This window comes from Lactuca virosa, chromosome 5, assembly GCF_052849685.1.
Source record: "Lactuca virosa cultivar CGN04683 chromosome 5, Lactuca_virosa_CGN04683_v6, whole genome shotgun sequence".
Lineage (NCBI taxonomy): Eukaryota > Viridiplantae > Streptophyta > Magnoliopsida > Asterales > Asteraceae > Lactuca > Lactuca virosa.
Window position 1 is genome coordinate 90,777,494 of NC_136430.1, and position 72,089 is coordinate 90,849,582.

The following is a 72,089-nucleotide window of genomic DNA, read 5'->3' on the forward strand; positions in this document are numbered from 1 at the left end:
CTGCTCGGTCCAATCCTCGAAGGACCGCTTTCGTTGGCCTTCCGTCTAGTGTTCCTGAACGAAATGATATACCTCGAAGGTATCTTTATGAGGACCACCGAATCACTACAAACCTTGAGTACGTCACCCTTACCCAATCGACAATCCTGTCGGTACTCTCCGAGTACTTACGTTGGACATCCAAGGGGTCTACCCCTTTTTCCAGTGCGGTTACAGGCCTTCCCAAGGCAACTTCCATAAGCAATAGCCTTCTCTGTCTCTGAGTAGAACCAATCATGTGCTATACTAAATCTCCAGCCACTCCCAGTGCTGGTTCCTTCACTATCAACTATTGAATGCTTCCGCTTATCACGCCTCAATGCTGAACGCCCAACCCAGCGGATGGATAAGATAATCCTTCGAGTAAAAGATCCGTTCCTGCAACGGTTAGACTCAGACGAGAGCTGCGCAACAGAATCAAATCCTTCCCTCTGAGATTATTTAACCCTACTGTGACAGGCGTCGCACCACTCGGTCAACTAAGTGCTCCATACAAGAATTCCCTTATCACTACCTCTGTCCAAAAAAACCCGCAATCTCTTATCCGCTTTCTGGATGAACCGAGACCACCCTGGTGCCATCTACTCTGTCGGCTATCTAAAAAAATACCGGATCCTGCCTGGTTACCGAACTCAACTATGTTGTGGCCTACTCACATCCGTGTGGCCTGCCCTGACCTGGTTTAACCTATCTGAAAAACCTTGCAAGCGAGACACACCCCTGATACATTCTTACTACCGAATCGGGACCGATGAATGCTACGGGCCACCCCGCAGTCTCACTCTACCATTATACTAACAGCAAACTGATGAGTGCTACGGGCCACCCCGTAGTCTTACCATACCACATCTATGGGCCACACCTCAATCTTACTATACTAATTCTACGGGCCACACCGCAGTCTAACGATACTAATGGTACGGGCCACACCGCAGTCTAACTATACTAATATACGAATGCTACGGGCCACACCGTAGTCTTACAACGTCCTTACTCTATCTGCCAACTAGTGAACGCCACGTGCCACCCCATAGTCTTATAACACTCCTACACTCTCTGTTAACCATTGCTATGGGCCACCCCACAGTCTTGCCACACTTCTCCTGCTATCTGGCCCCTGACAAATGATACGGCTAACCCGCAGTCTTCAACACTTCCCACGCAGACCGGCTACTAGTGAATGCTCTTGCCAGTCTGCAGTCTTACAACACTTTCCATGCCGGATACTAACCCGAACACCCTTATAACCGAGCATACAAGCAAAATCTAGTACCCCAAGCTGCACTCATGTCCTGACTGAAACTCCCAACCAATTTTTCTGAAACCTGCTGACAGACATCCCGAGAATGCGATCTCACCATTGGCAGGTTTTCCGAACTTCCAATTCACACTTTCCTCAATTCATATAGCCGCCTAGGCCGTCTTTCTCCCTGACAAGAGAGCAAAACTCATCCCAGTTTCAAAATCGCTCCTGCTCCCGAAACATGATTGTTTCCCCCCCACTTAGCTTCGACTAAGTAATTACGGCACGCGGAAATTCGAGGATTTCCATTCCTTCCTCCCTTACACGATAGGCATGGTAACTACCATCGCCTTAATCTTGCTAGCGATCTGTCACTAACCCACTCCAAATACCGCACGATTACTGAATACTAGATGAACACTTTCTGCATCCCCAATACTGATAATCCCCTGAGCTCAAACTAACGTCCTTAAGGTCCGAATAACTAATGCTCAGAACAACCTCTTTAGTGATAGACCACTTCCCTTGATGCTTCCAAAAGCCATCCAAATCACCAAGAGTAAAACCATTGAATCCTGACGATGATGGATGACCACTTCATGGACCCTGACCACAGACCTCCACGTAATGCCCCTGAACCAATTTCGGACGTAACCGAGATAACACTGGACACTTCAAACCAGAAGTGAGAAATGTCCCTACACTAGCTACTAATAATTCCTGGTATGCAATTGGCATATGACAATTCCGAAAATACAATCCGAATACAAGCAGAGAGATAACTCATACATACTATCACCTGAGACCGAGGTAAGAACAATCATAATACATATAGAATTGAAAATAGCCATTGATACATACCTGCAACATTCCATGCTGTAATCCGGATCTCCCACGTCTGTCACTTCAAGGCCCTACCCTCTCCCCCATCCGTAATCCTCAAGGTAGTCGGGGCAGACGCACTCCCTGCTCCTCCCCTCATTGTTGGGCAGCCGGTCTTCTTGTGGCCCACCAGATTGCAGTGAAAATATAATGGGCTTGCCCCCTGTGGGCAGTCCCTGTTGACATGACTATCACTGCCACACTTGTAGCAGTCTGAACCCCTGGAACGACAAACTCCCTTGTGTAGTTTCCCGTATGTGCTGCACTGACTTCGACCCTGCCGACCTACCAATCGCTGATTTGAAGTCTTGGGTCTCTTCCCGGGACCCTCCAAAGTGTACATATGATCCGACCCCCTCTTTTCAATGTGCTCCAAATCAATCTCCCTCTCCCGCGGCCTGGCAATCATAGAGTCTAGGGTCGGGCAAGCTGAGAAGCTGACATGCTTCCAAATATCAGCTCTCAACATGTCATGATAGCGGGTCCTCCGCATCTCCTCATCCCCTGCATACTGAGGCACCAATAAGGCCCTCTATTCAGATGATTTCAGTCAGGCACAAAGCATCCAGGACCCTCATCTAACCTTTTAGGGTCGAAATAATACGTAAAGCCTCTGCCTTTACATCCATGCATGGCCCTTTTTGCTCAAAAAGCCATAACAACCTCTTAAACCTTGCATGGGGAGATCTAATGGCATAAAGCTTGCACCTTTATGCCCTAACCACTCTTAGGGACCCCATATCTGAAAGGATCTTTGCTTGGGACATTCTTGTTCCATAGATCAAGCTCCATGGACCAAAACTCTCCTAAAGTGGACATAAATAGATCTAAGAAGCTATAAGTCAAGATGAAGACTTGATTACCATAAAACGATGGGAATAAGATGGTGTTGCTGGATCTACAAGTTCCTCCTTGAACCTTAATCTCGTTCTCCTTCTTCTAGCCTCCAAGAACACCAAAATACTTAAGAATGGCTCACACACTCACCAACTGATCTAGGGTTTCATGCGTTAAGTTCTGGACAATGGGGGCTGGGAATGGAAACAAGAGGAGGAGAATAAGATGCTTAAATAGGGTGCCAAGTCCCGAATTTAGGGTTTCCCAAACCCTGACCAACTCGCCGAGTCGGTCTTCCGACTCGTTGAGTAGGTCACTTAACCCGCGACCTGGAACGCGCTCTTACTCGTCGAGTCACCCCCACCTACTCGACGAGTCGCCTTCTGATTTTTGAGGTCTTCCTTCCCTTTCTAGGTCTTCTGAATTCGGGGTGTTACAAAATTAATTCCAAATTAATTCTTGATCAATAGTAATTAAATAATATGATTTCATATTAATATATTAGAACTTATAATATATTAATAAATCATAATTATCCTCTTCTCAAAAGTCCATCCTTCAAATTGTCCCGGTGAAGTGCAACCCAAATGGACCATGCTACTCTCGGGTCAAGTACATACCAAATATAGTTATGGAATTAGACACCTTATCCAATAGTAACTGCTTCTACTAAATTAAGACATTATTTCGAAGCACATACTATACATGTAAAAACTAATTATCCTATTAAGAATGTGATGAGAAAACCAGAAATGTCAGGAAGGATGGAAAAATGGTCGGTGAAGTTAAGCACGTTCGATATCAGATATGAACCAAGATCCGCCATAAAGTCACAAGCATTAGCAGACTTTGTGGTTGACTTTAGTGATGATCTACAAAACAAAGTAGACATGGAAGCCAAGCAACTCCTAGAAGATGAACACTTGGGAAAATGGAAATTGTTCACTGATGGAGCTTCAAATCAAAAAGGAACAGAGCTAGGGATCATACTAAAGTTGCCATAGGAGGACATCCTACCCCAAGCAGTTAGTTGCGAATTCAACACTACCAATAATGAAGCAGATTACGAAGCACTCTTCATGGGACTACAATTGGCTAAGGATCTTCAAATCAGGGATCTTCAGGTATTTGCTGATTCTTTATTACTAACTAATCACTTCAATGGATCTTATGCAGTGAAAGGTGAAAGATTAGCACTATATCTAGAGATCCTAAAAAAATTAGCTTCCGATTTTGAGTACTTTAGCCTAACCCAAGTTCTTAGAGAAGAAAACACATAAGCAGACACATAACCAACTTAGGATCCTACCTTAGGATCCCACCAGAAACGAAGATTCCTATAACCAACATAATAACCCCAGCCATAGAAACCCTATCCGACAAATCCGATGATCCTAAACAACCAACAAGCATAGAAGCTATTGAAGATCCTGACCCTCAGATACCTCCTCAATGGGACCCCGACGAACAAGATCCTCAAAGAACTCCAGGATCATGGACCCAACCCATTATGGAGTATCTCCAAAATGGCATGATCCTAACAAAAGAAAAAAGCGAAAGAGCATTCAGAACAAGAGTCTCAATATTCGTGATAATCCAAGGTAAACTCTATAAAAAGTCCATGGCAGGTTTATACCTTAGATGCTTGGAAGATCCTGAAGCTGCAAAAGTCTTGAAAGACATACATGACTAAGACTGTGACAATCACACTAGGGGCAGATCCTTATGGTCCAAGATACTAAGAACATGATACTACTGGCCGACCATGAAGAGAGATTCTTTTCTACATGCTCAAAAATGTGATGCTTGTCAAATACATAACAACATCCTACATCAACCAGCAGAACCTCTACATCCTATTATCTCTCCATGGCTATTCATGAAATGGGGAATGGATATAGTGGGAAAATTACCAATAGCTCCAGGGGGAATAGTCTTCATGCATGTGATGATTGATTATTTCTCAAAGTGGATCGAAGTTGAAGCCTTCATTCAGGTAAGAGACAAAGAGGTAGTATCATTCATTAAACGTAATATCTTGACCAGGTTCGGGATCCCGACTGAGATCATATGTGACAACGGATCCCAATTCATAAGCAAAAGGACAAGAGACTTTTGCACAATTTGGGGAATCAAAATGATAATGTCCCCTCCTGTCCATCCCCAAGCTAATGGTCAAGCAGAATCCAACAATAAAATCATAGTAAACAACTAAAAGAAAAGATTGGATAAGAAGAAGGGAAGATGGGCAGAAGAGCTTCCTTTCGTCTTATGGGCAGATAGGACTACTTCTAAAGTAGCTACAGGTCAGACCCCCTACTCTTTTGTGTTTGGGACAGAAGAAGTGATCCCTGCCGAATTAGTGATCCCGACGGCAAGATACTTGCTGCAAGATCAAGAGAATAACAATAGGATCCTAACACAGGATCTTGACACTATTGACGAACTCATAGATCTTGCCAAAATACGAATTGCTGCTCATCAACAAAGGATCACCAAAGCTTACAATAAGAACATAAAAGTCAAAAGGTTTCAAATAGGAGACTTGGTATTAAGGAAAACATTCCAAAACACCAAGGATCCCAATGCAGGAAAATTAGCTCCTAAATGGGAAGGACCATATCTCATAGATGCTAAAGCAGGAAAAGGAGCATATTGGCTAGCAACACTCGAAGGAGACGTTCTGCCAAGATCCTGGAATGCTATACACCTCAAAGCATACTACATGTAAGTAGGGTCGATTAATCCTCAACAAAACCAAGGTACACATGTTCCTTATGTCACAACCCCAAACCAAGGATGGCGTAAACATCCGGGGGTGTAGGCCCTCATGTATAGTATCATAACAATGAGTATAATAGTGATAGAAGTAAATACAACCATCATAAATATAATCGAGAAGGTTACATGGTTTCATGAGTTACATGTTTCAAAATCGATTACAATATAATGATAAAATGGTTTGTCTAACGCCGAAGCGTTCCATCCTCAAAAGCTGGTAGTTACCTGATTTCATTGATTACCTGAGAATACAAGTAATTTAGAAAGAGTGTCAACAATTAACTTGGTGAGTGCATAAGTTTTTTTAAGTAGAGTTGAAAAACTTTCTTTGTAAATGTAGTATATGTTCAAGAAAAATCCAATATTTTCTTTATAAAATGAGTTGTAGTCTTAAGACCCAAAGACCGAAATGTACAAGTATTTTCCATACTTATGATAGTATATGCAGTTATAAATAATTAAAACCCCTTTGAATGTGAGAATTCCCGTAAACTATATGTGTCGTTGTTTCCCTATGTGAGTTATTATAACCGTGCAATTGACATAGTAAGTGTGTTACGACGTACTTCGGGCATCAGAATGTTTTGACATTTGTCACCCCAGACCTGCCGGTGTAGCTGTTGCATGCAGCTAAGGTGCGGGATTGTCAGTCCCAATATAGATCTATATACAAGTATCATGCCTCCCTACAGGAGACTATGGTTATAATACTGGACTTTAACTAGTACTCTAAAGAATACAATGAAGTATCGTCTCACAAATTTGATTCAACGAGTTTACATGTAACGTAAATGAAAACCCTTTTTGTAGTGTAAATGGAACCTTCCTTAGTATGTTCGTAGTGTTAATGTACCATAAACTATACCTATTATAGTTTATCCTATATGTTTGTAGTGAATGAAAATCCTTATGATGAATGATTAATTCTGTTTCATGAAGGTAAACTAACATGAAATACAATTAAGATGTAGCTAAACATTGTTATACACTTTGCTCAACATGTTACAAAGTGTTAATAAACTTGTAGACTGCTTTTACTAGTTCTAACAATTCTGTCATTATTTTTAGAAAAATCATAGAAAAATCATTGTACGTCGAAAACTAGATCCGTAAACTCCGAGAGTTTAGAAAAATGTGTCTAGTTTGTTCATAATTTTTATTTTGATTTTTAGTGGTCTCTAACCAGTGTGAAAATTTCCATCTTCACAGACTAGTCCGAAATCATTTCTGAAATGATAGACAGTTTTGTAAAAATCGCCATAAATTGTAGACAAATCATATCAATGTGTGCAAGCAGTCTTTAGAAAGGCATAAACCTGAACTAAATGCATAATGAACAGTTTTGAAAAATATTAAGTTTAAGATGGTCAAAACAGTTCGTGAATGGACCATAACTTTTCTGTTGAAAGCTGTTGGTTGTGTTAGAATATGTTTTAGTATTGTAACTTGTATTCTCCCCCATAAAACTTGAAGAAAACATGAAAATATAGGGGTATGAACTCATCTTGAGTGATTCCTTGAGGTGGTAAGTGGAATAAAGGGAGATTCAAGTCAAGACACTTGAAAGATGCTTGAAGGTTTGAAGATCCTAAGAACAAATATGTGAATATTTGTGTGAATGATTCATGATTCGTGAGAAGAAATGTAGAGTATTTAGGAGTTGAATGAAGGAACTTACTTAGAATGTAGGAAATCTCCTGAATACTTTTTGTCAAGAAGATCGTGACTGAGAAAAAGGGAGAGAGAAAAGTGTGTTTTTGGTGGAGGCAAATGAGACTTTGAAGGTGAGGAATAAGATCTCTTGGATGGATTTGGTTAAGGCAATTCTGATGGATTGTTGGGATGAGTTGAAAAAGAACAACGATTTGACTAGGTAAGGAGTGAGTAGTGACATAAAGTGGGTGATTACTTTATGAATAAAATACCGAGTCTTAGACATTATTCATAAAAATGTGTTCTAACTCTTCAAGGTTGGCATAAAATATGAGTTTAGAGGGTTTTAGTCAAGAGAATTATGAGTTTGAGGGTGTTCCGGACGTCAAATACTCCTAAAATTGCTAAAAGGTCCGAAATGGTCAAAGATATGGAATGGGGTCCGAGTCTGCGAGGGTTCCGGGGTCAAGAAGTCATTTATGAAGTAAAAAGATGGGTTCTGAAGTTGGCCTTCAAGTTTCGGAGTCGAATCAGCACAATCCAGAGTCAGGAGTGTCCGGAGTCAGGAGCGTTCGTCCGAAGTCAGGAGTGTCCGGAGTCAGGAGCGTCCATCCGGAGTCAGGAGTGTCCGGAGTCAGGAGCGTCCATCCGGAGTCAAGAGTGTCAGGAGTGTCCGGAGTCAGGAGCGTCTGTCCGGAGTCAGGAGTGTCCGGAGTCAGGAGCGTCCGTCTGGAGTCAGGAGCGTTCGTTCGGAGTTAGGAGTGTTAGGAGTGTCCGGAGTCAGGAGTGTCAAGAGTGTCCGGAGACAGGAGCGTTCGTCCGGAGTCAGGAGTGTCAGGAGTCAAGAGGGTTCCGGACCAAGAGGGTCCTTTTGGTTTTTCTCCTTTGGTTTTTGAGTTGTTTTCAACAAAGGAAGGGGTTGGGATAGTACAGATGTTTATAAATAGTTGAGAGAGATCTGAGAGAGATTTGGGAGAGATTTGGGAGAGATTTGAGATACAAAGAGATATTTGGGAAAGATTTGGGGGAGTGAGAGATACAGTGGGAGAGATTGAGAGAGACTTTGTTTGGCTTTGACTTGACCAGAAATTGACGGTTGTCACATCACCCCCCCCCTTTAGAGGGAATATCGTCCCGAAATTAGCATTTCGACTTGGACTTCAAGGGTTGGGGAAAATATACGGGTATTTTTGTTTCATCTGATTTTTGTGTTCCCAGGTGAACTTGGGTCCTCGTTTAGCGTTTAGTCGGACCTTCACAATGGGAATGCGACTTTGTTTTGTTCTTTTGATCTCCCTGGCCGTGATTTCTACCGGTTCTTCTACGAAGTAGAGACTCTCGTTGATTTCAATTTCGTCAAGAGGGATGACGAGAGTCTCATCGGACAAGCACTTCTTTAAGTTGGAAACTTGAAAGGTAGGATGAACATTATTGAGTTCTTGCGGTAGTCCAAGCTTGTATGCTACCGGACCAATCCTGGCGAGGATCTCGAACGACCCGATATACCTTGGATTTAGTTTCCCACGTTTTCCAAAACATATTAATCCCTTCCAGGGTGAGACCTTTAACAGCACCCAGTCTCCGACCTGGAACTCCAAGGGCTTCCGTCTGTTATCCGCATAACTCTTTTGTCTGTCTCTAGAAGCCTTTAATCGTTCTCGGATTTGGACAATCTTCTCGGTAGTTTCTCTTATGATTTCCGGGCCAGTGAGAGTATTGTTAGGGACTTGTCCCTTGGCTAGTTGTGTGTCACCCAATTCAGCCCAGCATATCGGTGATCTGCACTTGCGGCCATAGAGGGCTTCGAATGGAGCAACCTTGATGCTAGTGTGATAGTTGTTATTGTATGAGAATTAGATAAGTGGTAAATGTGTATCCCAAGCTTTACCAAAATCTATCACACACGCTCTTTGCATGTGTTCTAGCGTTCGTATAGTTCACTCACTCTGCCCGTCGGTTTGTGGGTGGTAGGCTGTACTCATGTCCAACCTAGTCCCCAGAGATTTTTGAAGTGACTGCCAGAACCGTTAGGTAAATCGACTATCCCTGTCGGAGATAATGGATATTGGCACGCCATGAAATCGTACAATTTCCTTAATGTATGTTCTGGTAAGTTTTTCCATCTTATCGGTTTCCTTGATTGGTAGGAAGTGTGTGGATTTGGTCAACCTATCAATGATCACCCAAATGGTATCGAGACCACCCGCTGTCTTGGGTAACTTGGTTATGAAATCCATCATGATCCGCTCCCACTTCGACTCGGGTATCTCTGGTTGTCGCAACAAACCCGAGGGCTTTTGGTATTCTACCTTGACCTTGGCACAAATCAGGCACTTGCTCATAAAGGTAGCAATTTCGGCTTTCATGTTCGGCCACCAATAAAGCTTCTTAAGGTCCAGAAACATCTTGTCTGAACCAGGATGTACGGAGTATCGAGTTTTGTGTGCTTCATTCATGACGACGTCCCTGAATCCACCGAACTTCGGTGTCAAGATCTGATTCATGAGATAACGAACTCCGACGTCCCAGACTTTTAGGTTCTTATCCATTCCTTTTAAAGCCTCTCCTGTCACATTCTCTGGTTTCAAAGCTTCCAGTTGGGCTTCTTTGATTTGTGGGGACAGGTGCGAATGGATTGTCATGGTTAATGACTTTACTCGACGATCCGAGTATTCCGTTCGGCTTAGGGCGTCAGCTACCACATTGGCCTTGCCTGGGTGATAACAAATCTCGCATTCGTAATCATTCAGTAGCTCTACCCATCATTTATGCCTCATGTTGAGTTCTTTTTTATTGCGGATGTGTTGAAGGCTTTTATGATCGGTGAAGATAGTACATTTCGTTCCATAGAGGTAGTGCCTCCATATCTTTAGGTAGAATACTACCGCTCCCAGTTCGAGGTCATGTGTGGCGTAGTTGACCTCGTGCGTTTTTAGCTGCCTCGAGGCGTAGGCAATGACCTTTCCTCGTTGCATTAACACACATCCAAGACCCTGGTTCGACACGTCGTAGTAGACCACAAAGTCTTCGTTTCCTTCCGGTAGGGATAAGATCAGAGCGCTGCACAGGGCTTGCTTTAATGTTTGGAACGCAATTTCTTGCTTCTCACCCTAGTTGAAGGTTACACCCTTTTGAGTCAGGGTGGTAAGTGGTTTGGCGATCTTGGAGAAGTTTTGGATGAACCTTCGGTAGTAGCCAGCGAGGCCTAAGAATTGACAGATTTCTGTAGGCGTCCTTGGTGCTGACCAGTTCTCGATCGCCTTGATTTTGTAAGGATCCACGTGTATCCCTTCCTTCCTAACCACATGTCCGAGGAAGCCCACTTCTCGGATCCAAAATTCGCACTTTGAGAATTTTGCATATAATTTCTCCGTCCTTAATGTCTCTAATACTTGTCTTAGGTGCTGGTTGTGCTCTTCCTTACTCCTTGAATAGACTAGTATATCGTCTATGAACACAATCACAAACTTATCTAAGTAAGACCGGCACACCCGGTTCATTACGTCCATGAACACCGTGGGTGCGATTGTTAATCCGAAGGGCATCACTACAAACTCGTAGTGACTATACCGGGTCCTAAATGTTGTTTTAGGAACATCGTCCTCCTGGACCCGTAGTTGATTGTATCCCGACCTCAGATCGATTTTTGAGAAGTAAGTTGCTCCTTGGAGTTGGTAGAAAAGGTCGTCAATTCGGGGTAGAGGATATCAGTTTTTGATGGTAAGGTTATTCAGTTCGCAGTAGTCGATGCACATGCAGAACGATCCATCCTTCTTGTTTACGAACAGTATTGGCGCTCCCCAAGGCGAGAATCTCGGCCTGATGAACCCTTTGCTTTAGCAGTTCGTTTAGTTGGCTGGATGGTTCTTGCATCTCGGCTGACGCTAGGCGGTATGGCGCTTTGGCTACGGGGGTAGCCCCAGGGATTAGGTAAATTCGGAATTTGACTTGTTGTGAGGGTGGAACTCTGGGAAGGTCTTCTAGGAATACGTCAGGGAAATTACAGACCTCCGGAATGTCCTTGATGTCTTTCATGTCTTGCTTCTTATCCACTACATGGGCTAATAAGGCGTGGTATTCCTTGCGGAGATACTTTTGGGCTTTGACGTAAGAGATGATTTGTAGGTTCGTACTAGATTTGTCTCCATAAATGACGAGAGTTTTGCCACTTGGCAGATTAAGGCGAACGACCCTTTCGTAACAACGAATTTCGACACGATTAGAACTTAACCCATCCATGCCAATGATGATGTCGAAGCTTTTTATTGAAATAGGCATGAGATCGATTTTGAATGAATGGTTGTCTAGAGTGAGGGTACACCCTGTGTATATATCGTTAGTGCTCTCTGCCTTTCCATTTGCCATTTCTACGACGTATGTATCTTTTAGTGATTGGGGATTTTGTTTTCGTAATTGTTTGAATTGGTGGCTAACGAAACTCCTCTCCGCTCCACTATCGAATAATACGCATGCATATGAGTTATTGAGGAGAAATGTACCGGTAACCACCGTGGGATCTTCCATCACTTCCCCGTGCCCTAATGCCAAGACCCTTCCAACGCCGCCGGCATTTGTGTTTCTTGCTTTTGGGCAGTCTCTTTTGTAGTTCCCGGTCTCCCCACAGCCGTAGCAGGCTCGGCTTGCCCCGACGTTGGCGGTCGGGGTGGCTTGTTAGGATGGTGCCCTGCAGAAGCAGGCGGTATGCCCTTTCTTGTTCAATTGTTGTAGTGCATCTCCCGACAAGGGCTGGTGTGGTGAAAGCTGCACTTGTTACATTTGGGGAGGGTCCCAACATACTGCCTCAAAGGTGTTGGAGCGGTGGGGGTAGTGGTAGCACGAACCGCCACTACTTGTTGTTTCTTGGCGGAATCCTGGGTCGGCTGGTTCTTCTTGTTGTTCCAGAACTTCCTTTTGTTGTTTCCCCCTTTTGCTTGCTCGGAGGTGGCCGCTACAGTGCCATGGCTGGCCCTATGGTCAATGAGTTGTTGTGCCAACTGTTTGGCACCGTCAAATGTAGTCAGTTTTGAAGCCAACACGTTCCCTTGAATCTGGGGGATTAGTCCCCAGATGTATTTCTCCACCTTTTTACTCTCCGGGGTGACCATCCCGGGACATAGTATGGCCAGATCGCTGAACCTGACTGTATAAGATGCAATGTCAGAACCGGTCATTTTGAGGCCCCAAATTTCCTGTTCCAATTTATGAACATCGCCCCTCGGGCAATATTCTGCTAATATTAGAGTCTTCAATTCCTCCCAACTCATTGCATTCGCAACTGGGAGAGTCAATGACTTTACATGACCGTTCCACCAGGTAAGGGCTCGGTCAGTGAAAGTGCAAGCTGCAAATTTGACTTTACTTGCTTCAGGGCATGCACAAATCTCGAAGACTGATTCAGTCTTCTCTAACCATTGCATAAGAGTGATGACGCCCCCGCTTCCATTGAAGGATTCGAGTTTGCCATTTGTAAAATCTTTATAGGAACATTCCTTTGAGCGTCCCTGACTGTCTCCTTGGTTAGAGTTTGTAGCACCATTTCCCGAACCACCAGCACCATTTGTACCGATTTTTCACATTGCGGCTGCCACGGCTGCTGTTACGGCAGCTTGGAACATGACGGGGTCAAACTGTGGAGGTGGTGGCGGAGATGGTGGCGGAGGTGGTGGTGGTGCGTTGTTGGAAGGCCTAGGATTTTTCCACGGTGGCATATTTCCTCCACAAGTTTTTAAAGACAAAAAGATGGTAAGCCTTTAATAGTAGTGACAAGTCGGTTGTTATTGAACTAGATTATCTGTATTATGTGCAACCTTCAGTATTTGCAAGCAATTCATAATGGAAGTCCATATGATTGAACTTATGAATTTAATAGTGGTGTATTAATGAAATCTTGTGATTTGATCCATACTAGGTCCTTCTACAATCGCTTGGTGTATGCTAGTTGTGTATAACTAAGATTGAATAGATCGTTGAATCTAACGGGTCTGCCCTAGGCCCACAACCAAACAAGGAACATGACCTAAAGCGGAAACCACCATTTCTAAATTGATGGAATCTTAATTACATACAACGTTACTGCATACACTAAGTAATCGTAGATTCACCATAAGTAACGATATACACTATTATGAATTTAGTTATAGTGCTCCCAATGAAATATAATATGCATGCCAATTTCATTGATATGATTTAGTACATAGTGTTTGGAAAATTTGACCTTGAAGCAGGTGTACATCACATCAATGTAAGGAAAATTTTGACAACAATACAATCCTTCGACTAGTGTAATCACTTAATCGCAGGATTGAACCTACACATAGAGAAGAGTAGCACCAACACATACTTATAAACCTAATCTATAAAGACTTGTGAGTAGTATGAACCCTACTCACGACGACCAGTCCCCTGCGGTCCTTGAGACGAAGTCGAGGGGCCTTGTAGTTCTGCTAACCGACGCTCGGCTGCGACCACTCTCTCCTCGAGGGCCGAGTGCCTTTCCTGATACTCACTTACCTCCGCCCGAGCGGTGATAAGGTCCTCAATGAGTTGGTCTATAGGATAGTAGTCTCTTTCCAAGTCTCGAGTACGCGCGTTGGTGGCTTCCGCAGCAACGCTCAGCTCTCGAACTCAATTCACTGTTTCCCTATTTTGATCCCCGAGGTTCATGATTTGCTGGATCACGACTGGGAGGGCTTTGTCAGCCAGTCCTCCATGGTTGAGGTCATAGTAACCTCGTTTTTCGCAAAATGGTGAACGATGTCGCTGATGACGAATCCATCTATCGATGTCCGATGCCCAACGGGGCATAGGTCCGTTGTAGCCGAAACGGTTCGTAGGAACCCTGGCCACATAAGGAGGGTTGATAACCTCCGGCTCTTTTTCTGACTCCTCTTCATCTTCTTCTTCCTCTGGTTCCTCTTCAAGTTTATCTTCTTCGGGCTCTTCCTCTTCGTTTTCTTCACGGTCCTCATTGGGATCTTCTTCGGGTTCTTCCTCGAACACCTCCTCGGGATCTTCTTATGGTTCCTTTCTATCCATCCCCCGTTTCCCTAGTTTGGAAAGTAGGGGTCTCCCGGTAAGTGAAATCCTGCCATCACGTTGGTGCGAGAATAGGAGTGGGTGTAAGAGGCATATAATGAATCTAGAAATATTACGCTAGAGCAACATAAAATACTCCTGTAGTATTTTAAATGTTATGTTCGGTTCTTAGTGCATATCTTGTAGGGGTGATGTTAGGTTGTCAGACTTGTTGTCCACTACGACTATCCTCCAGCATATGCGAGTCACTTCTCGGACAAATATAGTTGATCAGGATATATTCATCCCAGACTTGATTACATATCCCAAGGCATACTCGTAGCGTATAACCAATCCGCTTTTACTTTGTATTTTTCCTAGTTAAGGCACTATACTAGCATGTATGCATGTACTTATGAGAAAAACATTTTATTTCTAACAGTATAGTTGTATGAAAAAAATGTTTAATTAAATCAGAGAGTTTTAGTCCCAATGCGTTTATAGCTGGTATATCTTATGTGGTTCGATATACTTAGTTCACTATAAACAATGCTCTGATACCAATCTGTCACACCCCCAAACCAAGGATGGCGGAAACGTCCGAGGGTGTAGGACTTCATGTATAGTATCATAACAACGAGTATAATAGTGATCAAAGCAAATACAATCATCATAAATACAATCGAGAAGGTTACATGGTTTCACGAGTTACATGTTTCAAAATTGATTACAATATAATAATAAAATGGTTTGTCTAACGCCGTAGCGTTCCATCCTCAAAAGATGGTAGTTACCTAATTTCATTGATAACCTGAGAATACAAGTAATTTTGAAAGGGTGTCAACAATTAGGTTGGTGAGTTCTTAAGTTTTTGTAAGTAGAGTTGAAAACCTTTCTTTGTAAATGTAGTATATGTTCAAGAAAAATCCAATATTTTCCTTATAAAATAAGTTGTAGTCTTAAGACCCAAATACCGAAATGTACAAGTATTTTCCATACTTATGATAGTATATGCAGTTATAAATAATTAAAACCCCTTTGAATGTGGGAATTCCCGTAAACTATATGTGTCGTTGTTTCCCTATGTGAGTTATTATAACCGTGCAATTGACATGGTATCACGCTCTCCCTACAAGAGACTATGGTTATAATACTGGACTTTAACTAGTACTCTAAAGAATACAATGAAGTATCGTCTCACAAATTTGATTCAACGAGTTTACATGTAACGTAAATGAAAACCCTTTTTGTAGTGTAAATGGAACCTTCCTTAGTATGTTCGTTGTGTTAATGTACCATAAACTATACCTATTATAGGTTATCCTATATGTTTGTAGTGAATGAAAATCCTTATGATGAATGACTAATTATGTTTCATGAAGGTAAACTAACATGAAATACAATCAAGATGTAGCTAAACATTGTTATACACTTTGCTCAACATGTTACAAAGTGTTAATAAACTTGTAGACTGCTTTTACTAGCTCCTAACAATTTTGTCACTGTTTTTAGAAAAATCATAGAAAAATCACTGTAAGTCGAAAACAAGATCCATAAACTCCGAGTGTTTAGAAAAATGTGTCTAGTTTGTTCATAATTTTTATTTTGATTTTTAGTGGTCTCTAACCAGTGTGAAAATGTCCATCTTCACAGACTGGTCCGAAATCATTTCTGAAATGATAGGCAGTTTTGTAAAAATCGCCATAAATTGTAAAAAAATCTTATGAACGTGTGAATGTAGTCATTAGAAAGGTATAAACCTGAACTAAATGCATATTGAACAGTTTTGAAAAATATTAAGTTTAAGATCGCCAAAACAGTTCGTGAATGGACCATAACTTTTCCATTGAAAGCTGTTGATTGTGTTAGAATATGTTTTTAGTGTTGTAACTTGTATTATCCCCCATAAAACTTGAAGAAAGCATGAAAATATAGGGGTATGAACTCAACTTGAGTGATTCCTTGAGGTGGTAAGTTGAAGAAGGGGAGTTTCAAGTGAAGACACTTGAAAGATGCTTGAAGGTTTGAAGATACTAAGAACAAATATATGAATATTTTTGTGAATGATTCATGATTTGTGAGAAGATATGTAGAGTATTGTCACACCCCGCTAAAGCGGAAACACGAGGCGTGGCAGTATAAAGGGTTTCATAGCAAAAGTTAAAAGACAACACCAACCATAGTATTAAAAATCATTACAATTTTACAATGGGTTTGAACAACTTTTTAAAAGAAATTACAATGTAAATTGAAATACAACACATGCGAATGCTCCTAAAAGTGAAGTGTCCCTAAGTGCCACTTACTCGATGATTCCTGAAAAAGCATGTAAAACGAGCGTCAACTATAAAAATAGTTGGTGAGTACTCACAGATAAACAAAATAATATTGGTTCCATGAATTGAATCAAAGTTTTGATAAAAGTTTCCCGAATAATAAAAGTATATTGTTAAAATGAGTAAATAAGTTTGTAAAAACAAAGTTCTTTGTCATCATGAGAGATAAAGTATGTTGCCCGAATAAGATGCAACATTCATATTCTCATGGAAGATAAAGTTCGTTACTCAAACGAGTAAACAAGTTTCATTGCTAAAATGAGCAATCAATTTCGTTGCTACAAGGAGCAAACAATTTCATTGCTGAAACATGTATATAAGTTTTCAGTAATAAAAGTTCGTTGTTGTAATGAGAAACAAAGTTCATTGCTATAATTAATAACAAGTTTATTGCTATAACGAGAAACGAGTTTGTATGTGTATGAGCAAACAATGAGTCTCAACCAAACCTATGACTGAAGCCCTATCAAGATCTATGCTTATCGTTCCATAGATGAATATGGTATCATGCACTCCAGCAATAGGGCGAGTGAGGAGTTGTCAATTCCTAATAGCGCTATCCATAATGACCATTGGCTCAAAGAGTTAATGGTTAGAGATAAGGGAAGGGCCTTAGTACGATAAGTTCTCATGTTCCGTGTTGCATAGACATACATAGAGAGACATAGCAATAAAATAGCAATCATGTTTGATACAAATCAATTTAAATACAACATTCAAATAATAGTTTTTCGGGACATGCTTTTCCACCCCAAAACATAAAAACTGAAAATAGGGGAGTGCGTGAATACTCACAATATGCATTGAGATGATGCAAATGATGCCTTGAGCTAAGTTCCACTTGTACCACTATCGATTCCTACAATAATGGTATTCGCTAGTGAGTCTCTAATCGAAATCTAACACTAGTATACTTACTACTACAATAGAATTATGCCAATATTGTGTCATAATTTAATATTGATAAGTTACAAACATTTTTCTGAGAAAATTAAATTTTAATGAATCAATTGTTATATAACAATTTAAGTGGAAATTTCCCATTATTGAAATGCTAATATTTAACAATTTAAGAGGTGTTCCAATGATTAAATATTCAAAAACAAAATTAATTTAGTTCTAAAATTTCCCAAAGTTTGCATTTCAGTTTTAATTGAAGTGAAAGACCTCAAGATAAATTTTCTTGAATTTTTGATTTGTCTGACTATTTTTTCACGATTTTAGTTTCTTGAATAACCATAAAATCTTGAAAAATACTAAACAGTTAATAAAAATTACCAAACTTCAGATTTTGGTTCTAAATGTACTAAAAGACTTCTAGATAAATTTTCATGGAGTATGAATATGTATAACCATTTTTCATATATTTAATTTTCTAAATAGATACAAATTCATGAAAAATAGAAATCAGTTTCCAAAATTACCCAAACTTTTTATATTACTGTTATTAAACATTATTAAGCTGAGAAAAATATAAAAATTGATTTCTAAACTGTTTAACCCAATTTTATGATTTTTGAGCTATTATTCTAATAAAAATTGAAATAAATAGAAAACAGTTTCCAAAATTGCCGAAAATTTTTGTAACACTTTTATTATACATTTAGAAGCTTTGAAAAATATAAAAGATATTTTTCAATTAGTCTTTCTATTTTTATTTGTTTTATCCTCTTAAATAATCATTAATTGGAGAATAATTATTAAACAGTTAAAGTAAATTACCAAAGTTTTTGTACACTTCATTTTCAGAATAAATAATCTGGGAAAAATACTAAATGTGGTTTTTATATAATGAAATCCGATTTTGGGTATTTAAGTGTATTTAAGTGTATTTAACCTTAGAAAATAGGAGAAAAATAGTATACAGAAGAGAAAATCATCAAAATTTTTATGTAGGCTCCTAATGTAAAAAAGAGGTTTTGGTAAATTTTCATGAATTTTGGATGATCAGAACTATTTTTTCTATTTTTAGGCCATTATAATTACAAAAATTGGGGAAAAATAGAAATGTATAATGAAAAATCGTGAAATTATATTTCTGAGTCTTCCACCTCTGCTCAGAGGTGCGAAAATATTTCGATGGCATTTTCACACTCTCTAAAGTGGTTTTGTGATTTATTGGAACCACACAAAAAGAAAATCAAAACACACATCAAATAGTAACAAAAATCGATGAAATTTTATGAGGGGTCATTATTCACCATACGGGTCATCCACGAATTTTCCTAGGATTTATAGACCTCAGAAAGTATTTTATATGATTTATTGACCTATTTTGTTGCAATAATTATAAGAATTCGAGAAAAATGAATTATTTTCTGGAAATTTACAGAGCATCTTATTTTGTTGATGGGAATCTGGGAAAAATCGGATTTGGTCAGAAAAGGAGTTTTAGATATTTATTTGGAAATAAATCCTTCATGAACATATTTGAAAGCTTTTAACAACATACTTTGATGATCTAGCTTCTAAGCTTGAAGATCATCACATGCATGTTTGTTTGAAGACCATTCATGAGTTTGAAATGTTCAAAAATCGTTTTTGAAAGAAAACCTTGGATGCATGTGGTGTTTTACCACCAAAACATGTAGAAAAGTGCATTTCCTTGATTTTGACTTAGGTTTAGGTCCTTGGATTTCACCATTTACAACATGCATGTTGTTTTTGGTTGAAATCCTACCACCATCGTCATCAAAACCGTGAGTTTGTGTGTGTGTATGTTTATGTGTTCATGATCTTTCATTAGAATGGTGTAGAAGAACAAAGAAATGCAAGAAAATCCATGAAAACTTGAAGGAAAATGAAAGGAAATCATGTTCTACCTTAATGAACACCATTAGATGATGAAGATTTTGAGTATCTTGAGTGTTCTTGGACATGTTGGCTGTAAAATTTCGTGGTTCATAGTGGGAGGAAGAGAGAAAATGTGTGTGAGAGTGTGAGAGAGAAATGAGAGAAAATGAGGGAATATGGAGTGTGAGAGAGAAGAAGAATCATTTTGTGTTGGGAAGAGGAGAGGCATCTTGGGAGGAGGGAGTCCGACTTTGGAGTGGAGAGAGGGTCTCCCTCTCTTAAATTTTATAAAATTATAACTTTATTTTATAAAAATATCAAGTTTTAATAAAATATGCACCTTATTTTAATTTTCATTCACAAAACCTTGATTTTTTTTTTGCATAGAAAATAAGGTTAAATACTAATGACTTAAATTTTATTTTTCTTAAATGCATTCTCATAATTTTTATTATTATAAGATCATATTATAAGTTTCATAATTATTTTTATAGAAATTTTTAAGGTTAAAGTTTATAAATATGAGTTTTTATGGCTTTTAGGGTTTTGGAGTTTAATAAACTTTGAATATCAAAATAAATAGAATATTTGAGACTTTAAATTATCTTATGGTATTATAACTCTTTTATAGTTATAAATAATGTTTTTAATTTATTTTTATCGGTTTATTGGCATTCTATGTAGTGACTCCGAGATTCAAGCGAAATTGAGGAATCAAGTATACTAGTCCTAGTCTACAACTTTGACTTAAGTTTCTATGAGACTTTGACCTAATTTCTACTTCTATGTCAAGTGCATAATGTATGTATATGATTCATGAAATGGTGTTCGAGTCAAAGAGTGACCCAAATATGGATAGTCACTACACTTAAGTAGTAGTAGAATTCTCATATCAATGTCAAATCTAAGTACACCATCCATTGTTTCTATCTGTTTCCAAGTTTCTACTAGGTTATAACTTAGCTTCTAGTTACTAAGTCTAATATGTGTTGTGCCTATATGTGCAACTAAGTCTAGTAAAATCTAGAACCGACTCGAATTTTGACGGTTGTCACAGTCTCCCTCGGTTGAAAGAATTTCGTCCCGAAATTCAATTCGTGACACATTCTATTAGATTCAGCCAAATACACTTGTATAATTGGGGGGGATGGTGACTTGAAGAGCTCTTTGATTATTTTGGGTTAATTCCTCAAGGGAAGAGCCCAATTCTTTAGCTATAATCAAATTAATGTTTCCCTAATTTGAGTTCTATAGTCTAGATTGTGAGAAATTAGGATCATGGAAATCATGATCCAACCATGGTGACCTAGTTGAAAAAGATTATATAGTTAGATATTATCTAAATTAAAAGAACGTTATAAGTTTTGCTGAAGCACCAACTGCATTGAGCATTAAATCCACATTGATCCTCAGGTCGCATTCTAAATTAGCACTAAGTGTAAATTCGCCACCTAATAAAGAAGAGATTAGGAACAATTTGTTCACTTCCGGGTTGGCAACTATATCTGGAAAAGTTATATTCCGAAATAAGAAGGGTAGCACGAATGAAAGGGGAGGCGATCGAGAGTACGTTCCTAAAAATATGCACTAAGGGTAGACAACGAAGTTTTGGTACATCTCAAATGTAAAGGCTATTTAAGTATCGTCTATAAAATAAGTTACAAAACGATCGAGGATTTCCGAAGCAATATTTACTACCACGGTTACTCTTACTATAAATATATTTAGAGAGTCATTGTCGCAAATGGAGGCGATGCAAGTTTATGATAAATTAAACCACCTTGTCTAGATAACAATTTGAGTGATTAGAAATGATAAGTAATCTCACTATTATCAAAATGTGTAATAATTCCAAGATAATGAAAATACATGTGTGACGATCAAACGAAGTAGTGAAATAATAAAAAGATAAATTAAAGTTAAATGTTTAAGTCGTAATTAAAGGAATTTGTATAGAAATATTTGTATTAAACTTTTGAGAAATTGTCCAATTGTCTAAGTCAGGACAAATTCTAGTTTACGAGGAGTCAGAATACTTATGAAAACAAGTTTGAGAGTTTAGGAACTCACTGAAAATTGCAAAGTAGAATACTATTTTAAGAAAGGTGTAAAAATGTTAATCTTTGAAAATAGTGCATTCATAGTTTAGTGTTTCTACAAAAACAATCATTTAGAGAATAGATAATCGTAAAATTTAAAACTTTTGATGTATTTAAATAAAAGAAGAAACATAAGGATACATATCCTTCAAATATATTTTTCGGATATAGAAAAATTATAAGCATAAAGGTATCAATCTTGTGTATTACTTATAACGAAAGATACAATGAAACTTGCATTTTAAATCAAGTTTCCAAATTTAGAACGAAAGAGCAAATGTAAATAAGGATTACTTGTTTATTGTAGATTTAAAAATAAAAACAAGATGTATATGGTAAAAGGCATAATTGAATATATCAAAGTTGACTAAATCGAAGTTATGACTCACAACTATACACGTATTAATCGCTCAAAACGAAAGGGTAGACTTCTAGTCTATATGTCTATGAACATGGTACCAAGAGAAGCAAAATAAATAGAAACAAAGTTAGACAATGTATTATGTTAATATTATGTCGTGCGAGAACTAAAATCAGAAGGAGAGCGAGAAATAAAGTTTGGGGGAAAGAAAAAGGAAGGCAGCGGCGGCAATGATTGTTATTGTTAAGATTTTAAGAACAATACATATAGCTAGATTTAAAACCAGGTTGAGATATATTTCAAACTTCAATATTTGATGTATATTGATGATTAAATAGACATGTGGGAGTTTTAAAAGGTTTTCTAAAAATTTATGAGTTATCTATTAAGTTAAACTCCATTTGTGAAAAAGAAGGAACACTAAAACTTGTAATTGAAATTCCGACAGCTTTGACCTTTTTGACTGGAGTCCAACAATGGTTAAAACGGATAAGGTAAAGACTTAACATATTTAGATGAATAATTGTGCATTGTCGAAAGTGTGCCACTGGAAATTTAAAAGTGAACACTAAGTTTTGCAATGCTTTATATTTTAGAATCTTTATAGATTATAAAACTATATTGAAGCAAAGTACACAAATAAGGTATGTTTTGAATTACAAGCGTTAGATATGTCTTATAAACATGTCTGAAGTAGACATTTGCATAAATATCATGTTGTGTTTTCGAGAAAACACATTAAAGTAAATTACAATGACTAAATGAGAAAGCGGTTAAATGTGTCAAAGCAAAAGTGGTTTCGAAAATCCGAGGACGCTTTTACATATAATAGGACTTCAATGTTATATGTTTAAGTTTTATAGCATAGAGTTTAAACACTTTTATAAAAGAAAATGTTTCTAAGTTTTTCGAAAACGTGTCAAAATGGTAAGCAAGGTTTAAAATGGTTTATATGCCCTTAAAAACACATCTATCCATTGAAATGGATTTGAAATAAAATTGAAATAGCAAGATTAAAACCAATAATGGTTAAATTTAGTTTTGAAGAAAAGTGTTAAGTTAAAGCATGTTGTCAAAAGGTTTTTAGTGAGAATATGGCTTACATTGTTAAGAAATGTCTACTAAGTTGATTGAAGTGGTTATAAAATATTTTATTGATGATAAATAAAACCGATGAAACGAAATAACTTTTCGATGGAAGATTAAGAATTAAGGAATAAGTAGATTAGTGTAGCTGATCGTATCTAAATAGTAAGGAGAGTATAAGACGAGTATAAGGCGAGTACCGATGTCTTTTTCCTAAGATAAAGGACAAGAAAAATTGTTTGAAAAACATTTTATGGCGTCAATGCAGTTGACGACCTTTTATAGAGGTCAAAGGGATATCCTATGTTAAGTTTTAACCTCAAGGTGGAAACAACCTAGACCTAAATCGTAGCGTAGAAATAAGATCTCACATATAGGTTAAACCTCCGTGTCTCCTTGTGAGTCGAATCCGGAATGCATGCCAATGGTATCCAAGTGATTACTTAGTGGCGACTCATCTACCTGCTTACACGATGCTCCAATTATCATTTGTGTCGGTATCGAAACGTTTTTTCCTAGTTGTAACTCTAATACGAAGACGATGAAGAGGTATTAAGGAATAATTGGCATAGGTTTCGACTTAAGATTATTACTAGTGTATATCAAGCTACTAACCTTACATCTAAAGTCAATAGCTACCAGGGAATACCCATTCTTAGTACTATGTGCATTGCTCCTAGAGTGGCTAGTGATATAACCTAAGTGGTTAACCTAGCACTTGATAAGGGACAAGAATATTTCTAAATAAAGACATTGTGGTAAAAGTGCACTTAGTTTCTAAGTGTACCTAGATGAATGCCTATAATATGCAATGCCCGTACGCACACCGAAAAACTTTGTTTTTCAAGAGTTCAAACTGAAAATCGTTTTGAACATAATTCTACTATAACCGTTTCAAGCCTCGCATTAAGTTTCCTTAATTAAGCATAGTTGGCCAGGCTATACTTAATTAAAGTCCAATAATGCGTACTCGAATTAGTTATACCAGTAGTATGTTCAATATTTTTTAAAACATTTTGAAAATTTTTGGCTATAGTTGTGGTTCTCCAAAGGAAAACCGGTATTCTCTATAACCTTCGGCTCTGATACCATTTTCTGTCACACCCCGCTAAAGCGGAAACACGAGGCGTGACAGTATAAAGGGTTTCATAGCAAAAGTTAAAAGACAACACCAACCATAGTATTAAAAATCATTACAATTTTACAATGGGTTTGAACAACTTTTTAAAAGAAATTACAATGTAAATTGAAATACAACACATGCGAATGCTCCTAAAAGTGAAGTGTCCCTAAGTGCCACTTACTCGATGATTCCTGAAAAAGCATGTAAAACGAGCGTCAACTATAAAAATAGTTGGTGAGTACTCACAGATAAACAAAATAATATTGGTTCCATGAATTGAATCAAATTTTTGATAAAAGTTTCCAATAATAAAAGTATATTGTTAAAATAAGTAAATAAGTTTGTAAAAACAAAGTTCTTTGTCATCATGAGAGATAAAGTATGTTGCCCGAATAAGATGCAACATTCATATTCTCATGGAAGATAAAGTTCGTTACTCAAACGAGTAAACAAGTTTCATTGCTAAAATGAGCAATCAGTTTCGTTGCTACAAGGAGCAAACAATTTCATTGCTGAAACATGTATATAAGTTTTCAGTAATAGAAGTTCGTTGTTGTAATGAGAAACAAAGTTCATTGCTATAATTAATAACAAGTTTATTGCTATAACGAGAAACGAGTTTGTATGTGTATGAGCAAACAATCAGTCTCAACCAAACCTATGACTGAAGCCCTATCAAGATCTATGCTTATCGTTCCATAGATGAATATGGTATCATGCACTCCAGCAATAGGGCGAGTGAGGAGTTGTCAATTCCTAATAGCGCTATCCATAATGACAATTGGCTCAAAGAGTTAATGGTTAGAGATAAGGGAAGGGCCTTAGTACGATAAGTTCTCATGTTCCGTGTTGCATAGACATACATAGAGACACATAGCAATAAAATAGCAATCATGTTTGATACAAATCAATTTAAATACAACATTCAAATAATAGTTTTTCGGGACATGCTTTTCCACCCCAAAACATAAAAACTGAAAATAGGGGAGTGCGTGAATACTCACAATATGTATTGAGATGATGCAAATGATGCCTTGAGCTAAGTTCCACTTGTACCACTATCGATTCCTACAATAATGGTATTCGCTAGTGAGTCTCTAATCGAAATCTAACACTAGTATACTTACTACTACAATAGAATTATGCCAATATTGTGTCATAATTTAATATTGATAAGTTACAAACATTTTTCTGTGAAAATTAAATTTCAATGAATCAATTGTTATATAACAATTTAAGTGGAAATTTCCCATTATTGAAATGCTAATATTTAACAATTTAAGAGGTGTTCCAATGATTAAATATTCAAAAACTAAATTAATTTATTTCTAAAATTTCCCAAAGTTTGTATTTCAGTTTTAATTGAAGTGAAAGACCTCAAGATAAATTTTCTTGAATTTTTGATTTGTCTGACTATTTTTTCACGATTTTAGTTTCTTGAATAACCATAAAATCTTGAAAAATACTAAACAGTTAATAAAAATTACCAAACTTTAGATTTTGGTTCTAAATGTACTAAAAGACTTCTAGATAAATTTTCATGGAGTATGAATATGTATAACCATTTTTCATATATTTAATTTTCTAAATAGATACAAATTCATGAAAAATAGAAATCAGTTTCCAAAATTACCCAAACTTTTTATATTACTGTTATTAAACATTATTAAGCTGGGAAAAAATATAAAAATTGATTTCTAAACTGTTTAACCCAATTTTATGATTTTTGAGCATTTATTCTAATAAAAATTGAAATAAATAGAAAACAGTTTCCAAAATTGCCCAAAATTTTTGTAACACTTTTATTATACATTTAGAAGCTTTGAAAAATATAAAAGATATTTTTCAATTAGTCTTTCTATTTTTATTTGTTTTATCCTCTTAAATAATCATTAATTGGAGAATAATTATTAAACAGTTAAAGTAAATTACCAAAATTTTTGTACACTTCATTTTCAGAATAAATAATCTGGGAAAAATACTAAATGTGGTTTTTATATACTGAAATCCGATTTTGGGTATTTAAGTGTATTTAAGTGTATTTAAGTGTATTTAACCTTAGAAAATAGGAGAAAAATAGTATACAGAAGAGAAAAATCATCAAAATTTTTATGTAGGCTCCTAATGTACCAAAAGAGGTTCTGGTAATTGTTCATGAATTTTGGATAATCAGAACTATTTTTTCTATTTTTAGGCCATTATAATTACAAAAATTGGGGAAAAATAGAAATGTATAATGAAAAATCGTGAAATTATTTTTCTGAGTCTTCCACCTCTGGTAAGAGGTGCGAAAATATTTAGATGGCATTTTCACACTCTCTAAAGTGGTTTTGTGATTTATTGGAACCACACAAAAAGAAAATCAAAAGACACATCAAACAGTAACAAAAATCGATGAAATTTTATTAGGGGTCATTATGCACCATAAGGGTCATCCACGAATTTTCCTAGGATTTATAGACCTCAGAAAGTATTTTATATGATTTATTGACGTATTTTGTTGCAATAATTATAAGAATTCGAGAAAAATGAATTATTTTCTGGAAATTTACAGAGCATCTTATTTTGTTGATGGGAATCTGGGAAAAATCGGATTTGGTCAGAAAAGGAGTTTTAGATATTTATTTGGAAATAAATCCTTCATGAACATATTTGAAAGCTTTTAACAACATACTTTGATGATCTAGCTTCTAAGCTTGAAGATCATCACATGCATGTTTGTTTGAAGACCATTCATGAGTTTGAAATGTTCAAAAATCGTTTTTGAAAGAAAACCTTGGATGCATGTGGTGTTTTACCACCAAAACATGTAGAAAAGTGCATTTCCTTGATTTTGACTTAGGTTTAGGTCCTTGGATTTCACCATTTACAACATGCATGTTGTTTTTGGTTGAAATCCTACCACCATCGTCATCAAAACCGTGAGTTTGTGTGTGTGTATGTTTATGTGTTCATGATCTTTCATTAGAATGGTGTAGAAGAACAAAGAAATGCAAGAAAATCCATGAAAACTTGAAGGAAAATGAAAGGAAATCATGTTCTACCTTAATGAACACCATTAGATGATGAAGATTTTGAGTATCTTGAGTGTTCTTGGACATGTTGGCTGTAAAATTTCGTGGTTCATAGTGGGAGGAAGAGAGAAAATGTGTGTGAGAGTGTGAGAGAGAAATGAGAGAAAATGAGGGAATATGGAGTGTGAGAGAGAAGAAGAATCATTTTGTGTTGGGAATAGGAGAGGCATCTTGGGAGGAGGGAGTCCGACTTTGGAGTGGAGAGAGGGTCTCCCTCTCTTAAATTTTATAAAATTATAACTTTATTTTATAAAAATATCAAGTTTTAATAAAATATGCACCTTATTTTAATTTTCATTCACAAAACCTTGATTTTTTTTTTTGCATAGAAAATAAGGTTAAATACTAATGACTTAAATTTTATTTTTCTTAAATGCATTCTCATAATTTTTATTATTATAAGATCATATTATAAGTTTCATAATTATTTTTATAGAAATTTTTAAGGTTAAAGTTTATAAATATGAGTTTTTATGGCTTTTAGGGTTTTGGAGTTTAATAAACTTTGAATATCAAAATAAATAGAATATTTGAGACTTTAAATTATCTTATGGTATTATAACTCTTTTATAGTTATAAATAATGTTTGTAATTTATTTTTATCGGTTTATTGGCATTCTATGTAGTGACTCCGAGATTCAAGCGAAATTGAGGAATCAAGTATACTAGTCCTAGTCTACAACTTTGACTTAAGTTTCTATGAGACTTTGACCTAATTTCTACTTCTATGTCAAGTGCATAATGTATGTATATGATTCATGAAATGGTGTTCGAGTCAAAGAGTGACCCAAATATGGATAGTCACTACACTTAAGTAGTAGTAGAATTCTCATATCAATGTGAAATCTAAGTACACCATCCATTGTTTCTATCTGTTTCCAAGTTTCTACTAGGTTATAACTTAGCTTCTAGTTACTAAGTCTAATATGTGTTGTGCCTATATGTGCAACTAAGTCTAGTCAAATCTAGAACCGACTCGAATTTTGACGGTTGTCACAAGTATTTAGGAGTTGAATGAAGGAACTTACCTACAATGTAGGAAATCTCTTGAATACTTTTTGTCAAGAAGACCGTGACTGAGAAAAAGGGAGAGAGAAAAGTGTGTTTTTGGTGGAGGCAAATGAGACTTTGAAGGTGAGGAATAAGATCTCTTGGATGGATTTGGTTAGGGCAATTCTGATGGAGTGTTGGGATGACATGAAAAAGGAAAAAGATTTGACTAGGTAAGGTGTGAATAGTGACATAAAGTGGGTGATTACTTTATGAATAAAATAATGAGTCTTAGACATTATTCGTAAAAATGTGTTCTAACTCTTCAAGGTTGGCATAAAATAGGAGTTTAGAGGGTTTTAGTCATGAGAATTACGAGTTTGAGGGTGTTCCTGACGTCAAATACTCCTAAAATTGCTAAAAGGTCCGAAATGGTCAAAGATATGGAATGGGGTCCGAGTCTGCGAGGGTTCCGGGGTCAAGAAGTCATTTCCGAAGCAAAAAGATGAGTTCTGAAGTTGGCCTTCAAGTTTCGGAGTCGAATCAGCACAATCCGGAGTCATGAATGTCCGGCGTCAGGAGCGTTCGTCCGGAGTCAGGAGTGTCAGGAGTGTCTGGAGTCAGGAGCGTCCGTCCGGAGTCAGGAGTGTCACGACTGTCCGGAGTTAGGAGCGTCCGTTCGGAGTCAAAAGTGCCAGGAGTATCCGGAGTCAGGAGTGTTCCTCCAGAGTCAGGAGTGTCAGGAGTGTCCGGAGTCAGGAGCGTCCGTCCGGAGTCAGGAGTGTCAGGAGTGTCCGGAGTCAGGCGCGTTCGTCCAGAGTCAGGAGTGTCACGAGTGTTCGGAGTCAGGAGCGTTCGTCCAGAGTCAGGAGTGTCAAGAGTGTTTGGAGTTAGGAGCGTTCGTCCGGAGTCAGGAGTGTCCGGAGTCAGGAGCATTCGTCCGGAGTCAGGAGTGTCAGGAGTCAAGAGGGTTCCGGACCAAGTGGGGCCTTTTGGTTTTTCTCTTTTGGTTTTTGAGCTGTTTTCAACAAAGGAAGGGGTTGGGATAGTACAGATGTTTATAAAAAGTTGAGAGAGATCTGAGAGAGATTTGGGAGATATTTGGGAGAGATTTGAGATACAAAGAGATATTTGGGAAAGATCTGGGAGAGAGAGATAGAGTGGGAGAGATTTAGAGAGACTTTGTTTGACTTTGACTTGACCAGAAATTGACAATTGTCACATGACTAACTTAAGCATCGGAGGGGCGTTAGCTAGACTAATGCCCACCCTTAGCTACCGTTTGCTATGAAGAACAACGTACAACTAAGGATATCCATGAGTAACGATCCTAAAACGAAAGGATCCTCGGGGTTGAAGATCCTAAAATATAAGGATCCTCTGGATCCTAAAATATAGGGATCCTCGAGATTGAAACATAAGGATCTTGACACACAAAGATCTCAGCGTCTTAATGTTGGATTAGATGTCTAAGCCCATAACTATTATCGGTATGTATTCGACCCGAGAGTAGCATGGTCCATTTGGGTTGCATATCATCAGGACAATTTGTTAGGATGGACTTTTGAGAGAAGAGGTTATATATGATTTATTAATATATTATAAGTTCTATTATATTAATATGAAATCATATGGTTTAATTAGTGTTGATCAAGAATTAATTTGGAATTAATTTAGTGATCAAAAGATACTAATTAAATCTATGGGGACTAATTATAGTAATTAGTTATATTTATATGTGTTGGGCTTATGATCCATGTTGGACCAAGTTTATGTATGGATACATAAAGAGTTGGGCCATATGAACCATGGATCATAAAACCCATGGGTATGGGTTTGGGTTATACCCATGACTCTTGGAATTCAACACATATAAATACATATATGATGACCTAAAACCACCAACCCTAGTGTGTGTGCATGTTCTTGGAGTTCATGAAGGTTTTTAGAGTGTATGAAGATTCTCTCTCAAGTCCTACCTTTGTCCTTGATGTGTTGTGACTTCATTTGAGGCTTCCACACTATTGGGGCTAAGCTCTTAAGGCCAAATGCATCAAGATTACCAGCCATATGAAAAGGTATGTTACACTAACTAGTATCTTGTGTAGTTTACATCTTTGTATGCTAGTTATAGGCTTAATACCTTGGAAACACCTTTGCATGCATAATTAGTGAAAACATAGATCCAAGGTATTTAGGGTTGTATGTGCACCATAGGATGTTATATTATACTAAAACCCAACAGTGGTATCAGAGTCAGGTTGTTTTCATGTTATACTTGCTGAAATAGCTTAAAAATCGAAAATTTTGGCTTTCTGGGCACTGGACTCGCCGAGTCCACTGATGGACTCGCCGAGTCCATGAACAAAATCATCCAACTCGTCATGTTGGTTCATGCACTCGACGAGTTGGACCCCCAGACAGCATATTTTCGACTTTTAAGGCTGAAATTGGACTAGAATCATTACCCTAAGCTGTTTTTGAACTTATAAACCTGTTTTTGATGTGGTAATGATCATTCTAATCCAATTCAAAAGATAATTGTCATAAAATTCATGTTTTGTATTAGTTTAATGGTTAGGCTAATTACATGAAAGTTGGTTGATTTGAATTATCTTGTTCATATGAGTTTAATCTTGATCATAGTTTTCTTGACATGTTTGTTAGTTGAATTGATGATATTAATGTGTTTTTAATGGATTCCATAACTTGTCCTCAAGTTATGAAAAACCAAAAGTTTTGTGTTAAGTTTTCATTAAAAACCATAGGTTACACATTGGAAGAGTTCTTTTGTCATAAATTGTTTTATGAACTCCATAACTTGTCCTCAAGTTATGGATGTTCAAGAGTCTTTTCAATAAAAGTTTTTTAAGTCCTTCATTAAACTCATATTTTATGGAATTGAAAAGTTTTTGAATTGTTCAAAACTTGCCCTCAAGTTTTGGAATTTGTAAAGTTACCCCCCATGTATACTTTAATTCCAAGTTAGACCCTTAGAATTTTAAAGTTTAAAATTCAACCCTTATACTATTATAATATTAATGGTTAATATGTATATATATATATATATATATATATATATATATATATATATATATATATATGTATAAGAACAAAGTCATCTTACCGTTAGTAGGCCTCATTCATGAAGCCGGTCTATAAGGGAGGTATAAGGTTACTGCCTATAAAATGGCAGTTTAATGGGTGTCCACTCTCAACCACCACTTCCTTGACTGGTGGAGGGTCGTTAGCCGAACGGGTAGGACAATGACTTTAATTCTCATTAAAAGTACAATGATTATTATAAAGTAACTAAATGTTTTATAAATTCCCAATCTTAGTTACTTTAGGAAAATGTGAATTTGGTGCTAGCCCATGAAATTTACACTTTGTACCTTACCAAGTCGTTAGTGGAGCGTGTGTGGTTAACCGACACACTAACCTGGACTAGTAAGAGTGGTGAAGGGTAACTTAATGTTTATCATAGATCGGTGGAGCGCGTGTCGTTAACCGGCACATCGATTAGGTGATAAAATTATGGATACCAAGTTAATTTGCATGGTTATTCACACCTTGTTTTGTGATCCTCGGCATCCCAGTCACAAAACTTGAAGGGCACAATCGAGATTTAAACATGCCATTGAAGAGTTCAATGAATCTCAAAAGATCTAGGAGTTTTAAACCAATTAAAACCTAATACCTATTTCGTTTTTCATGGTGGAAATTGGTGAATCGTCATTTGCCTACCTTCAAATATTTTATAGCTTGGATTACGGCATCTCTCTTCCAAGTTATAAAATATTGTGTTGGGTCCTAGCCTTAATATTACATATTGGGTGTTATATTAAGGATCGAAATCAACTAACTTGAATATCTCCCATTGTAGATGTCTAGTTCAGACAACTATGATCTTCCCAAATCTCTTGGAACAAGCTTTCTCCATCTCCTCCAATTATTCTCCCTAACCCACAAGTTCTTGAATAGTTCAAGGTCACTCAAGCCCCATTGGCAAGCAAAGTCTATGAATGCTCACATCTTGAAGATGAAGTCACTTATTGACAAGCCGGGAGAGTTGGGTGTCAAGGTCTTGAGGAAGTTGGTTGTTGACTGTGTTCTTCAGTCACTTTCTAAGTCACATAGTTAGTTCCTTTAGTACTACTATGTGACGGACCATGACATGACCCTTAATGATCTTACCTATTTGCTTGATGCTGCTGAATCAGCAATGATTTGGAGCACCGGTAAAGAAAATTTGATTGGAAGATCGACTTCCCAAACTTCCATGGACATTGACAATGGTAACATTGGAAATCCAGCAAAGCTTTCTCTTCCCAATGGAAAGGGATCGACCATAGTCAACTCGGTTGGTAAAGTCAAAAAGCTTTGACTCTTCTTCGGGTAAAGTCCACTATCTAACTCTATTAAGTTACTATTATGAGATTCTTATTACATGATGTGACTAAGACACATGTTGATGTTTTAAGAATCAAAGAAAAGAGGAAGCTTAAAGGAAGAATATGTTGATTCTGATCGCAAAGATGGATTTCGATCGCATGGTTCGGTGATCAGAATTTTGAGATGTTGCTTAATAGTTGTGATAGATTGCTTAGAAATAAATAACAACATGTTTTTCATATGCATTTGCATTGCAAGGATAAGTTTTTTCGCAAATTTTAAAATAAAAGAAAAAAGTTTTAATTTTATTTATTTTAAATATCCTTACAATGGAATTTGTGGAAAAAAAATTGTTGTTTATATGATTCCATTGATAGCAATATTGGAAAAAATGTATTTGATTCTTTCGTTTGTGGTAGTGTCATAATTTACCAAATAAGTAAAGATTCTCATCACCGAAGTTTCAGTTGGATAGAAACTTGGAATCATGCAACTTGTATTGTATGATGAATGAGAATTTTCATCCTTGGAAAATTAAGACTAATTCCTTGAGCACATGTATATGTGAGTCAAGTGAAGGATTAGGGGATGGGGAACACTTGAGTGTGCTCTGGTCAGGTCCACCACAGAGAACGATAAGACTATTCGTCATGATTTACTAAAGTTTAGTAAATATGGTTATGCTTACAAGTATAAGTGTAATTCTGAAACATTGGAAAAGTTTCAATGTAAGGCAGAACGGATGAGAATAATCAAATTAGGCAGAAAGATAAAAGTTTCTCCAATCTGAAAAGATGGGAGAGTACTTGAGTATCTTGTTTTATGATTATCTTAGTGATTATGAAATCATATCACAGTTGATTCTCTGAGGACATCTTAGTGCATTTGTTTGACTAAGAAGAGGAATCGTGAATTGTTGAAATGGTTAAATCAAAAGATGAATCATACTTCGTTCCAAAATTGAGTCATAGAGTAATACTCCAAGATTGTAATTTGAGTGACAAAATCTTAATAAAGGTTTAAAACACTTGTCAAATGTTGAATGAGATGGTTCTTATTAGTGTACATTTGAAATTGGCAAGTTGTGATGACTTGGATAAGACAAAGGCCAACTAAGAGCAATTGTGTGAAGTGTTTGTCTTGATAAGAATCCGCACTAACTCTTGAATATTTGTTTGTTAAGGAATTGTTCTTGACAAGAAAATCTTATATGTCAAGAGGAAAGCGAGAGTCTTAAAGGTCTTGAAAGTTTCAAAAAAACTAATCAAGAGTGAAACCTATTGTTTATTACTAGCACACGACTTGAGGCTTGTAACCTATCGTGTTGTCATATTCTTATTTCTGTGCTCATTCCAGTTAAAGTTAACTATGTATGTGAGTTCTGTGAGTTATGAATTGTTTGCATAACAACCTGGAAGCAATGGTAGGCCCTTGTGCTGCCAAGTGGCCAGAAGTTTAGATTGCACAAGTTCGGGCCATATGAGTTTGGATTTGTCACTAACCTTCCCTTGTGGTTATGACAAATTGAAATGGATAGGAACACATACACCATAAAAAATCTAAGTGTCATAAGGTTTCTCTTCGATTTATGAAAATGATGTTGAGGAAATGCTTTCACTAAGTAGATTTTAGGTAGATAGCAATTGTGATATTTGGATTCTCATAGTCGTTAGTGGAACGTATGTGGTTAACCGACACACTAACATGGACTTGTGTGAAATGGCAATGGTCTAAACAATTAAGACTATGATTATGGCATTCTTTTTCATAGTTCTAAAAATTGTTTAGACACTCATATGAGTTGTCTAAGGAAAAGTGTATGATTTTGATAAAGTTTTATCAAAGCATCTTGTATCAGAAATTTGAACTTTGGTAAGAAAGTCAATAAATTATTGATTTCTAGAAGTCCAGCTGATTTCTGGATACATGTCAAAGCTAGTGGGAGCATAATTGTTATGCTAATAATTATCATGTAAGTGGGAGCATGATTATTATGTTAAGTGTTAATTATAGAAAACAAAAAAAAAGTTTTAATTGGGAAAAGTTGTTTTGCTATAATTAAGGAAGAGGAAATTATACTTCATTTCAATTCTAAAAGCTTAGATTGAGATTTTGATCATCTTTAGTCAAGGATATATATATGAATTTTATGTTGGAATGGTTCAACATAAGGAAATTCTATATATATTGCGTTCTCAAAATTCGATTATGATTACGACATCCCTCTTTATAGTCAAAATTTGAAAACATGGCAAATAAATAAATATTGTAGCAAAAGACTGGTCTATGATCACGTCTTTATGTGAGACATCATGAATCGTGTCCCATATGTTTCGGATATAGGATCGATTACATGTGCTATAATATTTATCCTTTCTAAATTTTCCGAATGCCTAAGGCATTAAGAGGGGAAAAGATCTAGAATTGGATATGACTAAAATGATTAAGCAATTGTCGAGGACAATCTAAGGTCTCCAAAGATTGGTTGCTCATGGACAATTGGGAGTATAATGTTAAATTTTTGGAAAGGACCATATTGACATATTCTAAAAAGAGGCAACTCTTGTTCAGAAGTGATAGTCAAAATGGGAATATGCAAATGTTTCCATAGGTGGAAGTTATCCATTAATTTTGTGGAAGATTAGAAAACTTAATGCAAGAAGGATGTTCAAAGCAATGTACTTTGAATTTGAGACTTCGTTTCCATGGAATTGATCTCCATTGGAATACTCTGTAATGTCTGTTGACAAGTCTTTGTGACTTAGTGCATAGTCATTACGAGAGGATCAATGCATATATGTTTAGAATCTAACATATTTCGGTAAATGGTAGGAATTTGGAATTCTTAAATTTACGATAAAGATTTGGGATTGTGAAATGCACATCATTGGAATCATGTTCAATTGGTCTATTTCACACAGTAAGAATCATAGACAAACATAGTGTGCATGCTTGGAGCATGGCATGACTATTGTTTTGATTCAAGTATAAAGTTGATTATTTGAAACATTATACAATGAATAATGAGTAATCAATATGGTGTTTAAATAAAAGGTGTTTTATTTACTCTCAAAGGTGCTTGGGACCATAGAGTGATTAGTATTATTCTTGTGTTTCACTTTACATGTTTTGACTTCCAGAATAGCTAGGTTATTCTTTCCGAATGACTAAGTTATTCAAATTCTCCACAGTCAGTCATATGTTGGAAGTAGGTATGAATCAAGACTGTCATGAAGTTGGTTGTAGATGTCTAAGGTGTTGGACATAGCAAAGAGTTGCTACAACATTCATGAGTTCTCATAAGTTCTGAGTATTGGATTAAACCCACGCTCATTTGACTCACTTCATGGATTTTATCACGAGTGATCATGAGACGATAATATCTTATATTCTTCAAACCTAGAGATATGAGTTGTTGACTATGAGTTGGTTGTACATTTATTGTACGAAAACGCATCAGTAACTTGTTGTTATAAAATGTGCCTTTATATATGATTCAACAAGTAGTTAGTACAAGCATATGAGTCAAAGTTTATCCATTCCTTTTACCCTTGGAGGGATAAAAGCGATATCTGTGGGCCCCTCGATAATTTAGTGATGACAAACGTAAGTGCTCGGTCGGGCCTGGACTGATTTGATTTGTTCAATTAGTCAGTCATCATAAATCGGAAATCGGGAAACAAGAAATGGACAGAGAGAATGATTATAATCCATGTCTCAGTCCATATGATATCTAGAATTGAGCAATATATGATCCCTTATCTAATGGACATGTCATTGACTTGGTCAAAGTTCGACAGTGGCTTTTAAGAGCTACGATTGCTAGTCGAGATCTTAGAGTCATACGCAATAATAGTTTTAGACTTATCCAAGTGGGAGACTGTTGGATCAGATGTCTAAGCCCATAACTATTATCAGTATGTATTCGACCCGAGAGTAGCGTGGTCCATTTGGGTTGCATATCATCAGGACATTTTGTTAGGATGGACTTTTGAGAGAAGAGGTTATATATGATTTATTAATATATTATAAGTTCTAATATATTAATATGAAATCATATGGTTTAATTAGTGTTGATCAAGAACTAATTTGGAATTAATTTAGTGATCAAAAGATACTAATTAAATCTATGGGGACTAATTATGGTAATTAGTTATATTTATGTGTGTTGGGCTTATGATCCATGTTGGACCAAGTTTATGTATGGATACATAAAGAGTTGGGCCATATGAACCATGGATCATAAAACCCATGGGTATAGGTTTGGGTTATACCCATGACTCTTAGAATTCAACACATATAAGTACATATATGATGACCTAAAACCGCCAACCCTAGTGTGTGTGCATGTTCTTGGAGTTCATGAAGGTTTTAGAGTGCATGGAGATTCTCTCTCAAGTCCTACCTTTGTGCTTGATGTGTTGTGACTTCATTTGAGGCTTCCACACTATTGGGCTAAGCTCTTAAGGCCAAATGCATCAAGACTTCCAGCCATATGAAAAGGTATGTTACACTAACTAGTATCTTGTGTAGTTTACATCTTTGTATGTTAGTTATAGGCTTAATACCTTGGAAACACCTTTGCATGTATAATTAGTGAGAACATAGATCCAAGGTATTTAGGGTTGTATGTCCACCATAGGATGTTGTATTATAATAAAACCCAACACTTAACACTTGAGAAACTCCATTATATCAATGGTGTAATCTTTAAACTATCATGTAGATAAGCTAGAGACTGATCATCTCTCCTACGCTGAAGGGTAGTTAATCCCCTCTAACATTTAAAGAGCTAATTACCTCTTTCACACGAATTAAGGTTTATACACCTCGCCTGAATTCACGATATCAAACTATGGGATACAGATAAGGGGATCATTTCACGATTCAGTGGCTTGGCAACCCTCTTTTCTTTGAACATAAGTTAAGATCCTTATGGTTTATAGCATTTTCATGTTATCAAAAAATTTGGATCTTACCCTAGAAGTCACATAAGGTTTATAACATTTTCATGTTATCACACGTTGGGATCCTACCCCAGCGATTACTTAAGGTTTATAACATTTTCATGTTATGCAAAAGTTGGGATCTTACCCCCAAAATAACATAAGAATCATAACATTTTCATGTTATCATAAGTAAGGATCTTTCCCATGAATTATATCACAAGTTGGGATCCTCCCCAGTATATAACATTGACGTGTTATCTATTGAACCTATGGTGTTACACGATAATTTTGTCAAAGTCCATAACCTAGAACATGCTATTCTATGGAGGGATTTCCCCTGTATGATCTAGGATCCTCGTCAATAAGGATCCTCGTCAATAAGGATCCTATGGTGTTACACGAGAATTTTGTCAAAGTTTATAACCGAAGTTCTCTCTTAAGTTGATATTTATCCTCAGTAAATTTCAAGGTTGAAGGAATTATAGAGCTTAAGAAAAAACTTGGAGATAATCAGGTTTCATCTATCCTTGTTCTCAAATAAATCTAGACAAAGTTTAAGGATCCTGAATTTTCCAGGGTCTTAAACTAAAATCGTTTGATTACCAAGATTCATATATGCTAGCAATAATTCACTAAGAAAATTCTGTTTCAGGATTGTTCGTAGGAACCAAGTTTTTTAGGATCCTAATTATTTAAGGATCCTAATGTCATAACAGTCACGAAGAGAGATAAGAAGGAAGATATGAAAGGAAACATAGATTAAAAATCAACCATTATAATAAAAAGGCCTACAACCTTACAAAAGTCATGTGTTCACATCAAAAGATTATGCTACCCTAATCACCTAAAAGGTCTAGACCTTAGCCTGGTCATCATCGACCTTCTTCTCTTTCCCCTCGGTCAGCCGTAGTACATGATCCTGGTTGGCGGTGGCAGGCTTGCCAGAGAATTTGGCCAGTGCCTCGCGCCAACCATCCACATCCCAGCAACTCACATTTTCAAGATCCTCCGCAAGACGGATCTCGGTCTCCTAAACGGCCACTGTAGCACTGACCTTCGCATCGGATATCACTTCCCCCATCTCGTGTACGTGCACTTCCTCTCTATCAGCCTTCTCCTTGCTGAGAAGCTCCATCCTCCTCAGAAGATCCTCGTTGGTCGCCTTCCACATCCTATCCTGTCCCTGAAGGGCTTGTTCCTCTCCGCTCGGATCCATAGATCAGCGGAAACATGATCAAAGACCTACGACAAAGATGTAGTGAGTCAGCAGAAAACAAAATGAAAAATGAAACAAGAACAGAATCAACACTTATAGCTTGGGAGAAAGAGGACAACTTCTGGAGCGCTTCCTCAGCTCCAAGGCTCTCCAAAGATAAACCCGTGGACTCAGCAGTTTTCCTTTGCCTGGATCCCGGAGTCTTCATTGTCAAGTCAACAACTGATCTTTTGGGAGGAAGAGAAGACGAACTCTTCTCCTTCTTCACCACCAGCTGGTCCTTCGACATGGTTTTGTCAAGGTCAGCAAGAGTGAAGCAAGCAACTATTAAGGATCTTCATCACAAGCGAAAAGAGTTAAGGAACCTTACCTGTTGACATGACGTTAGTGGTAGAAGAGCCTTCCTGCGGGATACTTTGATCGAATCGGAAGGATCTATCGGCTTCAGACAAGGCTAAGAACTTCTCAAGCTTCTCTTCAGAATCTTCAGCAACGGGAACGAGCTCTTTGAATTTGAAAGATTCAAGGGAGCAAACAACATAAGAAGATGTGAATTCCAGGATCCTTGTATTAATACTAAAGAATCCTACCATTTTTGACCCAGACATCCGACAGGAGATCCCCATTGGGAACAGAGTCACGTCTCCAAAAGAGGTATCTTCCTTTCCAAGCTCCATCATTGTGCTTGGTTTTCATGACTAGAGGAGATCTGTGGGTTTTGACCTTAAGGAGGAAACGAGAATTCCCAAAGGTTGTGAGATCGTACACGCATGCCAATTCAGAAAGGCTTTTCTCAAGGCCTTTTGAGTTGTTTGCCTAGTCGATCTAATATAGGATCCTCCAGAAAATTGGCATGGCCTAGATATACGAAATCCCGGTCACCCTAAAGAATTCAGAGACAATCCCGAGGAAAGGGTATCTCAAACCAAAGGAGAAAGGGTACTCATGAAAGCACACCCAAGTGGGAGAAACGAAGTCAGGCTGAATGAGAGGATCGAAGGGCCTAAAAACACCTTCGAAAGGATAGGCTTTATTAAGTCTTAAAGAATCAATATCATCGTCCCCAAAAGAAGACATCTCCTCATATGAGAGGATACCTTGATTGATAAAATCATCATCAGGGAGGGCTAAGATACTTTTATGGGAAACATCCATTTTTCTAACCATACTCAAAGAAATCAAAACGTAGAAATAATTACCTTCTAGTAAATCGTCGATACTCGAAAAGTATTACATGTAAAGAAAGGAAGAATGTGATGAGTATAGAATGAAGAAACTGATCATGTCCATCTATACAAAGGAATTAAGGTGATTTGACTGTTAACGGCTAGTTATCTGCCCGTTGAAATTCAAAGTTACCTATCCATTGAGGGTTAATTCTGAAAATTACCTTTCTCTCTCATCTTATCTCTTTAATTTAAGTTATTCCTTCAATATTTTCAAAATTAACTCTTACATTTTCAGGAATAACTTTGGGGCAATTGTTAGGGCCAGGATCCTCAAAATATTCAGGATCCTCAAATATCCAGGATCCTCAGCTGCCTTAGGATCCCGACCATCACCGTTATTATTATTATTTAACATTTATAATGGTTATATTTTGTTCATAACTAACACATGTGCAGAAGTAGTAAGGGAAGACCAATTCTCAACGAAGCATCATCTCAACTATGCTAAAGACCCGGAATACTTAGTCAAATAAAGTTCGTGAAGCTGGTCATAAAGGATCCTACAAATACCGGTCTTCTTGTTGGCTTGTTTAGACTATAAATTGACACTTGTATCTCGCACACAACACACTCTTTTTACTCTGAGCTTACTCTACGAATTTATTCACATGTTCTTACTAAAATTCTCTATAGTTATCATTTTATATTAATAAAATCATCAAGGTAGGTGATCATTATCACCTCCCAAGGTTTTGTGTCGGAGATCCCAGCAAGGATCAAGGGCTTTCCTTGTAAATCATTATGTCATTCTCTTTATCATTTAATATTATACAACTCGAACATCACAACCTCTCATTCAATTTGGTTGATTATTACTTGTGTAATTTTTAACCAAAACAATATCTAACTTTCCTCTCTAACGATTATTTCTCTTTCTAGGCCTCTTCATAGGGCAAAAGACCATTTTTTCCTTAATCTAGGATCTAAAACATACTTTTACTAACAATTGACCAAGATTCAACTTGGTCAAAAATTCCACAGTCCACAGTCTACCACATCGTGACAAACCCTTGGGTAGGCCATGGTCTAGTCCTGACAAAATAATCGCGGGACTCCCCTGTCCTTTGCGCCATGGTCAACCCTTGATTGCATTGTAGTTCTTCTAGCAGAACAACTTCATCACTAAGCCATTATTTTGTTAAGTCTAAGCCTCAAACTTTCTAGAAGGCTTCAATGCTTATTAATGGTCCATAAAAATCATAAATTTATGTACATGCACAACTCATGCTAATCTCACACGATTTTAGGTCAAAATGATGATATTTGGTCTTATTTCCATGCATTACACTAAATCGAGGGTAGAGGCTGGATCTAACACATTTTCTACACTTGGGTCATCATAAAACAATAAAGTTGCAAAATTTACTATAACCATTCACTTAAAACTCATAAAATGGATACACTAGCTTAGAAATACAGATCTAATGATTGAGAATCATAAAAGGTGAGTCTTCACATCCTTTAAATAGGGTTTAAGGCCCAAAAACTAGGGTTTTGTGCACATTGTGGTGTCGCGTCGTGCCAGTTAAAAGACCACCATGTCATGGTAGCCTAACTACCACGTTGTAGGAAGGAAAAATTCCCATCAATCCAAATTAAATCTTTAACCATGCATGACATTAACTATTGGGTTTTAGTATACTACAATATCCTATGGTGCACATACAACCCTAAAAGCTTTGGATCTATTTTTTTTTCTAATTATACATGCAATATTGTTTCCAATGATTTAAACCTACAACTAGCATACAAATGATATAAACTAAATAAAATACTAGTTAGAAGTTTACCGCTTTGTGTAGCTTGTAGAACTTGATGAATTTGGCCTTTAAAAGCTTATCCCCAATAGTATGCAAGCCTTAAATGGAATCACAACACATCATGGACAAAGATGGAACTTGAGAGAGAGAGAGTTCCATGCACCCAAAGCACCCATGAACTCCAAGAAATGCATGTTGGCGTTTTTTAGGTTAAGAACATGTATTTATATGTTGAATTTCAAGGGTCATGGTTATAACCCAAAACCATACCCATGTGTTTATGATCCATGGTTCATGTGGCCCAACTCTTTATGTATCCATACATAAACTTGGTCCAACATGGATCATAAGCCCAACACATATAAATATAAATATAACTAATTACCATAATTAGTCCCCATAGATTTAATTAGTCTCTTTTGATCACTAAATTAATTTCAAATTAATTCTTGATCAATACTAATTAAAACATATGATTTCATATTAATATATTATAACTTATAATATATTAATAAATCATATATACAACCTTCTCTCAAGAATCCATCCTAACAAATTGTCCTGATGATATGCAACCCAAATGGACCATGCTACTCTCGGGTCAAGTACATACCAATAATAGTTATGGGCTTAGACATCTAATCCAACAGTCTCCCACTTGGATAAGTCTAAAACTATTATTGTAAGTAAGACTCCAAAACCCGACTAGCAATCGTAGCTCTTAAAAGCTGATGTCGAACTCTGACCTAGTCAATGACGTGTCCATTAGATAAGGGATCATATATTCCTCCATTTTAGATATCATATGGACTGAGACATGGATTATAATCATTATCTCTGTCCATCTGTTGTTTCCTGATTTCTGATTTATAACGACTGACTAATTGAACAAATAAAATCAGTCCAGGCCCGGCCGAGCACTTATGTTTGTCATCACTAAATCATCGAGGGGCCACATATATCGCTTTTATCCCTCCAAGGGTAAAAGGAATGGATAAACTTCGACTCATATGCTTTCTTTCTTTACTCATCAAATTACACACAACAATGTGTTTTATAACACCAAGTTACTGGTGCGTTTTCACATTATCAATGTGTAACCGACTTGTAGACTGCAGCTCATATCTCTCAGTTTGAAGAATATAAGATATTATCATCTCATGATCACTCGTGATAAAATCCATGAAGTGATTCAAATGAGCATGAATTTAATCCAATACTCGAATCTTATTCCAGGAGCACTCATGAATACTGCAGCTATGTCTAGGCCACCTAGACAAACTACAGAACCATTCATGACAGTCTTGCCTCAATACCTACTTCCAAAGTATGATCGACCGTGGACGATTTGAATAACCTAGTTATTCGGGAAGTCAAAACATGCAAAGTCAAACACAAGAATAATACTAATCCTATATGGTCCCAAAACTTTTGAGAGTAAATAAAACACCTTTTATTTAATCACCATATTGATTACTCATTATTCTTGTACAATGTTTCGAATAATCAACTTAATACTGGAACTAAAACAATAGTCATGCCATGGTCCAAGCACGTACACTATGTTTATCTATGGTCTTTTCTTTGTGAAATAGATCAATTGATAACATTTCAATGATGCTCATTTCACAACTCCAAATCCTTATGATAAATGTAAGAATACAAGATTCTTTGCCATTTACTGAAATCTGTTAGATTCTAAACTTATATCCAATGATCCTCTTGTAATGACTATGCATAAAGTCACAAAGACTTGGCCACATACATTACAAAGTATTCCAATGGAGAGCAATTCCATGGAAACGAAGTCTCACATTCAAAGTACATTCCTTTGAACATCCTTCTTGCATTAAGTTTTCTAATCTCACACAGATTTAAAGAATAACTTCCACTTATTGAAACATTTCTATATTCCCATTTTGACTATCACTTCTGAACAAGAGTTGCTTCTTTTCAGAATATGTCAATATGGTCCTTCCAAAATTAACACTATACTCCCAATTGTCCATGAGTAACCAATCTTTGGTAAGCCTCACATTGTCCTCGACAATTGCTTAATCATTTTAGTCATATATACAGTTCTGGTCCTTTTTCCCTGTTAAAGCCCTTGGCATTTGGAAAATTCAGAACACATAGAAATATTATAGCTTATGCAATCGATCCTATACCCGAAGCATATGGGATACATTTCATAATATCTAACATAAAGACATGATCCTAGACCAGTATTTTGCTATAATTTTTTCTATTAGCCCTGTTCTAAAAATTCAGACTATGGAGAGGGATGCCGTAATCATAATCGAATATTGGGAACGCAATTAATATTTACATATATAGAATTTCCTTATGTTGAACCATTCCAACATAACATCCATATATATATTTGATTAAAATATCAATCTAAGCTGTTAGAATTGGAATGAAGTATAATTTCCTCTCCCTTAATTATAGCAAAACAACTTTTCAAACCCCGAAACTTTGCAAATTGAAACTTTTGTTTTCTATAATTAACATTGCTAACTAGCAACATTTAAAATAATAATCATGCTCCCACTAAAATGATAATTATATTCTTATCAGCATACCACTTATGCTCTCATTAGCTTTGACATGTTTCTACAAATCAGTTGGACTTCTAGAAATCAATACTTTATTGACTTTCTTACCAAAGTTCAGATTTCTGATATGAGATTTTTTGATAAGACTTTATCAAAATCATACACCTTTCCTTAGATTGCTCACATGTGTGTCTAAACAGTTATGAAGAGGGATGTCGTAATCATAATGTTTAGACCTTTTGCCCCTTCTCACAATTCAAATTATGAAGAGGGATGCCGTAATCATAATTGAATTTGAGAATGAAAATATCAAAATTTCTATCTCCTTAAAATCTACTTAGTGAAAGCGTTTCCTCACCATCATTTTCATGAATCGAAGAGAAACCTTATGACACTTAGATTTTATGGTGTATGTGTTCCTATCCATGTGAATTTGTCAAAACATAACCACAAGAGGAGGTTAGTGAGAAATCCAAACTCATATGGACTGAACTTGTTCAATCTTAACTTCTTGCCACCTGGCAGCACAAGGGCCTACCATGTCTTCCAAGTTGTCATGCAAAAAATTGAGAACTCATAGAACTCACATGCATAGTCAACTTTTAACTGGAATAGGCATAGAAACAAGAATATGTCAACACGATAGGTTATAAAGCTCAAGTCGTGTGCTAGTGATAAACAATACCCTTGATTAGTTCTTCAAACTTTTCATGATCTTTAAGACTCCCGCTGACCTCTTGACATATAAGATTCTCTTTTCAAGAACCATTCCTTGACAAAGCAAATATTCAAGAGTTAGTGCGAATTCTTATCAACACAAACACTTCACACAATTGGCCTTAGTTGGTCTTTGTTTTATCCAAAACATCATAACTCACCAATTTCAAATGTACAAGAGTAGAAAACATTTTACTCTAAATTTGATAAGTGTTTTAAACCTTCTTAACATTATATTACTCAAGGCTCGATCTTGGAGTATTACACTAAGACTCAATTTTGGAACGAAGTATGATTCATCTTTTGATTTAACCATTTCAACAATTCACGATTCCTCTTCTTAGTCAAACAAATGCACTAAGATGTCCTTAGAGGATCAATTGTGATAGGGTTTTTCATAATCATTAAGATGATCATAAAACATGATACTGAAGTACTCTCCCATCTTTTCAGATTAGAGAAACTTTTATCTTTCTGCCTAATTTGATTCTTCTCATTCGTCCTGCCATACATTGAAACTTTTCCAATGTTTCAGAATTATGCTTAAACTTGTAAGCACAACCATATTTACTAAACTTTAATAAATCATGACGAATAGCATTATCGTTCTTTTTGGTGGACCTGATTAGCGCACAACCAAGTGTACCCGATCTCCTAGTCCTTCACTTGACTCACATATACATGTGAACAAGGAATTAGGCTTAATTTCCCAAAGATGAAAATTCTCATTCATCATACAATACAAGTTGCATGATTCCATGTTTCTATCCAACTGAAATTTGGGTGATGAGAATCTTTCCTTATTTGTTAAATTATGACACTACCACAAACGAGAATCAAATCCATTTTCCAATATTGCTATCAATGGAATCATATAAACAACAATTTTCACAAATCCCATTGTAAGGATACTTAAAATAAATAAAATTAAAAATTTTCCTCTTATTTTAAAATTGTGGAAAACCTTATCCTTACAATGCAAATACATATGTAAACTATGTTGTTATCTATTCCTAAGAAATCTATCATAACTCTTAAGCAGCAGCTCAAAATTCTGATCTTCGAATCGTGCGATCGAAATCCATCTTCGCAATCAGATTCAGCATACTCTTCTTCTAAGCTTCCTCTCCTTTTTCGATTCTACAAAACATCAAAATGCAACCTAGTTACATCATGTAATAAGAATCCCCAAATAGGAACTTAATAGAGTTAGATAGTGGACTTTACCTGAAGCATAGTCAAATTTATTGACTTTTACCATCCTAGTAAACTTTCAGGTAAATAGGGCAGCTTCGTAACCAATGCCCCTTCCTTTAGGCAATAGAAACATATGGACTCTTTAGGAATGACACACGAGACTATCTCAGACTTAGTCTTTCTCTTTACTATTGGGTCAGATGACTTCACCATGGCCGATCCCTTTCCATTGGGAAGATAAAGCTTTTCTGGATTTCTAATGTTACCATTGTCAATGTCCATGGAAGTTTGGGAAGTAGATCTTCCAATCAAATTTGCCTTACCAGTGCTCCAAATCATTGTTGATTCAGTAGCAATAAGCAAATAGGAAAGATCAATAAGGGTCATGTCGTGATCTATCATCAGGAAGTGACTAAAGAACCCAATCAACATCCAACTTCTTCGAGACATCGACACCCAACTCTCCCATCTTGTCAATATGTGACTTCATCTCCAAGATGTGACCACATATAGACATTGCTGGCCAATAGGGATTGAGTGACCTTGAACTATTCAAGAACTTGTGGGTTAGGGAGAACAATTGGAGGAGGTGGATGAGGTGAAGTATGATTTCCAGTCCCATTAATGCACAACAATGGGATTAATCTTTCACTTTGATCGCCATTTGGGATATCATCTTCATTAGGAAAGCTTTATCCAAAAGGATATGGAAGACCATAGTTGTCATAACTAGACATCTATGAGGTAGAAATTCAAGTTTAGTTGATTTAAGTCCTTAATATAACACTTAATATGAAATATTAAGGCTAGGACCCAACACAATATTTTATAACTTGGAAGAGGGATTCTGTAATCCAAGCTACAAAATATTTGAAGGTAGGTAAATGACGATTTACCAATTTCCACCAAGAAAAACGAAATTTAAAATTAGGTTTTAAATGAATTGAAACTCCTAGATCTTTTGAGATTCATTGAACTATTCAATGGCATGTTTAAATCTTGATTGTGCCCTTCAAGTTTGTGACTGGGATGCCGAGGATCACAAACAAGGAGTGAATAACAATGCAAATTAGCTTGGTGCACCCAATGTTACAACCACCTAATCAATGTGCCGGTTAACCACACACGCTCCATTGATCTATTATTAACATCAAGCTATCCTTTTCCACGCACTGTCAGTCCCAGATTAGTGTGCCGGTTAACCACACACGCTCCACTAATGACTTAATAGGGTGCAAAGTGTAATTTCATGGGTTAGCACCAAATTCACATTTTCCTAAAGTAACTATGATTGGGAATTTAATATAGTTTAGTTACTTTATATTTATCATTATACTTTTAATGATGGGAGAATTAATGTCCTGTCCTACCCGTTCGGCTAACGACCCTCCACCAGTCAAGGAAGCGGTGGGTGAGAGTGGACACCCATTAAACTGCCATTTTATAGGCAGTAACCTTATACCCCCCTTATAGACCGACTTCGTGAATGAGGCCTACTAACGGTAAGACTGACTTACTCTTATACATATATATAAATATTACACCTATAATATTATAATAGTATAAGAGTTAAATTTTAAACTATTAAAATTCTAAGGGTTGGAATTAAAGTATACATGGGGGTAACTTTACAAATTCTAAAACTTGAGGGCGAGTTTTGAACAATTCAAAAACTTTTGGTTTCCATAACATATGAGTTTAAAGTAGTTTAATGAAAAAACTCTTCAAGTTTCATAACTTGAGGACAAGTTATGGAAGACTTTTAAAACATTTAAAAATAAGACTCTTCATTTTCATAACTTATGGAAAATTGATGAGTTTTAAAATTCATAAATGAGACTTTTCATATAACTTGAGGACAAGTTACAAAAACTCATATTATGAACAACTTTTAGATCAATTTAAATCGAAAACCAATTATCACATAATTTTTCTGTTAATCTAAACTAACTCATAAGAACAAGACCCGTCACCACCTCGTGGTAATTTTGACCACCTCGTGGTGATCATGCAGAATCCAAAGAAAAAACGATTTTTCCAAGATTTGAAAACAAGTAGCATCAACTATGATGGAAAACAACCCTAATCTCTGATATCACTGTTGGGTTTTAGTATACTACAACATCCTATGGTGAACATACAACCCTAAAAGCTTTGGATCTATGTTTTTTTCTAATTATACATGCAATATTGTTTCCAAAGCTTTAAACCTACTACTAGCATACAAATGATATAAACTACACAAAATACTAGTTAGAATTTTACCTCTTTGTGTAGCTTGTTGAACTTGATGAATTTGGCCTTTATAAACTTGGTCCAACATGGATCATAAGCCCAACACATATAAATATAAATATAACTAATTACCATAATTAGTCCCCATAGATTTAATTAGTCTCTTTTGATCACTAAATTAATTCCAAATTAATTCTTGATCAATACTAATTAAAGCATATGATTTCATATTAATATATTATAACTTATAATATATTAATAAATCATATATACAACCTTCTCTCAAGAATCCATCCTAACAAATTGTCCTGATGATATGCAACCCAAATGGACCATGCTACTCTCGGGTCAAGTACATACCAATAATAGTTATGGGCTTAAACATCTAATCCAACATTAACTCATACCTGAATTGGGTGTTACAATTCTTTCTGTTTATGTGGATTTTATCCACGAAAATCGCCTCCATAATATCCTTGGATAATGTATGTGTATATCTTCCTTTGGTTCCAACATCCATTCTGATCCTTTTTGGCACTGTCATCGCACCTTCACCAGTGTAATCTCCTTCTCAGAAGCTTCTTTATGTTTTAGTAGAGAATAGCTACAGGTCGCTCCCCATAACTCAACCTCTCATCCACCCGAATATCCTTGAGAGGCACTGTAATGGTATCATATGCAATATACTTCCTCAACAGGGAAACATGGAAGGTATTGTGGATTTGTTGGAGTTTTGCAGGCAACTCCAAACAATAAGCGACCTTCCCAGCATAGGCTAAAACTCTGATAGGTTTGATGTATCGGGGTCCCAAATTCCCTCATTTCTTAAAGCGAACGATTCGTTTCCATGGGGATGCTTTCAACAACATATAATCCCCTACTTGGAACTCCAAGTCTAACCTCCTCTTGTCGCCATAACTTTTCTGACGACTTTGAGCGGACTTGAGACCCTCTCTAATCTGCAATACACTTCCTCAACTGGGAAACATGGAAGGCTTTGAGCGGCCTTTAGATGAGGGAATTTTCGTTCATATGCCTATAAGGAATGTCATGAACAAAATTTGTAAGCCAATGGGTCCTATTTATACTTTAGGTAACTTGCAAACAAAGTTAGATTTTAATCGATTAAATAATAGATTTAATCCTAATTCAAATCCTTTCCTTTTATGCGTGGATGGTTTTATAAATGCCTATTTTATTCAACTATTGAACAATTAAAATTCATTCATTGCACCTTTATATAATTTCATTTAACCCCGTATTAATTTTAGATTATATCTAATAAATAATAAATCAATTCTTATTGATTTCACATTAATTTATTAATCATATAAATTAACAAATCAATTATTTAACAATTGATCTAATCTTAATTTATTATTCATATCATAAATTAACAAACCAACTTTCTATTTCCAATTAATATATTAATCATATAATATGTTCACAAATCATTTATTATAATTTATTAATCATATAATAAACTAATAAATTAATCCTCTCTCTATAACTGTCATTCCAACCAAGTTCTAGTTATGAAGGAAACCCCAAAAGGACTTTGCTTCTAATTAAAAGAATATACCAATTTAGTTATGAGCTTAGACACCTTAATCCAACAATCTCCTACTTGGATAAGTCTATAACTACAATTGCAAGTATAACCTTGAACTAAATAGCAAATTGTGCTTTCCAAAGCCAATGTTGAACCCTGATTCAAATCAAATGTTGGCCCTAAGATAAGTGATATGCTGTTCCTTCATTCTATAAGATATTGTATGAAAAGAGTCATGGATTAAATGATCAATCTCATGTTCATTTATTTGTTTCCCGATTTGCTGATTTGTGATCAAATTTCAAACTACAAAATTGAACACATCAATTTAGTCTAGACCAAGCCTGGTTCTTATTGATCAACTCAAATCACCGAGAGGCCCAAAGATATTGCTTTTCCTGTTAGGGAAAAAGGAATAAATAAACTTTGACTACATAATTGTTCATTTTACTCACCAAATCATGCATGGAATTACACTTTATAACACCTAATTACGAGATGCGTTGGAGTAAACCAATGCACGTCTGATTCACAAAATATGACGTATATATCTTTGTTTGAAGAATTTGAAGATATTATCGTCTTAGAATTACTTATGATTGAATCCATGAAGTAATCTCTAAGCGTGGGTTTATCTAAGACTTAAAATCTCAATTTTCAAAGTACTCATGAATATTACAACAATTTGTATGTAATGTCCAATCCCTATGGACAATCTACAATCAATTCATGGCAGTCTTGATTCACTACTTACTTCCAAAAGTATGCACGACTGTGGAGCTTTGAGTAATATTTAAATTACTCAGGGAAGTATAACATGCAAAGTGAAACACAATAATAAATTAATTAACTGCGATATCATACCCATTGAATAGAAATAAATCCATATTATTTAATCACCATAAAAATTACGGGTTTATTCATTGTATAATGTTTCGATAAATCAACTAACCACTTAAATCAAATAACATTAGTCATGCCATGTTATGAACATGCATATTATGCATCTCTATGGTCCTTCCTTGTGAATAGATCGACATGGCATTACTATAATGATGCTCATTTAACAATTCTTAATTCTTATCCTTATTTAATATGTAGTGGAATTGCAATTTTACATGCATTGACTTCCTGTGATATCGAGATTCCAAAGTCATAGAGACTGAGCCTTCGATATTATAGAATGTTCCATTAGAACTTGTTACTAGAAACAATTCCATGGTTATGAAGTCTCAAATTCAAGGTACACTCCTTGAACACTTATCTTGCATTAAAGCTTCCAACTCACATTTAGACTTTTCAACCATCTCCCATTATGGAAACATTTACATATTCATATATTACCATCAATTCTGACCAAGAACCATCTCAATCCAAAACGTGTCACTATGGTCCTTCCCAAATAATATCATACTTCTAACTGTCCACAAGAAACCAGTATTTGGTAAAACCTCATAATGTTCTTGACAGTTTCTTAACAACTTTTAGTCACAAATAATTCTAATCCTTTTCAGACAATGCTAAAGGCATTTGAAAATTTTAGAATAAACGAATATTATAGCACATGTGATCGATCCTATATTTGAAGCATATGGGACACGATTCATTAGGTCCTACAAAAAGACTTGATATTTGTTTAATCTCTTTATATAATATTTCCATATATCGAATCTCTTATATTGAAACATTTCAACATGATATTCATATATGTCTTGACTAAGTTCCATTAAACAATTCGATCTAAACCTTTAGGCTTAAAATGAAATATGAACTCTCTCCCCCTTAAGTCCACTATGGTGAAACAATTCTGAACTTTGCAATTTGGAAGTTGGAGACATTATCTCCTACAAAAAATATGGTCATCACATAATATCAACAAAAACATTTATGCTCCCACTAGCTTTGACATATACCTAGAAATCAATACTCTTTGAATTTCTTAAGGAAGTGCAAATTTATGTTACGTGATGAATCATTAAGTTTCTAATTCTAATTTTTAAGCTGATACACCTTAGTTGGATAGTGGGCATGTTTGGCAAAAGTAGCTGTTAGCTGTTAGCGGTTAGCAGGTAGCTGGTAGCTGGTAGCGGGTAGCGGGTAGCGTATAGAGGGTAGCTGGTAGCGGGAACCTGTAGCTTTTATTTGTTATATGAGTGTTTGGCAAAAGTAGCTGGAATCTTTTGAAATATATAAAATTACATAAAAGGACAATTGATTAAAAATAAATAAATATATAAATATATTTTTAAGGGTAATTATGGAAATTGATTTCAAAAGCTCAGTAGCGTTTTGTTAAACGCTATATGAAGTAGCTTTTAGATTTGGAGCGTTTTTTTTAAACTAAAAGCTAAACCCTCGTACTGGCAAATGAAGCTTTTTGTTTAAACTAGAGCGTTTTGTCAAAAGCTAAAAGCTAGAAGCTCCCAAACGCTTCCAAAAGCTCTGTGCCAAACACACCCAACGTATGTGTGCTTAAACCCTTCAAGACAGATAGATATATCTCTTGAAGGTTCAAACAATTCCTTTCCATTCCTCACAATTCAAAATATGAAGAGGGATGTTGTAACTATATTGTGAATTTGAGAATGTAGTTAACACAACCAATATCCATATTGATCTTTATCATATCATTAAAATCTATCAGCAAAAGTATTTCCTCATAATCATTTACATGAATTAGAGCGAAACCTTTGCCACTTATATTTGAGGGTGCATACGTTCCTATCCACGTGAATCTATCATTTTCAACCTATACTCATAAGACAAGGTTTAGGAAAAACCAAATTCAAATTCAGTTTTCCTTTATGGACTGAACTTTGCTATTTTTAATTTATTTCCTTCTGGCATCTCAAGGGCCTACCAGTGCTTCTATGTTGTTAGCAGCTCACCCATATTGATCAATGTACATTCATTGACCAACATTTTTTTTACTTTTGTAGCTAAATGAAGAACATAGAACTCATAAGCATTGCTAACTCAACTGGAAGTGCACATATATAAGAATATGTCAATTAGACACAACAGGTTATCAATCTCAGGTCGCGCGCTAGTGATAACTAAAATGATCATTGTCGGTTGATTCTTGTAACTCTTAAGATCAATACGAATCCCACTAACTTCTTGACATATAAGTTTCTCTCAAGGAATATTCCTTGACGAGCTAAAACAAATACGATAAGAAAAAGCTTCATAAAATTGGGCTCAGTTTATCTTTGTTTCTTGATTAACAAAAACATCACAACCTAATTCTTAATGTGCATGAGCATTATTACTCCACATATTACGAGGTGTTATCAACCTTCTTAGTTTGAAATGAGTTTCAAGATACGTTTTATAGTTAACAGAGCATGGATCTAAAAATTGATTGGGAACAAAGCATGACTCATCTTTTTATCGAACCATTTCCAATAATGTTCAATTCCTCTTCTTAGTCATACAATTATACTAAGATGTTCTTTTAGTATCAACTGTGATACAATTCCATAATTACCAAGATGATCATAAAACATGATTTACTTTAAGATTGGAGAATCTTTTATCTTTCTGTCTAATTGATTCTTCTATTCGTTCTGCTACTCTTTTAACCTTTACAAAAGTATTAGAACTCTATTTAATCTTATAAACATAATCATATTTGCTAATGCTTCAGAAAATGATGACGAATAGAGTTATCGTCCCCTGTGGTGGATTTGAAGAGTCCATATCAACTGTACTAGATACATTGGTCCTTAACTTGCATCACATAAACATGTAATGTAACATCCATAAAATTCATGAAAAATTAAAACTTTTTCAAACTTTCAAAAACCATTATTTATTACAAATTGTTTTCAAAATAGTTTCTATCAGAGTATCCCAGAAACAAAATCATAAAAATGCGAGGAGGTGCACGATCACGCCTTCGCCTTCCCGCGATCATCCGAAGTACCTGAAACAAAATCCAAAACTATAAGCCCAAAGCTTAGTGAGTTCCCCCAGAATACCAATGCCATACAAATCATAACCATATCATAACAAATAAATAAACAACATGCATACTGAGCCATCAGCCTGACTGGACAGCCTAGTAGGGCCATCAACCTATCTGGACCGCTCTTCGAGCCATCAGTATGTTTGGATCGCCTCGCGGGCCTTCAGCCTATCCGGACCGCTCTTCAGGTCTCCGATCTGACTAGTACGCCCTTACCGGGTCTGCAGTCTATCCTGTCCTCCCTGGTTTTGTTGGCCTTGAGCACAAAGCAAGACTGCCTCAACCCATCCCCAATCACACAATCAACACATAAATATCAAATGCTAGCATATACAAACAGTCAGACCGATCTAACAGATCATTAATAATATCATCGTTCTATATACCAGGATACCGACCTAACAGGCCACTACCATAACATCATCCTATATATCAGGATACCGACTTAGAATTTTACTAAGCATATCAACATGCGATAAACGCGGATACAAATCCGAAAAGGGTCGGCATTGGTACCTTCGACCCTGTTAGTATAGTGAGGACAACTCACCTCACAATGTCGATCTGTAGTGACAAAATCAAACTCCCGAATCACAACCACGGACTTCATCACCTATAACCACCATAGGACCAAGTCCATAAAAATCCCAACTTACCAAGATACCCTCAAAAGTCCCACTAGTCAACCCTTAGTCAAAGTAAAAGTCAACAGTCAAGGTCAACAGTCAATGTTGACTCTGAAGGGTTTTGAGTATTCTAACACTCCTATGGTGTGCATGCAACCCTAGAAACCTTGGATATATGTTTTCTTTATTATACATGCAAACTTTCTTTTTCCAAGGTTTCATCCTAACTAGCATGTGATTGCGGTACATGTAATACAAAAAACTAGTAGAATGACATACCTTTTCTTGTGGTTGATTGCTTGGAGCTTGAAGAGCCTAGCACCAATAATGTGAATGCCGCAAGTGAAATCACAAATTACCAAAACAACTTGGAAGACTTTGAGAGAATATGATGCACTCTTGAAATCAACCCACCTTTGTTATCTCACACACTAGTGCCATTTCAAGTGCCAAAGACCTCTTTATATAGTTTGGTGGATTAGGGTTACATCCATGTAGACCCTAATACCCATGACCTTTCATTTCCATAGGATCCATGGGTTAAAAGCTCCATGGACTATCCATGGACTATCCATGGACTTCGATGCAAGCATAGCCCATCCTAAATGAACATTGGCCCCATTCTATATATATAAGAGTTCATATTTAATTAGTTTCTTTTTGATCACTAAATTAACTCCAAATTAATTATTGATCAATACTAATTAAATAATATGATTTCATATTAATATATTATAACTTATAATATATTAATAAATCATAAATATACTATTCTCAAAAGACTATCCATACAAATTCTTCCAGTGAAGTGCAACCCAAATCGACCATGTCGGGTCGGGTCAAGTACATACTAAATATAGTTATGGACTTAGACACCTTATCCAACACTCTCCCACTTGGATAAGTCTGATAACTATAGTTGCAAGTATGCCTTCAGGAATCGACCAGCAATCGTAGCTCTTAAAACTCTGTTGAACTATGAAGTGCCATTTTAGATAAGTGATCATATAATTCTCTGTTCTCAAGATATCAGCCGGACAGATACATGGAACAACGTCATACTTATTGTCCAGCAGTTTGTTTCCCGATTTCCGATTTGTTTGACATAGAACTAAACTGAAACCATCAATTTGGTTCTGACCGGGCCCGGCACATAGGTCAAAACAAAATCATCGAGTGGCCCAGATATCGCTTCTAATCCTCCAAGGACAAAAAGAAACAGATAAACTTCGACTCATATGCTTGTACTAACTACTTTTTGAATCATACACAAAGGCACGTTTTATAACATCAAGTTACTAATGCGTTTTCGTACAATCAATGTACAACCAACTCATAATCAACAACTCATATCTCTAGGTTTGAAGACTTATATGATATTATCGTCTCACGATCACTCAAGATAAATTCCATGAAGTGATACAAGTGAGCGTGGGTTTAATCCAATACTCAAAACTTATGAGCACTCATGAATGTTGAAGCAACTTTTGCTATGTCTAAACACCTTAAACATCTACAAACCCAATTCATGACAGTCTTGGTTCATACATACTTCCAAAGTATGATTGACTGTGGAGAGTTTGAATAAAGTAGTTATTCGGGAAGTCAAAACATGCAAAGTGAAACACAAGAATAACACTAATCTTATATGGCCCCAAAACTTTTGAGAGTAAATAAAACACCTTTTATTTAATCACCATATTGATTACTCATTATTCATTGTATAATGTTTCGAATAATCAACTTAATACTTGAACTAAAACAATAGTCATGCCATGCTCCAAGCACGCACACTATGTTTATCTATGGTCTTTTTCTTTGTGAAATAGATCAATTGATAACATTTCAATGATGCTCATTTCACAACTCCAAATCCTTTTGATAAATGTAAGAATACAAGATTCTTTGCCATTTACTGAAATCTATTAGATTATAAACTTATATGCAATGATCCTCTTGTAATGACTATGCACAAAAGTCACAAAGACTTGGCAACAGACATTACAAAGTATTCCAATGGAGAGCAATTCCATGGAAACGAAGTCTCACATTCAAAGTACATTCCTTTGAACATCCTTCTTGCATTAAGTTTTCTAATCTTACACTGATTTAAAGAATAACTTCCACTTATGGAAACATTTCCATATTCCCATTTTGACTATCACTTCCGAACAAGAGTTGCCTCTTTTCAGAATATGTCAATATGGTCCTTCCAAAATTAACACTATACTTCCAACTTTCCATGAGTAACCAATCTTTGGTAAGCCTCAGATTGTCCTCGACAATTGCTTAATCATTTTAGTCATATACAGTTTTGGTCCTTTTTCCCTCTTAATGCCCTAGACATTTGGAAAATTCAAAACACATAGAAATATTATAGCATATGCAATCGATCCTATATCCGAAGCATATGGGATACGATTCATAATGTCTCACATAAAGACATGATCCTAGACCAGTCTTTTGCTATAATTTTTCCTATCGCCATGTTCTCAATCTTTGAACTATGAAGAGGGATGCCGTAATCATAATCGAATATTGGGAACGCAATTAATATTTCCATATATAGAATTTCCTTGTGTTGTGTAACTCCCGCAGATCCGGGCTAGTCAATTTAGAGACGATGAGCATCAAAACTGAATTTTTTATGGAATATTATTTAGAAGGATTAATCTTAACCAAGTTGTATGATATGTTATAAGGGTTCCGTACATATAAAGAACGCCGAAATCCGAGTTATAACGAAGAAGTTATGGCCCGTCGAAGTTTTACGGCAAAACCGGCACGGCACCGGGAGACGTAAATAGTGAATTTTGGTAGAGGACTTTTTAGCCTTAGTGATCTAAACAAAATTTATAGTATACGTTAAGCCGAGAACATACAAAAAAAAAAGAACGCCCAAATCTGACTTCGTATGAGGTAGTTATGAATTTTCTAAGATTTGGCACAGCAGTGTACGACCCGAAACTCGAATTTTAGTTCGAGTGGTTTTTGGACTACGCGAACTAAATGAGAGTTGAAGATCTCATTAATAGGAACTCAACGGTAAAAAGACAAACGAAAACGGAGTCCGTATGTAGAAGTTATGAATTTTACGCGAACATTTAACAGTATAATCTCCTCCTACTGTTAAATTTAAGATCGGTCGAGAATTAAGCGACGGAGTCTAAATTAAAGTTTTAAATCTTGTTTTTACCTATGATTGGATATAAATAATGTCGAGAGTAGAGCTCGTATGTTAAATATATGGACGAAACTTGGTCCCTACTCTTCGAGCGCGATAAATTCGATACAGTTTTGTAAATCTGAGATAGAATGAGAATTAGCTGACGGCGTCTAAATGAAAGTTGTAGTACTCGTAAATACCAACGCATGGATATAGAGAACGTCAAAAATGGAGTTCGTATGAACGAGTTACAAATTATAATAGCATATTTACGTAATAAAATAAAGTATAAATCATATATACGTACACATATATATACAAATGTATATATCATTAGAAAGGTATCGACGATGCGGTTATTATAAGACTAGTGTTGAGTACTTTCGACATTAGTTTAGTACAAATATCGTTAAATCTATTTAAAATAGTATTATGAAGGGGTGTTTAGTTGTTTATATAACTATAAGGTCATTGAGTAATTATGGAGGGTAGTTTTGTAAATTCAATTACTATAAATAAGAGGCTTGGGCTCTCATATTTCTTAAACCATTCTCTTGATTCAAGACTCTTTCTCTTCTTATCCCCCGAGCATTTCGGTCCCTCGTGATTCGACTTCTCTTTCTGTAGTTTTAGTATAGTAAGGTGAGCGCTGAAGCGCTGCACGAATCTTTCTTAGAAAGATTCAGCGACGAAGTTCTGCCCCTGCAGAGCCCGACTCCTAGCTAAAACCCCTTGTAAGTAAGTTATGATTACCCTATTTTAATATAGCTTATATTTAAAATTAGTATTGTTATTATTATGACTTATATAAGTGTCGTTATAATATCTTTTTAACTACTCGCGGTACGGGGAATCTGGTTTAAAGGGCCGCATAGGGTTGTTGGATTTCAGAAGTGCTATATGCCAAAATGGTCTTGCCCTCTGGTGTTTTATGTCTGGCCCCTGCGTGTACATAGTGGTTGCAAGTATTGTTTAAACGCTTATATAATAAAAATAATAATAATAATAAGACTAATAATTAGTCACGGTAGATATTAGACTAATATCTAGTGGTAATAATACTAGGTTTCGTCGAAGGAAATTATTTTAAAGTAAACGAAGCGCTGTTCGAGTACCGAGTCACCACCTTATCAAGTGAATGCATAGTCCCTTTCATGAACATGATTTAATACAAGTATTGATTGACGTATTAATTATATGTTTATGTGCGAGTTAATTGATGTTGCCTGAAATACGTGTTAAAGAACATACCTGATTATATATGATGATTTAGGATAAAGAGTAAACCTAAATTAATTATGAGGAATATTGGGTAGTATTTTCTTTCGAGTACGAGTGAGTTATACTCAGAGAATAGAACTTTAGTATATGTCATTGATCCGTGAGTATGGATTAGACATAGTCATTGTCCCTAGTCCGAGAGTATGGATTGGACATAGTCAACTGTCATTAATCCGGGAGTATGGATTAAGACATAGTCAATTGTCCTTAGTCCGGGAGTATGGATTAAGACATAGTCAGTCGTCCTCAGTCCGGGAGTATGGATAGGACATAGTCATTCGTCGTTAGTCTTGGAGAATGGATTTACACATAGACACTTTTCCCTAATCCGAGAGTACGAAATGGGCACAATTATTGATCCGAGAGCATGAATTAGATCCGAGAGTATGGGTTAAGTAAGAGGTAAAATTTAAGGTCTGAGAGTATGGATAGTCTCGTTGTAAGGATTAACGAGGTGGGGTAAGAGTTGCTTATATATATATATATATATATATATATATATATATATATATATATATATATATATATATATATATATATATATATATATATATGGTGAAATTGTATATTTTGTGACTTCTAAGTTATATATATGATAGAACATTGTGGGATTGAAATCCCTATGTACTCACCAGGTTTCCCAACCTGGACCACTCAAGCTTATTTGTATCACAGGTGTCGATACGAAGTTACATTACACTGAGAGATTAAAGAGATGTAGATCACTAGTGTAAATGAATGTAAAAACTGTTTATGCTTACGTTTCTGTATTGACGATAACATCCCAAATGTTTTAAAATGAATAAGGATACATTTCTTCGGAAATGCTTTGATAACGTATTTATCATGTTTTACTGGAAACAAATTCCGCAACATTTTCACTAAAAGAGGTACTCCGATTTTTATAAAGCATAAACAAAATCGGTCTTTTCTGACCGTGAAAATGGGGATGTCACATGTTGAACCATTCCAACACAACATTCATATATATACTTGACTAAATTTGATTAAAATCTCAATCTAAGCTTTTAGAATTGGAATGAAGTATAATTTCCTCTCCCTTAATTATATCAAAACAACTTTTCAATCCCTGCAACTTTGGAAATTGAATTTTTTTTTCTATAATTAACATTGCTAACTTGCAATACTTAACATAATAATCATGCTCCCACTAACATGATAATTATATTCTTATTAGCATAACACTTATGCTCCCACTAGCTTTGACATGTATCCAAAATCATACACCTTTCCTCAGATCGCTCACATGTATGTCTAAACAATTATGAAGAGGGATGTCGTAATCATAATGTTTAGACCTTTTTCCCCTTCTCACAGTTCGATTTACGAAGAGGGATGCCGTAATCATAACCGAATTTGAGAATGCAAATATCACAACAACTATCTTCTTAAAATCTACTTAGTGAAAGCGTTTCCTCGCCATCATTTTCATGAATCGAAGAGAAACCTTATGAGAATTAGATTTTATGGTGTATGTGTTCCTATCCATGTCAATTTGTCAAAAAGATAACTACAAGAGGAGGTTAGTGACAAATCCAAACTCATATGGACTGAACTTGTTCAATCTTAACTTCTTGCCACCTGGCAGCACAAGGGCCTACCATGTCTTCCAAGTTGTCATGCAAACAATTGAGAACTCATAGAACTCTCATGCATAGTCAACTTTTAAATGGAATAGGCACAGAAACAAGAATATGTCAACACGATAGGTTATAAACCTCAAGTCGTGTGCTAGTGATAAAAATGCCCTTGATTAGTTCCTGAAACTTTTGAAGATCTTTAAGACTCTCACTGACCTCTTGACATATAAGATTCTCTTGTCAAGAACCATTGCTTGAGAAAGCAAATATTCAAGAGTTAGTGTGGATTCTTATCAAGACAAACACTTCACACAATTAGCCTTAGTTGGTCTTTGTTTTATCTAAAACATCACAACTCACCAATTTCAAATGTACAAGAGTAGAAAACATTTTATTCTACATTTGATAAGTGTTTTAAACCTTCTTAACATTATGTTACTCAAGGCACGATCTTGGAGTATTACTCTAAAACTCAATTTTGGAACGAAGTATGATTCATCTTTTGATTTAACCATTTCAACAATTCACGATTCCTCTTCTTAGTCACACAAATGCACTAAGATGTCCTTAGAGGATCAATTGTGATATGGTTATTCATAATCATTAAGATGATCATAAAACATGATACTAAAGTACTCTCCCATCTTTTCAGATTGGAGAAACTTTTATCTTTCTGCCTAATTTGATTCTTCTCATTCGTCCTGCCATACATTGAGACTTTTCCATTGTTTCAGAATTATACTTAAACTTGTAAGCATAACCATATTTACTAAACTTTAGTAAATCATGACGAATAGACTTATCGTTCTTTGTGGTGGACCCGATCAGCGCAAAGATGAAAATTCTGACACTACCACATTTTCCAATATTGTTATCAATGGAATCATATAAACAATAATTTTCACAAATCCCATTGTAAGGATACTTAAAATAAATAAAATCAAAATTTTTTCTTTTATTTAAAAAATTGCGGAAAAACTTATCCTTACAATGCAAATACATATGAAAACTATGTTGTTATCTATTCCTAAGCAATCTATGATAATTCTTAAGCAGCAGCTCAAAATTCTGATCTTCGAATCATGCGATCGAAATCCATCTTCGCAATCAGATTCAGGATACTCTTCTTCTAAGCTTCCTCTCCTTTTTCGATTCTATAAAACATCAAAATGCAACCTAGTCACATCATGTATTAAGAATCTCCAAATAGGAACTTAATACAGTTAGAGAGTGGACTTTACCTGAAGCATAGTCAAATTTTTTTTTGACTTTTACCATCCTAGTGAACTTTCAGGTAAATAAGGCAGTTTCGCAACCAATGCCCCTTCCTTTGGCAATTGAAACATATGGACTCTTTGGTAATGGTACATGGGACTATCTTAAACTTAGCCTTTCTCTTTACCATTTGGTCAACCGGGTTGACTATGGCCGATCCCTTTCCATTGGGAAGAGAAGACTTTTCTGGACTTCCAATGTTTCCATTGTCAATGTCCATGTAAGTTTGGGAAGTAGATCTTCCAACAAAATTTGCTTTACCAGTGTCCCAAATTATTGTTGATTCAGCAGCAACAAGCAAATAGGTAAGATCTTTAAGGGTCATGTCGTGGTCTGTCACATAATAGTCCTTAATGAACTCACTAGATGACTCGGAAGTGATTGAAGAACCCAACCAACAGTCAACTTCCATGAGACTTTGATACCCAACTCTCCCAACTTGTCAATATGAAACTTCATCCCCAAGATGTGAGTACACATAGACACTGCTTGCCAATAGGGTTTGAGTGACCTTGAACTTTTCAAGAGCTTGTGGGTTAGGGAGAATAATTGGAGGAGGTGGAGGAAGTGAAGTATGATTTCCAGTCCTATTAATGCACAACAAAGGGATTAATCTTTCACCTTCATCGCCATTTAGGATATCATCTTCATTAGGATAGCTTTATCCAAAAGGATAAGGAAGACCATAGTTGTCATAACTAGACATTTATGAGGGAGAAGTTTAAGTTTAGTTGATTTAAGTCCTTAATATAACACCCAATATGAAATATTAAGGCTAGGACCCAACACAATATTTTATAACTTGGAAGAGGGATGACGTAATCCAAGCTACAAAATATTTGAAGGTAGGTAAATGACAATTTACCAATTTCCACCATGAAAAACGAAACTTAACATTAGATTTTAAATGAATTGAAACTCCTAGATCTTTTGAGATTCATTGAACTATTCAATGGCATATTTAAATCTTGATTTTGCCCTTCAAGTTTGTGACTGGGATGCCGAGGATCACAAACAAGGAGTGAATAACCATGCAAATTAGCTTGGTACACCCAATGTTACAACCACCTAATCAATGTGCCGGATAACCACACACGCTCCATTGATCTATGATTAACATCAAGCTACCCTTTGCCACACACTGCAGTCCCAGATTAGTGTGTCGGTTAACCACACACGCTCCACTAATGACTTAACAGGGTGCAAAGTGTAATTTCATGGGTTAGCACCAAATTCACATTTTCATAAAGTAAGATTAGGAATTTATAAAACATTTAGTTACTTTATATTTATCATTATACTTTTAATGAGAATTATAGTATTTTTCCTACCTGTTCAGCTAACGACCCTCCACCAGTCAAGGAAGCGGTGGGTGAGAGTGCACACCCATTAAGCTGCCATTTTATAGGCAACAACCTAATACCCTCCTTATAGACCGGCTTCGTGAATGAGGCCTACTAACGGTAAGACTGACTTGATCTTATATATATATATATATATATATATATATATATATATATATATATATATATATATATATATATGTTATTAACTTATAATACTATAAAGTATAAGGGTTGAATTTTAAACTTTTAAAATTCTAGGGATTGGAATTAATATGTGTGAGACTTTACAAATTCCAAAACTTGAGGGCACGTTTTGAAACTATTCAAAACCTTTCATTTCTATAACTTGAGGACAAGTTATGGAGTACATTAATTGGCATTTAGATCAAGAATTACACTAACAAACAATTTTCAAATAATTCCTATGATCTACCAATACTCATAAGCATGAATATTCATATCAACAATTTTGAAGAATCATATAAACATATATAAAAACTTGAAACTTTGATAATAACCTTTGAAAAAGGATTAGCACAATCATAACCACATCAAAAACAGATTTTATAAGTCCAAAACAGTTTAGGGTAATGATTCTAGTCCAATTCCAGCAATAAAACTCGAAATTCTGCACTTTGAGCCTCCTACTCGTCGAGTGTATGACCCTACTCAATGAGTAGGATGAACTTTCACTTGGACTCGTCGAGTCCTCCCCATCGACTCAGGGAGTTTACTGAACAGTGAGCAGATTTTTCGACTTTTTTCAGCAATTTGCATCAAGTATAATGAAAACAAGCCTAGGCTCTGATACCACTGAAGGGTTTTGAGCATTCTAACACTCCTATGGTGTGCATGCAACCCTAGAAACATTGGATCTATGTTTTCTCTACTATACATGCAAACTTTCTTTTTCCAAGGTTTCATCCTAACTAGCATGTGATTGGGGTACATGGAATATAAAAAACTAGTAGAATAACATACATTTTCTTGTGGTTGATTGATTGGAGATTTAAGAGCCTAGCACCAATAATGTGAATGCCTCAAGTGGAATCACAAATCACCGAAACAACTTGGAAGACTTTGAGAGAATATGATGCACTCTTGAAATCGGCCCACCCTTGTTATCTGACAAACTAGGGCCATTTCAAGTGCCAAAGACCTCTTTGTATAGTATGGTGGATTATGGTTACATCCATGTAGACCCTAATACCCATGACCTTTCATTTCCATAGGATCCATGGGTTAAAAGCTCCATGGACTATCAATGGACTTCCATGCAAGCTTAGCCCATCCTAAATGAACACTGGCCCCATTCTAACACTCCTATGGTATGCATGCAACCCTAGAAACATTGGATCTATGTTTTCTCTACTATACATGCAAACTTTCTTTTTCCAAGGTTTCATCCTAACTAGCATGTGATTGGGGTACATGGAATATAAAAAACTAGTAGAATAACATACATTTTCTTGTGGTTGATTGATTGGAGATTTAAGAGCCTAGCACCAATAATGTGAATGCCTCAAGTGGAATCACAAATCACCGAAACAACTTGGAAGACTTTGAGAGAATATGATGCACTCTTGAAATCGGCCCACCCTTGTTATCTGACAAACTAGGGCCATTTCAAGTGCCAAAGACCTCTTTGTATAGTATGGTGGATTATGGTTACATCCATGTAGACCCTAATACCCATGACCTTTCATTTCCATAGGATCCATGGGTTAAAAGCTCCATGGACTATCAATGGACTTCCATGCAAGCTTAGCCCATCCTAAATGAACACTGGCCCCATTCTATATATATATATATATATATATATATATATATATATATATATATATATATATATATATATATATAAGAGTCCATATTTAATTAGTTTCCTTTTGATCACTAAATTAATTCCAAATTAATTCTTGATCAATACTAACTAAATAATATGATTTCATATTAATATATTATAACTTATAATATATTAATAAATCATAAATATACTATTCTCAAAAGACTATCCATACAAATTGTTCTAGTGAAGTGCAACCCAAATGGACCATGTCGAGTCGGGTCAAGTACATACCAAATATAGTTATGGACTTAGACACCTTATCCAATAGACCCAAGTCGTCGAGTGCAGCTTACTGACTCGTCGAGTTCCTTCATAACTCAAAGAATCGTGAAAATCCCAGTTGACTCGTCGGGTTTCCAAACAACTCGTCGAGTCCATGCAGTGTCCAAAATGTCGGGAAAACCCTAACCAACTTGTCGAGTCACCTTGCTGACTCACCGAGTCCATGCAAAATCTAGAAAGCGGGAAACCCTCATCCAACTCGTCGAGTTGACTATGCAACAGTTGAATCAAGAAAGTGATCCTCTTAAACTTATCAATCCGAAGTCTACTCCTCTACCGCAACGGATCTTCTCCCTAGAATCACCTTCAGTCTGCAACGTCTTTTGCTACCGCAACCTCTTTTAAAGATGTCATCCGCAACCTTCTCATCCGCAATGAAGACTTAGTTACATTATCTGACTTGTTATTTTACAATGTATTATCCAGTGAACTTTTCATAGTCACTTTAAGTCAGAAGTTTATTATTTGTTTATTCACAATGTAACTTTTTGAGACTCTATAAATAGAGTTCTCACCTTCTTGAATAAATACATCTCTATCTCTATTTTAACCTACATCTCTACATCTGAATATCTCTATTCTTAACCCTTACTATCTAAGATCTTTCTTAACATTCACTCAAATATTAAGATCAACTCTCGTATCTCCTTCGGAGCAAGTCTTTAAGACTTCTTTCACTTTAAGTGGATCACATGAACTAACTCAGTTTGAATACAAACCTTGTTAAGAATCAGCTTAGTGTTTACTTGATATATAACTTGTTGTCATTTACAATTCCTTTCATTTTCTGCACTTACATTTCCGCATCTAACTATCTAACAACTCTAACTTCTTATTATTGTTGAGCTTTATGATCCTTTGAGATTAACTTATATCCGTAACATATAACTTGTACTAACGTTTGTTCAAGTGTTTCCCAAAGTTCGTCTCTCAATAATTGGTATCAGAGCCAAAGTGGTTGCTTGTTAAACAATCTCTGATTTTAAAAGGCCTTCTATACCACTGAAGCTCATCTCTTTCAAAAAAATCTTAAAAATAAAATCGAAGGAAATGGCACAAGCTTTCTCACTTAACGTTTCCAATAGTGTTGGTGGTTCTAACCGAGCCCGAATACTTGTTGCGAGCAAATATCATCACTGGTCTCAAAGAATGGAGAGGTATATGAAAAGACTTGGCAGAGATATATGGAGATCAGTAGAAGAGGGACCTCATGTTCCCATCCTTACTCTGGTTCAAGTTGATGGTGCTAAAGCCAGACTAGGTGGAGGTCAAGTTGTAATGAATCGTCCCACTAAAGATGATATGGATAAAATGGAAAGTGATGCACTTGCTTTTTATGAAATCTCGTGCGGAATGGCCCTAGACAACTTTGACATCATCATTAACTGCAAATCAGCCAAAGAATTCTGGGATGTTCTAAAGAACTTGAATGAAGGTTCTGAGCAAGCTCAAGACAAGAAACTCTTGGGTTTTAGTATAATACAATATCCTATGTTGCACATACAACCCTAAATACCTTGGATCTATGTTTTCACTAATTATACATGCAAAGGTGTTTCCAAGGTATTAAGCCTATAACTAGCATACAAAGATGTAAACTACACAAGATACTAGTTAGTGTAACATACCTTTTCATATGGCCGGAAGTATTGATGCATTTGACGTTAAGAGCTTAGCCCCAATAGTGTGGAAGCCTCAAATGAAGTCACAACACATCAAGGACAAAGTTAGGACTTGAGAGAGAATCTACATGCACTCTAAAACCTTCATGAACTCCAAGACCATGCACACACACTAGGGTTGGCAGTTTTAGGTCATCATATATGTATTTATATGTGTTGAATTCTAAGAGTCTTGGGTATAACCCAAACCCATACCCATGGGTTTTATGATCCATGATTCATATGGCCCAACTCTTTATGTATCCATACATAAACTTGGTCCAACATGGATCATAAGCCCAACACATATAAATATATCTAATTACCATAATTAGTCCCCATAAATTTAATTAGTATCTTTTGATCACTAAATTAATTCCATATTAATTCTTGATCAACACTAATTAAAACATATGATTTCATATTAATATATTAAAACTTATAATATATTAATAAATCGTATATAACCTCTTCTCTCAAAAGTCCATCCTAACAAATTGTCCTGATGATATGCAACCCAAATGGACCATGCTACTCTCGGGTCGAATACATACCGATAATAGTTATGGGCTTAGATATCTAATCCAATAGTCTCCCACTTGAATAAGTCTAAAACTATTATTGCGTATGGCTCCAAGATCCCGACTAGCAATCGTAGCTCTTAAAAGCCGCTGTCGAACTCTGACCAAGTCAATGACATGTCCATTAGATAAGGGATTATATATTCCTGCATTGTAGATATCATATGGACTGAGACATGGATTATAATCATTATCTCTGTCCATTTGTTGTTTCCGGATTTCCGATTTATGACGACTGACTAATTGAACAAATCAAATCAGTCCAGGCCCTGCCGAGCACTTACGTTTGTCATCACTAAATCATTGAGGGGACCACAGATATCGCTTTTATCCCTCCAAGGGTAAAAGGAATGGATAAACTTCGACTCATATCTTTGTACTAACTACTTGTTGAATCATACACAAAGGCACGTTTTATATCTCTAGGTTTGAAGAATATAAGATATTATCGTCTCATGATCACTCGTGATAAAATCCATGAAGTGAGTCAAATGAGCATGGGTTTAATCCAATACTTAGAACTTATGAGCACTCATGAATGTTGTAGCAACTCTTTGCTATGTCCAACACCTTAGACATCTACAACCAACTTCATGACAGTCTTGATTCATACCTACTTCCAACATATGACCGATTGTGGAGAATTTGAATAACTTAGTCATTCGGAAAGAATAACCTAGCTATTCTGGAAGTCAAAACATGCAAAGTGAAACACAAGAATAATACTAATCACTTTATGGTCCCAAGCACCTTTGACAGTAAATAAAACACCTTTTATTTAAACACCATATTGATTACTCATTATTCATTGTATAATGTTTCAAAGAATCAACTTTATACTTGAATCAAAACAATAGTCATGCCATGCTCCAAGCATGCACACTATGTTTGTCTATGATCCTTACTGTGTGAAATCAACCAATTGAACATGATTCCAATGATGCTCATTTCACAATCCCAAATCCTTATTGTAAATGTAAGAATTCCAAATTCCTGCCACTTACCGAAATCTGTTAGATTCTAAACTTATATGCATTTATCCTCTAGTAATGACTATGCACAAAGTCACAAAGACTTGCCAACAGACATTACAGAGTATTCCAATGGAGAGCAATTCCATGGAAACAAAGTCTCAAATTCAAAGTACATTCCTTTGAACATCCTTCTTGCATTAAGTTTTCTAATGTTCCATAGATTTAATGGATAACTTCCACCTATGGAAACATTTGCATATTCTCATTTTGACTATCACTTCTGAACAAGAGTTGCCTCTTTTCAGAATATGTCAATATGGTCCTTTCCAAAAATTTAACATTATACTTCCAATTGTCTATGAGCAACCAATCTTTGGAAACCTTAGATTGTCCTCGAAAATTGCTTAATCATTTTAGTCATATCCAATTCTAGATCTTTTCCCCTCTTAATGCCTTAGGTATTCGGAAAATTTAGAAAGGATGAATATTATAGCACATGTAATCAATCCTATATCTGAAGCATATGAGACATGATTCATGATGTATCACATAAAGACGTGATCATAGACCAGTCTTTTGCAACAATATTTTATTTATTTTCCAGGTTTTCAAATTTTGACTATGAAGAGGGATGCCGTAATCATAATCGAATTTTGAGAATGCAATATATATAGAATTTCCTTATGTTGAACCATTCCAACATAAAATTCATATATATATATATATATATATATATATATATATATATATATATATATATATATATATATATATATCCTTGACTAAAGATGATCAAAATCTCAATCTAAGCTTTTAGAATTGAAATGAAGTATAATTTCCTCTCCCTTAATTATAGAAAAACAACTTTTCGCAATTGAAACCTTTTTGTTTTCTATAAATAAAACTTAACATAATAATCATGCTCCCACTTACATTATATTTATTAGCATAACAATTATGCTCCCACTAGGGTTGACATGTATCCAGAAATCAGCTGGACTTCTAGAAATCAATACTTTATTTACTTTCTTACCAAAGTTCAGATTTATGATACAAGATGTTTTGATAAAACTTTATCACAATCATACACTTTTCCTTAGACACCTCATATGAGTGTCTAAACAATTTTTAGAACTATGAAAAGGGATGTCGTAATCATAGTCTTAATTGTTTAGACCATTGCCATTTCTCACAAGTCCATGTTAGTGTGCTGGTTAACCACACACGCTCCACTAACGACTTTGAGAATGCAAATATCACAATTGCTATCTACCTAAAATCTACTTAGTGAAAGCGTTTCCTCACCATCATTTTCATGAATCAAAGAGAAACCTTATAACACTTAGATTTTTTATGGTGTATGTGTTCCTATACATTTGAATTTGTCATAACCACAAGGGAAGGTTAGTGACAAATCCAAACTCATATGGACCGAACTTGTGCAATCTAAACTTCTGGCCACTTGGCAGCACAAGGGCCTACCATCTCTTCCAGGTTGTTATGCAAACAATTGAGAACTCACAGAACTCACATGCATATTCAACTTTAACTGGAATGGGCACATAAATAAGAATATGTCAACACGATAGGTTATAAGCCTCTAGTCGTGTGCTAGTGATAAACAATAGGTTTCACCCTTGATTAGTTTTTTGAAACTTTCAAGACATTTAAGACTCCCACTGTCCTCTTGACATATAAGATTCTCTTGTCAAGAACCATTCCTTGACAAACAAATATTCAAGAGTTAGTGCAGATTCTTATCAAGAAAAACACTTCACACAATTGGTCTTAGTTGGTCTTTGTCTTATCCAAGTCATCACAACTTGGCAATTTCAAATGTACAATAATAAGAACCATCTCATTCTGCATTTGACAAGTGTTTTAAACCTTTCTTAAGATTTATTGTCACTCAAATTACAATCTTGGAGTATTACTCTCTGACTCAATTTTGGAACGAAGTATGATTCATCTTTTGATTTAACTATTTCAACAATTCACGATTCCTCTTCTTAGTCAATCAAATGCACTAAGATGTCCTTAGAGAATCAATTGTGATATGATTTCATAATCACTAAGATAATCATAAAACAAGATACTCAAGTACACTCCCATCTTTTCAGATTGGAGAAACTTTTATCTTTCTGCCTAATTTGATTCTTCTCATCCATTCTGCCTTACATTGAAACTTTTCCAATGTTTCAGAATTCCACTTAAACTTGTAAGCATAACCATATTTACTAAACTTTAGTAAATCATGATAAATAGTCTTATCGTTCTCTGTGGTGGACCTGACCAGAGCACACTCAAGTGTTCCCGATCCCCTAATCCTTCACTTGACTCACATATACATGTGCTCAAGGAATTAGTCTTAATCCTCTAAAGATGAAAATTCTTACTCATCATACAATATAAGTTGAATGATTCCAAGTTTCTATCCAACTGAAACTTGGGTGATGAGAATCTTTTCCTTATTTGGTAAATTATGACACTGCCACAAACGAAAGAATCAAATACATTTTTCCAATATTGCTATCAATGGAATCATACAAACAACAAATTTTTTTCCACAAATACCATTGTAAGGATATTTAAAATAAATAAAATTAAAACTTTTTTTCTTTTATTTTAAAACTTGCGGAAAAACTTATCCTTACAATGCAAATGCATATGAAAAACATGTTGTTATTTATTCCTAAGCAATCTATCACAACTCTTAAGCAACAGCTCAAAATTCTGATCACCGAACCATGCGATCGAAATCCATCTTCGCAATCAGAATCAGCATATTCTTCCTTTAAGCTTCCTATTTTATTTGATTCTTAAAACATCAACATGTGTCTTCGTCACATCATGTAATAAGAATCTCAGAATAGTAACTTAATAGAGTTAGATAGCAGACTTTACCCGAAGTAGAGTCAAACCTTTTTGACTTTACCAACCTTATGATCTTTCAGGTAAACAGGGCAGCTTCGCAACCAATGCCCCTTCCTTTGGCAACAGAAACATATGGACTCTTTGGAAATGGTACAAGGGACTATCTCAGACTTAGCCTTTCTCTTTACCATTTGGTCAACCGAGTTGACTATGGCCGATCCCTATCCATTGGGAAGAGAAAGCTTTTCTGGATTTCCAATGTTACCATTGTCAATGTCCATGGAAGTTTGGGAAGTCGATCTTCCAATCAAATTTTCTTTACCGGTGCTCCAAATCATTGCTGATTCAGAAACATCAAGCAAATAGGTAAGATCATTAAGGGTCATGTCATGGTCCGTCACATAGTAGTCCTAAGGAACTCACTATGTGACTTAGAAAGTGACTGAAGAACCCAATCAACAAATAACTTCCTCAAGACCTTGAC